This window comes from Hyaena hyaena, unplaced genomic scaffold (genome assembly GCF_003009895.1).
Source record: "Hyaena hyaena isolate Hyena2069 unplaced genomic scaffold, ASM300989v1 scaffold_490, whole genome shotgun sequence".
NCBI classification, from domain to species: Eukaryota; Metazoa; Chordata; class Mammalia; order Carnivora; family Hyaenidae; genus Hyaena; species Hyaena hyaena.
The window spans coordinates 189,366-261,454 of NW_024081123.1; the positions used below are offsets into that span (position 1 = coordinate 189,366).

At 38.4% G+C, this 72,089-nt stretch overlaps 1 protein-coding gene across 2 annotated transcripts; it reads right to left on the reverse strand.

The window, feature by feature from the left end:
- Nucleotides 1–9,842: 9,842 nt before the first annotated feature.
- DSC3 (desmocollin 3) lies at nucleotides 9,843–57,068 on the reverse strand. Of its 2 annotated transcripts, XM_039254441.1 has the most exons (17): nucleotides 56,831–57,068; nucleotides 45,550–45,634; nucleotides 43,553–43,752; nucleotides 41,813–41,932; nucleotides 38,152–38,307; nucleotides 36,771–36,915; nucleotides 33,492–33,658; nucleotides 31,634–31,768; nucleotides 31,061–31,246; nucleotides 24,745–25,004; nucleotides 24,492–24,634; nucleotides 23,364–23,588; nucleotides 20,948–21,172; nucleotides 18,268–18,389; nucleotides 13,530–13,787; nucleotides 11,531–11,573; nucleotides 11,351–11,441 (listed from the first exon to the last, which is right to left on the reverse strand). In XM_039254441.1, exons 1-16 carry the CDS (start codon nucleotides 56,894–56,896, stop codon nucleotides 11,547–11,549), a joined length of 2,520 nt encoding a protein of 839 aa, XP_039110372.1. In that variant the 5' UTR covers nucleotides 56,897–57,068; the 3' UTR covers nucleotides 11,351–11,441; nucleotides 11,531–11,546. The 2 variants fall into 2 exon arrangements, with proteins under 2 accessions (XP_039110371.1, XP_039110372.1); XM_039254440.1 differs by lacking the exon at nucleotides 11,531–11,573 and having other exon boundaries at nucleotides 9,843–11,441.
- Between the last annotated feature and the right edge of the window lie 15,021 nt (nucleotides 57,069–72,089).

Genomic DNA, 72,089 nt, shown 5'->3' on the forward strand with positions numbered 1-72,089 from the left:
TCATTGTACCATACACCAGTCATATTGATGTCTTCCTAAAATATCTAAAACATATTATTTGGACACATAAATAAACCCAAAGGGAAAATTAGCTCTCTAGCAAAGTAATTTGACAACTGTCACCTCTTTTTATATTGAAAGTCATTTTTAAGTTATAATAAATTTAGATATATTGCCGCATTTTATCTCCTTGAGATCTTTGCAGATTAAAATCTGCTTAATCATCAAAAAGATGGTTCAGTATATTTATTTGGTAGCCACCTGGGAGCATGAATATTTATGTCCTTTACCTTTTTTACCAGCACATAAAATTATAGAGCTGCTGGTGCAGAGAAGAATAGAAACCTAGACAGTAGAATATAGAGGGCCCAAGCCATGATGAAAGATTAAAAAAGACACGCAGGCTTTGTTTAAAAGGAGTATTTTCCAAGCATTGTAGCCAGAATGGATTGACCTGAGGTGGAGACAAAACACCCAGGTCGTATAAACCAGCCAGAAGGCAAACATCAGATCTGAAATCAGATCAGACTCATAGCTATAAAGACATGTCAGATTCCCATTGTTAGAAGACCAAGTGGACAAATGGTGACATTAGCAACTTAGGTTTTCATAAAGACCAGCTGGTTTGTGCGTATTTATGCATTCTCTGCAATACTCCAAAATCATTCACATAGGTGCCTCCACCAGCACGTGCAAATGCGGGGATCTGGCAAGTGGCGAAGTTAGAATGCAAACTCAGTTATAATTCTGGGAGGCAGAATCTAAAACAAAAAGGAGAGGGGTGGGAATAGTATAAGGAGGAGGATGAGGTGGAGCAGGAAGAGAAGGAAAAGAAGTAAAGAAAAGAAAGAATCTGATGAGGAAAAGAATATTTAGAAAAGAAAGTAAGGCAGCAAAGAAGAGGAAGAGAAAGAAGAAAAGAAAATCTTGTATACGTGCTAACTCATTTTACTTACGGTGTAGGCATTGGTATAACTCATGCCCCCCAATAGGCCCTTACCTTATTCAAAGAAAGATCCCAAACAACTATTATAATCAGAGAACCCTGGATGATTGGATTTCCCGCTGCCCTCCTCACCCCACCTCTTCCTTCTCTTCTTCCTCTCAAGCTCCACTGTACTAGCTTTGTGAAATATGCCAAGCAGAGTCCTACCTCAGGGCCTCTGTGTTAGTGGTGTCCTTTCCCCACAATGTACTCTCCCCTCCCCTGCCATCATAACAACATGACTTACTTAATATCTTCCTTCAGGTGTTTGCTCAAATGTCACCTGCACAAGGACTTTCTGTAACTCTTTTTTTTTTTAATGTTTTATTTATTTCTGAGAGAGAGAGAGAGAGAGACAGCGTGAGCAGGGGAGGGTCAGAGAGAGAGGGAGATAGGGAGACACAGAATCCGAAACAGGCTCCAGGCTCTGAGCTGTCAGCACAGAGCCGGACGCAGGGCTTGAACCCATGAACCGTGAGATCATGACCCAAGCCGAAGTCGGAGGCTTAACCGACTGAGCCACCCAGGCGCCCCTGTAACTTTTAGTAACATAAACATCTTCTATTATTCTCTGCCCTTTATTATTTTTCTTTGTATCATTTATTACAGCATGACATTAAGCACATATTTGTATATTTGTTTATCTGCTTTCCTTGCCTTCTTGGGATGCAGTTGTGAGAACACGGACTTGGGCTATTTTATTCACTGGTGCACCTTTAGCATTTAGAATTAGCCTAAGCAGGTGGTAAGTGTCCAAGAAGTAATTGTCGATGACTGACTGAATGAATGATTGAATGAGTGAATGAATGAATGAATGAAGAGCCTTGCTTTAGACAATAAACTGAAGCACAGAGAGATTAGAAAGTTTATCCAAGTTACGTGGTGGGTCTTTTCCCGGTGTGGGCTGAGCAATTTTTGTGCCCATTTAGAACAACAACAGAAACTGCATTCAAATTTAAAAGTTCTAGTTTCCTTGTGTATACCCGTGTGTTTGTTTTATTTTGGTTTGTTTTGCTGTTCTTCTCTTTAAAGTGAAGAGCCTGAAATTAAGTCCTCCATTAAGAGCAACCTCGGGCTGCACGTAGCCCCAGTTCCAGGAAAAGCTTCAGCTGAAGCCACCCTCGGAACCACCCTCGGACCAGCCGATCAAAAGAAATGTGGAACATTTCCTGTGGTCTGAGTCAGGGCTGGGAACTGCAGGTAGTTAGTTACTCTGTACAAACTAGCCAATCACTCACCGCTTGCCTAAACCCCAGGTAGGCCCTTTGAGCTCACCTTATAATTGGTCATTTTCAAAGGATTCTCAAAGGTCATGATTGGGTCCCGCCAAAAGTAACGGACGCCTCACGGATACCGAATGGTCAAAACTATAACCACGGGTGTTGTTCAGTTATGATTGGTGCGTATGTGATGATGCAAAACATACAACGAGTGCACTGTAACACCCCCATCCCTTACCCCATAAAAACTCTGCTCGCCACTGTTCGAGGCTTCTCCTTGCTGCCGCTGCGACGGTAGATGGGTGAGCCCCTGCTCGAGCTTGTAATAAAGACCCTTAATTACTTGCTCCTTAGGGGTCTCAGGGGACTCAGGATTCGGGCACAACAAAAGCATTGTTCTTTTGTTGTCTTGGCTTCATCTATATAATGATAATCTGTATAATAATGTTACTCTATTGTTACCTTTCTGGTATGTGTATTGGTGTGTAGATTGGAGATAGGAAATTAGACTAATTGGCTGGCTGAGATAATATTTTGACTCAATAATTTAATTGATTCAGATTCTTAGATTACTTAGCAAATCCAGTCAGAAAGATGGGCTATAAGAGCATTCAAGTTTTTCAAGAGTTAGTAAATACAGTGAAAAAAGTGGGGGGTATCCTGGTTCTTCAGATCTCAGGACCAGAAGTACCTCACTCTGATTCCCAATTGCTGTAAGTAACATAAACTGAAACTCAGACATGATTTGTGAATACACAAGAGTGAGGGAGAACCCTAATTTTAATCTGACTGCATTTTTATTTCATTTTGGCCACAGCTGAATAGGGATTGTTGGGTAGGGGGTGTCAAGACAAAGATAAATTATGGCAAAATCCTGACATTTTGTACATCTGAATTTGTACACGTAAACACGTATACAACAGAATTCCTTCGAAATGTTGTATGATCTTTCTGAAGCAAGAGGGTGGGAGGCAGTGCGGATCCCTTGTAAAGAACACAGCGTGTTGAGAAATTGGACTGGAAAGCGTGTTCCCGTCACTCTGAGACACATTCTGCTTGTGGATCAGATGCATCCAGCTTCACCAAGTTAGAATCCCAGAACAGAAATGTGGACTAACCCCGCTAGATTCCCAGAAAATTCACATTGCTTTTTTTCCTCTCTACTTTGTTTTCTCTTCCTATGCCTAACATACTGAAGCCATTTTCCGGCCTTTCCCCAAGTAACCTCATATTATTATATATTTGCTTTAACTAGTCTGTGATGATCCATATTAAGGGGGGGGGGGAAGCACGGGTATTTCAACTAGAAATTGAAATTAGGAATTTCTGTGAAATTCCCCTTTAGCTTGGAACCCGCCGCATCATGTCAGAGAAACTTGCATAGTGTATGAGCCAGAATGCCAGTCTCAGCAGAACTCTGTAACCAGTAATGCAGTTTAACTCCATAGACTCAGATTTACTTCTATATAGGAAGTGAATCTATTAAGGTTAGAACATAAATCTTTGAATACAATAAATGTAAATACACTAATCTCACACAGCATATCTTTACCTTAATGTACGTTGAAAAGAAAATGAAATCAATACAAATTTTGTGGGAACTTAGTAACAAATATTCAAGTTTATTCTGGCATCGTATTGTACCTATTAGCTATCCCCTGGGTGTAAACTGCTGGCTCATAATATCCAATCAACATATTTACCTCCTGCTATGGTTGCAATGTACTCAGGAGACAGAGAACAATTACAGGATAGGTTGCTGCCAGTATATCTGTCAATGTTTGGCGTTTTTCAAGTAGCTTCCAAAGAGCCTTCAGTTCTCGAAGTCACAGGGAGTAACAGCAGCGCTTTCCTGGCACCGCCCACAGGTTTGAGCTGCCCCAGGCATCTTTTCCAGTTGGTGCTGGAGCAAAGGGGGTGGGGGGTAGGTGTGACTGAAGGGTGTGCCCTCTGCTCTCATAGATAATGGAAAAGGAGTCTTGACACGTTGGGACCTGAAGGCAAAGACAGAACACCCAGCCTCTCCTACCTTGAGGATTCATGGAAATTACCTCGCCCAAAGAACACTGTAAAACCAGTTTATCCGGAAGGGAAGTAGGTTCCTTTTACGCTTGTTGTTGTTGTTGCTTTCCAATGTGGTGAAAGATGCTCAACCTGAGACTTACCTTCAAAGGTTTAGCTGCACAGGATAGCATTGTTAACTATAAGCCCAGGGTTGTCTTTTCATCTTGCATGACTGAAACTCTATCCCCATTAAATATCAACTCTCCATTTCCTCCCCACCCTCACCAGCCCAGGGCAATCACCAATCTGCTTGCTGATTAGTGGTTGCTTGGAGCTGACAGAATGGGGACATTGGATTGGCGGCCTAAAGGGTTTCCTTTTTGGGAACTGAAGGATGAAAATGTCCGGAACTAGTTGGTGTTGATGGTTGAACCACATTCTGAATGAATGACGCTGAACTGTACACTTTAAAAGGGCTTAAGTAGGGGGCTCCTGGCTGCCTCGGTAGGTAGAACACTCCAGTTTTGATCTCGGGGTTGTATATTCAGGCCCCACGTTGGGCATAGAGATTACTTAAAAATAAATAAAATCATTAAAACGGCCTAAGTAGGTGACTTTATATTATGTGAATTTTACCATAATTAAAAGAAAAAAAAACAATAAAGGGAAAACAAAAGTTCTGAGGCCTAAATCAATGGAATCAAATTAAGCAAACAGAACAGCAAGGCCTGCAGGATGCCTGGGTGGCTCAGTAGTTAAGCATCCCACTCCTGGTTTCCCTTCAGGTCATGATCTCCTGGTTGGGGAGTTCAAGGCCCACATCAGACTCTGCACTGACCATGTGAGGCCTGCTTGGGATCCTCTCTCTCCCTATCTACCCTTCCCCTGTTCATGCATTATCTCCAAAAATAAATAAACTTATATATATATATTAAGAAAAGAACAGCTAAACCTGCAAACTCAATTGAATACTATTTGCCTAAGTCACTGCCATCTTGTTTTCTGTCCACACAGCCAGCCCAAATCCTGACTAACATAAGAGCCATAGAGAAACTGTCTAGAGCTGGGGTTAACTCTTAAAAACATTTTTTAAAAATATTATCAATGTTCCTTGTAGATGATGAACACAAACTACAAATCAACCATATTTCCATTGTCTGGAAAGAAAGAATCTGTTCAGATCTTTTTTTTACACACAGAAGCATAAACTTTTCCCTAAAAAGATATTAGATATTTTAGTAAACTCAACTACATGAATGCATTGCCTGTATACTTAACACTGACACATCTTTCACTATGTACAGGCAGCGTTCTGTTACTGCAAATACTCGGCGCCCGGACAAGAAACACGCACTCAGGGAATCAGAAAAAAGGATTCCTTCTGCACAGGTGCTGCTGGCCCGTGGAGTCATCGCCAAAGGCTGAGCCCCGAACTTTGGCGTCAGCCTCCTTTTATGGCTGGGATTGTAGGGGCTGGAGAGGAAAAAACGAAAAAGGGGAGGGGGCCCTTATCAGTGGTGCTGTGCAGGCAGTTGGTGGATGCAGGAGGAAAGCAACGTTACAGAAGCCAAAAACATGCAAGGGGAGCACCTGGTCTCGGAGATCTGGTTGATCCCCTTTTTTCTCTGTCCTTAGCAGATTTCCTTCTCACTTTTGTCAGCTTCCCTTCTCAGTTCTATGTGTGATAAATATATAGTAACTCATTTAATCATCCCAATAACCCATGAGGTTGGTATTGTTACCTTGCTTTCAAAGATAAGAAAACTCAGACAAAGACTGAGACTGCAAAAAGTCTGACTCTAGAGGCACCTGTTCTCAACCACTATGACCAAATCACTTCTGCTAGATGCTTGGAATTTACGGAATGTTTTGATATCAGAAACAAAAATTGGGGGGGGGGGGCGCCTGGGTGGCTTAGTCGGTTAAGCGTCCAACTTTCGCTTAGGTCATGATCTCACGGTTCGTGGGTTCGAGCCCTGCCTCGGGCTCTGTGCTGACTGCCAGCTCAGAGCCTGGAGCCTGTTTCGGAGTCTGTGACTCCCTGTCTCTCTGACCCTCCCCTGCTCACGCTGTCTCTCTCTCTCTCTCCTAGAAATAAATAAAACATTAAAAAAATTAAAAAAAAAAAAGAAACAAAAATTTGGGGTGCTCGGGTGGCTCAGCGGATTAAGCAACCAACCCTTGACTTTGACTCGCGGTCGTGGGTTCAAGCACCATATAGGGCTTTGTGCTGGCAGCACGGCCTCTGCTTGGGATTCTCTGTGTGTGTCTCTCTCTCTGCTCCTTCCCCACTCATTCTGTCTCTGTCTCTCTCAAAATAAGTAAACTTAAAAAAATTCAATGAGCATTCTTAAAGACAAATATTTAGACACAAAAATAATCACAATAAAAGTTCCTGAACTTGAAATCATGGCTCAAGTTACACTATAATTTAAAGCTTTTGATACAACTCATACGTTTTTGAAATGGTCAGCCTTACCTTTGTGGGAAAGCACACAGATTCACAGTCAGGGAAAAGATTCTCTGTGAAGTACACAGCACCATAATTTGGTTGTGAACAAACCTTGAAGGTCATATATTCTGTAAGTACAGAACAAAAATTGGAATATCACTTGCTCTTTTTTTTAAAATTCCTAATGTTTCCCCTTGACTACAAGACTCCTGGTAAGAATGTTTTATTAGCATCTTATTTCTGAAACACCCTGCAATAACAACCACCTTCCAATACTTCTTTACCCAATAAAAATCGGATAGAGAGATACAGATGGATATCATCTGTAAAGCTGTGCCCCAAATAGTGATCTCCCCCCAAACAGCTTAATATGTAATTGATATTTACAATTTGATAATGACCCATTCCCTAAAATGGCCCCCAGTAATGAATGCAATGAACACAATGAAGGGATTATTGAGGATCTATTTTCATGCCAGTCTTAAGCACAATTTTACAACATGATCACCTCGGAATCATTTTATCTCTAAATACAGCAAAGACAAGATATCAAGTTAACAGTTTCATTAAATCCTATATCTGCAGCTATTACTCTATACATTCAATTTTTGCTTATTTTAACCTGCCATGTTCCTTTAAAAGCAAAGTAATTCCTTTTTCTTAATAGCAAACTTAAAATCCTGTTAAAAATGCTACAAACCAAACCTCACTCCATTTTAGACAGTTAACTGCTTCCTTATAAAAACATGAAAAAACAGTCTGTACATTTACATTAAAAATTCCAAGAATATCCACTGGAAAAAAATGAAAGTTATTTTCACACTAAACTAGCATAATTTTCCCCTTACACATACATATATGGAAAAGAAGACTATCTCATGTTAAAAAGTTTACATGAAACATAATAAGATGTCAAAAGGAAAAGCACCCTTTTCAAAGTCTAAGTCTGAAAATCTAGATTTGGCGGGGAGGCGATTAGAAAATGGGAAATGTGGCATCAAATAAAGATTGAGACCCACACTTAATTGAAGATGTCCTATCTCAGTGACCAGAGGGCTACATAAGGAAGAATGTATTCCCCATGAAGGCCAGGTTTGTTCCGCGCAGCCAGTTTGGGGCCATTCTGTAAATGCCTGAAGACTGCAGGCAGCACTTCCCTTGAGTCCATGCTCCAAATAAGGTGAGGGGTGGAGAAAGGGTTGGTGATAGTTCACCAAACTCAAATGGGAGCTGCCACTGGCCTGGGAAAAGAAGGAAAAGAGGGACCCTGGCCTAGGAAACTTTAAGTAGCAACTAATTTTGTCTTTACTACCACTCAGTGTCCCTTTATTGGCCTCTCCTTACCCTCGAAGGCCTGGGTTTTCATGTCACTGACTGTCCAAATACCCTACGTGGACTTGAACTCTAAGTTCCCTGTGTTCCCAAATGACCACTTGATCTTTTTCTTTCCTGTATTCAAATGTCTATTTCTTGTATTACTTAAAACATCCTTGTAAGAAAGCAAGCTCATAGATAGTAATTCATACTAAAGGGTGATTGACAGTTGGAGCATTTGCCACCTAAGTGTTATGGATCTCATTGGGTGAGAGATTACAGAAAGGGGATGGATGGGAGGCCTGGATTTCTTTGAAACACACCAATGTCAGTTTAAAACAGAGCAGTGAGGGGCACTTAGGTGGCTCAGTTGGTTAAGCGTCCAATTTTGGCTCATTCATGATCTCATGGTTTGTGGGTTCGAGCCCCGCGTTGGGCTCTCTGCTGACAGCTCAGAGACTGGAGCCTGCTTCAGATTCTGTCTCCCTCCCTCTCTGCCCCTCCCCTGCTCATGTTCTGTCTCAAAAATAAATACAGCATTTAAAAAATAATTTTAAAAAATGGCAGTGAGTGGGGAAGTGGCATTTTACAATCTCCAGGCTTGAATTAGAACACAGCAAAAAGGGATGGGTTTCAGGTCTTCAGTCTTAGGAAAGTCATGCCCCACTCAGTCCCTTCAGTAACATCTGCACCTCCATTCCAGCTCCCTTTACCCTCTAAATTCTGACCAACAGATCATGGTTTATTGGCTCTAAATTTTACAAATGTTGATTAATAGAAAAGGAAAATGGTGATAGAATCTTTTTTTTTAACCAGAATTAGGTTTTTAAAAGCATTCAGTATTGGCTCCAAGAAAAGCATTTCATCTCTGGAACCTTGCCAGCAGATCAGGGAGCCCTAGCTGGAATAGCCATTTGCCAGTTTGCCCTCGTGTGTGCAGCAGAGAGAAACTGTGAAGCAAGGCTACTGTTCTACCTAGTTCCCTCTTTCCTTCCCACTGACGCCAGAGAAGTTTAATTAGCTGCATACAATTAAAAAATTTTTTTACGTTTCTTTATTTTTGAGAGAGAGAGAGAGTGAAAACGAAAGAGAGATAGTATGGCAGAGGGACAGAGAGAGAGAGGCAGACAGAGAGAATCCCAAGCAGTCTCCATGCTGTCAGCCCAGAGCCTGATGAAGGGTTCAAATTCATCAACCGTGAAATCATGACCTGAGCCGAAATCAAGAGTTGGACACTTAACCAACTGGGCCACCCAGGCGCCCCTAGCTGTATACAATTTTAAAGAAATTATACAAATGTACATGAACTACTTCCTAATATGCTTAGTTGTGCAGCATTTAAAAACTAAGTATCATAAACTCTCCTTTTTTAGAACTCTAGATTTCTGGGGCGCCTGGGTGGCTCAGTTGGTTGAGTGTCTGACTTTGGCTCAGGTCAGGATCTCACAATCTCACAGTCCGTGGGTTCGAGCCCCACATTGGGCTCTGTGCTGACAGCTCAGAGCCTGGAGCCTGCTTCAAATTCTGTGTCTCCTTCTCTCTCTGCCCCTCCCCTGCTCGGTCTCTGTCTGTCTCTCAAAATAAAATAAAGACATTAAAAATTAAAAAAAAAAAAGAACTTTAGACTTCTATTGTCAGACACATTAAGCCTTATATCATCATCTTCCCATTTGGTTTTCATTTTATTTTAAATGTTGCAATATATTGACTCATTGACTAACATATATGTATGTATGTATGTATATATATATATATATATATATGTATGTATATATTTATGTGTGTACATGTGTGCATGTTTATCCTTATCCAAAAGTAGAACATTCCTGTGAAACCTTTCATAAGTTGAAATGACATAAAGCAAAGAAGCAATTACCATCATCTTTATGGAAAATTTTTTGAGTGTTCCCAGACCCAAAGTTTAACCTCTCTTAGGCTTTTCTGATTCCTTAGAACACATCTTACTAAATGATGTACCAAATAAATGGACATAAAGCAGAGATGCTCACAGACACAGTTCAAAGCGGAGGTGGCTTGATATTGAGATGCTGAGTGAAGTTCCCCGGGGAAGGAGCTTGGCGGGACCCCGTCTCTGCTCTAGGTACATGCTGCCTCTACAAGATTCATTCCAAGACAAACATGAAATGCTATTTTCCCTTTTTGCATATAAGCAAAATTCTTTTGCGGGTACTTTAGGTTTGCAAAAACAGGCAGTAACTTTCTCTTCGCACTTTCTCTTCGCGAAAGAGAAGTGGCGTAACATGAACTTTTGAAAAGCAGGGGATACCTCTCTCTCTCCATCTCTCTCCTATCTATCTATCTATCTATCTATCTACCCTCTTTCTATAGTCAGTAGTCCTGAATCTCAGGGGAAAACATTAAGACTTGTGATTACCATCTCAATAGAAGATCTTTGGTGGGTTTTTTGTTAAAATACTGACAATAACTCTCCATGTAGTGAACATAGTTCTTTTCCTTGAGAATAAGGAAACTTAAATATATTCCTTATAATAATCCTTTTGCAAACCATAACACACACATTCAAAAGCATAAAAACAACACAGTTTTTCAGTCTACACTTTCCTGATATAGTTTAATATTGTGGCTATGTATTTTTTAAGACCTTATTAGGCCAATCAAGTAGCTAGAACTGCCTTTCATGATCTAGTTGCTAACCAGAAGGAAAATGAAATTCTAGTAGTCTTTGGAGCTACCAACTCATGGAACAAAATTTTTAAAGAGCTACAAACTGCAGTACAATTTACCATAACGTTTGATATAATCCCATTACACTTAAATCTGGAACAAGAACAGAATCTCTAGCCCAGATAGCTGCTGTATATTCATTCAAGGATAGCTTAGTTATCATTGGACTAATATTAACTCAACACATTTACTGGAAAGCTATTTGTAAAGAATAGCAGGTCCTTTATAGACCTTAATTCCAATGTTACAGCATGCTTTTGCTAGCTGTCTATATACCTGGCAGTAAAGAAGGCAAAATATGTTTTAACATTTCAAACTTCTTGGAAACGATAAGCAACAAATTGCTATAAATCTACAAATCGGTAAATAGTACAATTCAAAATTTAGAAAAATTCATATATTTTTTCTAATATATATTAAAAACAAATATATATATATTAGAAATAGAAATTCTAATATCTAGCTATCTATATATTAGAAAGTGAAACTGAACTTTATAATATCCCTTTAGGAAAATTCCAGCATGTGTGGCAAAAACCCAGCTCCTTGTACCACATTAACATCATCTCTTTGTGCATGTTTCTGCTAATGTAGTAAATTTGGCTCCCAAATTATTTAAAAAGTCAAGCCCATCGTCTTCCTGTTTTTCGCTGCAGCACCCCACAGAACCAGTTGGGGAGCCCCTTCCTTCATAGTTATACGTAAGGACATAATCTGGAGACGGCATGTGGTCTTCATTCTGATTGCACAGATGCAATTTCTGTAAAATAAACAAAAAAAGGATTGTATTATTGTCTTTTTAAAAAAATATTTTTAAACATATAAACATAAAATGTATTTTTTATTTACCTTTTGTGTCTAATTTTTAACCAGTGTGTCCTCTAATGGAGTCCTATGTACAAAAAACGCACATGATTGGTCGATATCACAACCATACCATAAAGTCAGTATGTCTTACATTTCTAGTAGTCCATACAAATAAAAAAATGATATGTATATCATATCTACAGTTAAATTATCATTGAATGCTTAACTCTAAAGTTTCTATCTAGAGGTCAGGCTAGTCCACAAAATGGTGAGAGTATGCGTGGCGGCCTAGAATTTGACTTTGGATAACCATGGATATCCGAACAGTCTGGATTTCGAGTCACAGCTCTGGCTGCACCAACTACAAATGTGACTTTGAGCAGGTGGCTAAACATCTCTCAGTCTCACTTCTCACTCTCCTTACATCTAAAATGGGAATATACACAGTGACTCTCTCACAATAATGATGAAATAATAGTGAGTGAAAACTACTCTTATTTTGCCCAGCACATAGTAAATACTCAATAAACATGAACTAAAACCACTACTACATGCAGTTATAAAGTAGGCAAGAATTATCACATGGGTTTCAGAATCAAATTCTTAAGATGACCAAAACATAACAAAATAGAGAGATGCACAAGACATTATAGTGATTTAAAAATAATCAACATAACCCAAATTGTAAAACCCAGGCCTTTGGAATGGAGAGGCCACGCATGCAGCCACATCCACCCTCACAGTCTGTTACTGGCCTGTCTGCCAGCTTGTCTAACTCCCGTGGCTCTTCCTCCTCACCTGGGTGCCCACTGCCTCTCTAACTCACGACCGTTTCAGCCTCACATCCCATTATGTGATGTGCACATTAAAGAACACCTCTCTCTCTGCCCCTCCCATTCTTAAGCTCCATTCTTTCCCAACCTGATCGCACATGAATACTGACTGTCTAGAAACAGAAAAGAGATTAACATTTGAATTTGATGGGAAAAAATATGCTATGGACGCGGTAAGCTATAGCTGTGCCACAGAACGCTGCCTATTTGTAGTCCATTAAGGGCTTCTGGCACACTGTTACAATGGCACTGGTACACTCTGACAAAAAGAAAACTTAGTACCAGAAAGAGTATTCAATCCAGTGGTTCTCTACCCACGTGACACATGTGAATCGCCTGAGGAGTTTTAAAAATAATAATAGTAGGGCTGCCTGGGTGGCTCAGTCAGTTAGGTGTCTGACTTGCGCTCAGGTCATGATCTCCCCGTCCGTGAGCTGCAGCCCCACGTCAGGCTCTGTGCTTGGAACCTGCTTCAAATTCTGTGTCTCCCTCTCTCTGCCCCTCCTCTGCCCTCTCTCTCTCTCTCAAAAATAAATAAAAATATAAAATAATAATAATAATAACAATAATAATAATAAAAAGCCAAACCAATTAAATCCAAAACCTTCAAGGTGGAGCACAGGCATTAATAAGCTCCAGGGGGATTTTGATGTGCTGCCAGGCCTGAAAACCCATGATTTAATCCCTCCTTTCTTTTACATCCTTGCTATCCTCTGAATAAAAACGGTTTATATATGAACGGTGCTTTTTATTAAATCTAGTTGATATAGCTCATATTATTTAATGTTCATCCTAGAATTGTGCGCAGATGCTTTGTTTTCAGAGAGAGATGCAGATTCGTTCGGGGGAGTTTTGTGATTGTAGGGAATAAGATTTTTTTTTCACATTCTTCTGTATTAAAATAGTTCATGAGGTGAACAACATCTAAAAGTGGCATGTGACTTTAGTGTGGATATTAGAAACTTCCAATTCTCATGAGATTTTAGAAATTAAAAGAAATATGACAGATGGAGTAAAATCTCTTTTATGTTAAATAATGTAACAAAATCAAAGGGCATGGGAAGGGGCAGTGCTGGGAATGACCAGGGAGTGAAAGAGAAAAGATACATAGGTAAAAGCAACTTCTGAAGCCCTATGTTAATTTCAATTTCCTTTGTTCAACACTTGGATATTTAAATTGTAGAGTCAAAACACTGAGGGAAACTCACTTCACCAAGGCGGGGCTGGGTGAAATTATGCCACTCGGAGTAGGAATATCTGCAGTTGTCCATCTCCACGTGTCCTCCCCTGCAGGAATCCAGGGTGTGATGGTGCCCGGAGCCCTGGCACGATTCTAGGGTCTGGTGTCCGCCTTTCACCATTTCAATGGTCTCCCGCCCTCCATTTTTCACTCCGGATCTCATGGTGCCACAAAAGCCTTGGCCAGAGTTATTGACTGTCTGGGTCATAAAGCCATTGGTAGAACACTGAAATAAAATAAGACGATTTGTATCAGGAAGAAATGGGTCCTAAGTCATAAGAAGGAAAGGGAGAGAGAATTTTATTCAACCTTTTATTGATTCATCCATTCATTAAGAGACATTTGTATTTTCTAATTATGTGCTCAGTCTAGGATACAAGGATGTGCATGATCCCTCAGTGGCTCCAAAAAGCTCTTATTCCAGGGAGGCAGAAAATTGGATGATTCCTTTAGGAATATATACGTAGGGGAATGCAGAACGCTATAGGAACACAGAGGAAGTGTATTAAAAGAAGAAACCACCAGCTGCAGGAAGGTCTATAGGCAAAGGCAACAGAGTGCTTTGGGGGTGTTCAGCTTCAGCCTGTTGAGAATGGCTGCCACATAGGGTTCAGGGTAAGAGAGGAAGTGGAGAGGTTATAAAAGGCCAGAGAAAATAAAGGTCCATATGCCATGCTAAAAAATATAGACTATCATTAAGATTATAGAGACTCAAAGAAGGTTTTTTTTTTTAATTTTTAATGTTTGATTTATTTCAGAGAGAGAGAGAGAGAGAGAAACAGAGTGAGAAGGAGAGGGTCAGAGAGAAAGGGAGACAGAATCCAAAACAGGCTTCAGGCTCTGAGCTAGCTGTCAGCACAGAGCCCAACGCGGGAATCAAACCCATGAACCATGAGATCATGACCTGAGCTCACATCGGACACTTAATGGACTGAGCCACCCAGGCACCCCAAATAAGGGTTTTAATAACAGGTAAGGCACATATTTTTAAAAATCACTCTAGACAATAATATAAAAGACAAGAAGACAACAAGTTGAGTGTCATGGATATCAGAGAGGTCAGTGAACCATTCTAGGTGAAACATGATAAGGATCTAAGCCAAAGAAGAAGCAATGATGGCTCAAAGTGGCTCTGCTATGCAACTATAGATGGTATAATTCCCTGAAGCAGGGGTGAAAGATGTGCTTGTGGGTAAGAAGAGGGGGAACAATTCAATTTGGAGCATGGTAAGTTTAAGAAACCTTTGGATGTCCACAATGCGTATATGAATATGGGGGTCTGGAGCTCAGGTTGGGGAGCTGAGGTGGCGCTACAATTCCAGAAGTCACCACCATATAGATGCTAGTTGAAGCCACAGGGATAAATTATAACACCCAGGAAAAATGGCAGACTAAACAAAAAGAAGGCTAATAACAGGGTCACCTGGGTGGCTCAGTCAGTTAAGCAACATGACTTCGGCTCAGGTCATGATCTCACAGTGAGTTTGAGCCCTATATCAGGCTCTGTGCTGACAGCTCAGAGCCTAGAGCCTGCTCAGATTGTGTGTCTCCCTCTCTCTCTGACTCTCCCCTGCTCATGCTCTGTTTCTCTCTATACCAAAAATAAATTAAATAAATAAATAAATAAGTAAATAAATAAATAAGAAGGCTAATAACAGAACCACAAGAAAAAATGTTTTAAGGGGTGGGTAAAGGAATTAGAAGATCTGAAATAGCAGAGAGAATGGAGGAATCCAAAAGACAAACTCTGAAACCACGCAGAGAGGATCATGGTCAGGCAAAAACATCAAAGTAGTTTAAGAACTGTTCTAAGTAAAATAATCACCTCTTAGATTCAAGTAAAAGAATGGCCACTGATGATCTGTGTCAAAAGAATTTCCATGAAGTGCTGAATGAACAGGAAGTAATGTCATGGAGAAATCCAGTATAAATCTCTCAGAAAGTTCAGTTTCAAAGAAGAGATAAGGAGGGAACTAGAGCAAACAGAGTTGAGGGGATGTTTGAAGATGAAAAGGACTTGATTCACCAGTAACTTAATGCTGGAGGCTCATATGGAAGTCTGGGCCATGGGTAAGAAGTTGAGTTATAGCAGCAACCTCAGCGTGTCAGTTCTAATTATAACCCATTACTTTCAGACAAGACCTCCATTAAAATCAGACTCCATTGTACCACCTTCTTGCCAATCTGTTTCTCTTCTGTTGAATATGCAGAGTCTCTAAACTGGAAGACTTTCAAGTTCAGATGATTTGGAGTTTCAGATATTTCAGAGTCTGAAATGTATCTATAAATGTCATGCATAGTATCTCATTGCCTTAGAAAATTATACCAGAAAAGAGAACTAAAAAGTAGCCATTTGGTGGCACTGCTACCCTACATTTTTTGCTTAGGTTGCTGCTACCTTGAAATTGTATTTTAAAAAAATTCTGATTATCAAATCTCCTTGATGGTATAATTTTTGTCATTATAAATATGTGTTCAGAGATCACGCAAGCTAATACCAGGAGACCTGAAAATAAACTAAAACCAGTGCTGAGTCCACAGTGCTATGTTTCACATTCTCTCTCTTCTCTGTTCCTTCCTGACCATCTCCATGTGCCCTGCCCAAAGCTTTTTCTCACATGGTATCAACAACTCCTTTTCCATGTCAATGATTTCTGTTAGCTTTTACAGTCCTGACTCTTCAACCAGCTCCTAACCCCATCTGAAATGCCTCTGACTTAAACTTAGCTCTAAAACTAAAGTCATCATCTTTACTTGTACTAAAATGAGCTTATACACTCACTACAAAGTTTTGCTACATTTTGTAAAAATGTGTCTGAAATTATGTTCTGGTATAAATGAATGATTCTGGGTCCTTTTGAGAAGTGCTCCTAACAGAGAACAGGTAAATAGGTTTCAGTATGTTATGGTGAAGCGGCCAATTAATGCCATCAGCTCTAGCATCAAATGGCAAAAACCAAACATGAAGAACATCTCAATCATTCCATTTTCAGACATAAAATAAGATCTTACTATGAGCCAAGGACTTTCAAGGGACTGAATGTATTTTCTGAATGGAGAAATAATTACAGGGCTCCACATGGAGGCATGTCAAGCACAGGTGGGCTATGATTTTGCATGATGGTGGGAGAAGGTTAAAGAGAGAAAGTCAATAAGAAAGGCACCTTTGATATATCAAAGGCTTGATATGAAGTCACTGTCCCTGGCTATGGCCTCTGTCACTTTGGATTCACTTTTTATTCTGTTACTCAAAAGTTAAGAATCCATCATTTATGTATTTAAAATATCGATTATTCCTATTTTAATTTTCCACTTTCTATTATCCTACCAGAGTTATCTCCTGCTTAAACTATCAGAAGATTCTAATCCTTTTTCTTCCCCTCGTTAATGTCTTCCTGTTCTCACTGATCACTCCACTGACTCAGCACCAAGCTGTTCCCGCTGTGCCGCATCTGTGCAGGAAAACCTTCACTGGCTCTTCCTTTCCAAGAGAACAAGCCCCAAATCCTACTCCTCTCTTACATCCTGTCCCCCAAAACTGTAACTTACATCTCAAGCTTCTATTCCAAAATACCATTTGTTCCATTTCAAAACAACTTCCTTACTATTTGTTGAATAATCCCTAAACTTTGTCATCCCCCTTTTCATTCTGTTTTTAAATTTTTTAACATTTATTTATTTTGAGAGAGAGAGATAGAGAGAGAGTGACTGAGGAAAGGGTAGAAAGAGGGGGAGACAGAGAATTTCAAGCAAGTTCTGGACGCTATACAGAGCCCAATGCGGAGCTCGAGCTCATTTACTGCAAGATCGTGACTTAAGTCAAAATCAAGATTTGGACGCCCAACTGACTGAACCACCCCAGTGCCTCTCCTTTTCTATTCTTAAGGCTGTTTTCTTCCTCATTAACTATTCCCACAATCTCTCCACTTTCAAACGCTTCTTATTCTTTAAGTTACAGAGTCATCTGCACCTCTTTCACTAGGACCCTCAGGTTGACCCAGACAACACAAATGCACTTACGTATTAAAAGTATCTTTGAACTACAACAGTGCTTGGTCAGAGTGGAGCTAATGGTTTACTGGAATGTTCCTACTTATTTTTCCCATAAAAGTAGATTCAACTACTTATAATTACATTGAGATCTTTTTGAGGGAAAACTATGCCTCGTAAGAACTCTTTAAATATACATCCCCCCAAACAAGAAACCTAGTACCAAGCACCTCAGCAGCCCCAAGAAATACACAAGGAAAGAGAGTGGCAATAATTTTCCAAGTAATCTACCCTCCCCATATAAAAAAAATATCCTCTTTGGTATTTTCTTAATTAATCTTGAGAACTTTTAGTAAGTTTTTTTTTTCCCTATTATAAATGGTCAAAGAGTTAGATAAACAAATGATATCTGGGAATGAACATTGTAGAGACACCCTAAAAGACTCCTATTATAATAAATCCACATCAGAAAGTAAGTTTTGAATCATAACATTAGAGAGTGGAAAACTGATAATTAAAATAACACATGTTTTAAGAAGTCTAATAAATGCCACTACATAAATATCTGAATATCGGCAGATAAAATACTTAAGCCTACAAAATCTGACCAAATTAAAAATATAACTTCACTACTAAGTTTCAAAATAACTTCATGAGAATCAGTAAAAAAAATTATGGGAGATATTCAGAGATACTCATTTAAAAAACCTACTTACCACCTTATCATCCCCAGGTGCTTCTGTGTTTGATATGATTAAGTTTTGCTGTGCTAAATCTTCAGGAAAACCTTTTCTTTTTTTGGCACCAACAACTCCACATACCAAAGTTAGCAATACAGCTACATTAAAAAAAAAAAAAAAGTTTAACATACATAGAATAAAATACTAATCTTTCACTTTTTTATTACTGCAGGTGGACTGGAGGAAAACAGAGCCACTAAGCATGGTCCCGTGATACCTTGGCCTTTCTAAATGAATAGGCCATGATTTAGCTTGGATTTTAAAATGTGAATTCATTATATGTACATATATATATGTATATTTAAGTTTATTTCTTTTGAGACACACAGAGACAGCACAAGTGAGAAGGGGGGAAAGAGAGAGGCAGAGAGAAAGAAAGAGAGAGAGATCCCAACTAGGCCCCAATGCGAGGCTCAAACTCATGAAATCGTGATATTGTGACCTGAGCCTAAACCAAGTGTCAGATAATTGACTGAGCCACCCAGAAGCCCCATTAAGTTCTTGTATATTTTGATAATAGCTCTTTTTAAGAGTTTGAATTCTATCTATCATGCATGTTAAACTATTCACAATCGAGGATCAAATAGTAAATTTTCAAAAAACTTAATGACATGTATTTAAGACAAAGACTTTAAAAGATTTATTCATTCCCAAAAGGATGGCTTGCCTATATGAAAAACATGACAGACTTTTTCCTAGAATATCTTATCTCCAAATATCTTAATTAAAACTACTCCGTATTTTTATGGAGTAACATTCTATTCAGAATTTTCATTCTACATCATACCTGTGGGAGGTTGAAATGTGTGACAATAAAATTAACAGTAATAATAATAACAGTTAATAATAACAATTCCTTACAATGTTCTACAAGTCCCTCTACCAAGGATGGACAAACTCTCATCTTATCTCCAAGTATTTTAATTAAAACTACTCTGTATTTGGTCTACTCAGAATTCTCATTCTGAAATATGTGATAATAAAATTAACAGTAATCATAATAACAGGTCCTTACAATGTTCTACAAGCCCTTCTACCAAGAATGGCCAAACTGCACCCCCAAATCCCTTCCAGTGAATTTTTTGTATGACCACCTGTTTTTGTATTGTCCATGAACTATGGTTTTTACATTTTTAAATGGTTTTTAAAAATCAAAAGAATAATAGTTCAATACACATGAAGATTATCTGAAAGTTAAATTTTAGCATCCATAAATAACGTTCTTTTGGAACCCAGCCATGCATATCATTTAAATATGTTCTAAGGCTCCTTTCCTACTAGAAGGGTAGATTTCCCTGGTAATAAGTGAAACCATATGGCCTGCAAAATGTAAAACATATACTATCTAGCCCTTTACAGAAAAAGGGCACCAATCTCTGCCTACATCATGTGGACCCTTATTAAAGTTTCTGGTTCCATGTCCTACCCCGCTCTCTTAATCCACTCCACTCCAGCCACACCAGTGTCCCGGTCATGCCTTGACTTCTCCAGACACCCTCTCACCTAAGGACCTTTGTGCTGAGCTCTGACTGAAAAACCTTTCTCCCAAGTACTGTACTTAGCTGACTCTTTAACCTTTTCCCTAAATCACTGAAGAACACCTTGTGAGGGCTGCCACACCATCCACTGAAAACCGGAGTCACTAGCACTAACACCCCGCCCCCCCCGACACCCACACACGCTCCACAGCACTACGACTCCTTATTATTTGCTCTATTTTTCTTCTACAGTATTTCACTTATTTATTAGTTTACTGTCACAAGGTACACTGTTCGCGTTCAGTTTTGTCTGTTTTGTTCACTGATGACTCCCAAGCACCTAGACAGTTTCTGGAATATAGTAGGTGTTTGATGTCTTTTTATTTTGTTGAGTTGTTGGAAAATAATAAGCACTGTACTGTTTGAAGCTTTTCACATGGGTTAACCCAATTAACACTCTGTGCTGCCCCGTAAAGGAGGCTACTACTACAATTACCCCCTTTCACAGGTGAGGGAACTAAAGCACAGTTAAGACTGGCCTCAGGTCTCATGACTTGCAAATGATAGAGCTGGGTTACAAACCCTGATAGTTTGGTGCCGGAGTCTGGCTCTTAACCACTAGTCCTATCACAGACCAAAGGAACAACAGCTAATCTAGGCTGGAAGGTGGGATGGAAATAAAAAGAGGACAAAATACGGTGGCAATGGGAATGACACACTGGTAAGGAAGGGGTTAAAAAAAATCAACACCGGCAAGATACACCCAAGAAGAGATATTGCTGTAATGCGAGTAATTGCCCCAAGTCCGTGGCTGAATGATGACACAAAAATCACAGTGGCTTACAGTGGACTTTCATATGGCGGAAGTTTTAGATTGTTGATTTAGCCCTAAAAGGGGTAGAACCAGGACCAAGAAATGGAAACTATATGTTGCCAGATTTGGAACAATCTAAGGAATTCTAAGCAGCCCTGTCCAAATGTGAAGTTTTGTATCACAAAAGGGATCTTGTTCCTTCTCCCCAAAAATATTCCATCAGAAATCAGATAATAACATGAAAGCAGTTTGTAAAGAGGACTCACTCCAGCTGGATGGTTGGACGAGATTACTTTTTAAAGACCTTTTTCTGCACTCAGACATTTGTGATATATTTTAACTTTAAGTCAGTAAAAGGACTTACAAAACAGTAAAGCTATGCCCAGCAGTATGGCCAAGATCGCCCATTTTCCGAGTCTGACTCCTGCACTCCTTCGGGTCGCCAGACACTGACTCGGGTGAGTGCAATCACACAGATTAATTCTCAAGGTCTTTGTTGCAGATTGACCTTCCCTATCTTTTACAGTAATAGGAACACTGTATTCCTGAAACTCAGCATTTTTCTGATATGAAAGACGGGCAGCTGTATCTGAAAGAAAATGAAAGAATTATATTTTTAATGGACATTTACTTCTCCCTTCGCATTGGTTTCATCACACTTGTTTCTAAACATGTTATTCTCAAGGAACCACATGTCACATGAAAATGAATAAAAATGGACAGCTATCTCCTATTATTCTATCTTCTATTCTATTATTAGTGCTGCCTTTTCAGCACTAATATTACCATGTATGTGTTGTCCACTGTAATTTTCTACAAGAGAGGTGTAAAGAATTAACTTGGCATTGGAGTGACCCAGTAGCATTTCTGCAGTATATAATGTTATGTACCTATTTCCTTATTTACAAACCAATGATGCTAGATTGGTCCTTGACATACACTTCAAGCATTTTTCTACAGTACCAGTTTATGGTACTTATAAAGAATTAACAACAATTGTTACACACAAAGCATGTCCTTATTCGCTATTCTCTTACCCATTTATTTTCTGGTACTTGTCCATTATCTTTACATATAAAGTAATTTTTCAAAGTACAACAAACCCTTTGTTATTTTGCCTTCCCTCTAGAAGTAATCTCAATACCTCAAAGCTAGTTAATGCCACTTAGGCAGCTATAAAGCTTACAAAAAAAACAGATGTATCTGTGTCATAACAATACATTTTTATCAACTATGATATTTCCCCAATAGTCTTGATTACCTACTGCAATGACTTTATAATGAACTGACCAAAAGCTCCATGCATTTTCAACGTCAATCACAACCTTCTGAGTTTTACAATAAGTGAAATGATGAAGTAGCACCATGCACATTCTGGAAGTCATCTGCAATGCACTATTACAGCTGTTAAGAACTTCAAAGATTTCTGGCTGTACCTCAAATGCAGAGCTCCCCAGAGGAACGTGAATTACTGCTAAGGTTTAGGTGGAACCCTCCCAGGTTCTACTGTGGCTAAGGTAAAATCCTCCAAATCCTCTCCTCCCTCAAGACCACAAGCTGCACCATAGTCACCTCTGCTGTCCTTGTCACTCAATCCTGCCCTCTTCAAACTGTACTGTCACCAATGTCACCTTGTTAAGACATAAATCTGGGCACAGGATTCCTTACTGGCACACTCCCAGTGCATTCCTGCTGTCACTGACTGTACCAAAGTCGGTCTCCTCAGCCTACTACATAAGGCCCTTCACCACCAGAATCCATCAGCCCTCCCACCCAGTCTCAGGGCTTTCCTGCTAAAACCTAAACTCTAACACTGATTTACTTATTCCCCTAGCATTTTCCTTCCTTGTGCATATTTATTCACCAATGATTTATTAAGCAAACACTTATTAAGCAGTTAGTATCTACAAGACACTGAGCTAGGTGCTGGGAATATACAAATGAACCACAAATATCCTGAGAAACTCACGAATTGGAGGAGAAAGGGAAACAGGTAATAACACAACATGAGAGGAGCTATAATAAAGGTAGAAAAGGTCATGGTGCTACTCCTACTTCAAGAAAGACTTCATAGATGTGAGCATCTGAACTGCAGTCATATCTGTCTTATTAATTTCTACATATATTGCCAGGGTCAGACCAGTGCATGGTAGACGATAGGTGCTCCATAAGTATCTCGTGAATTAATATCAAGCTATGAAATGGGAAGGGCAGTGTTCTAGGCAGAAGGCACAGCATACACAAAGGTCTAGTTGCATGGAAGAGCATGTATAGTAAGAAAACAGCAGTGAATGGTGACTGAAATATAGAACTACACCCCCCCAGAAACCACTATCATAGGAGGCTGTCCTGACACTTCCAATCCAACATCTCCATCCACAGCCCACCATGCTTCCTTCCAGAATACCAGAGACTTCTTGCCTCATATACCCACATTCCTCATTTCCAGAGTTTGCTTTCAATAAAATTTAAACTCTCCATCTCCGTTCTCTCTTCACCTCCCTGGAGTCACTTTAAAAACACATCAGAAACAATTCATCTTCATGATAAGCTGCCCAATATTTTTAGCAAATCTTTTTTTCTCTTTGTTGTAAATGTAAATTTTGCCTTCATAAAAATGATGATTTCATTTTATATACAATATATAACAGACCCCATCATAATATTTGTAAAAAGCTGAATTCATCTTCAAAAATACGTTAATGAGGACATTATAGTAAACAAGGAAATCCACCCTCAGTTATTTTAGAGCATATAAATCATTACTTTTTGTTAGATACCATTAACTTTGGTGAGGGTCCACATTCTGTTCGTTTCTGGAGAAGTGTTTGCCAAGCTGAAATAAAATGGAGCGCCGTGGATAGGTTCATCAGGATCGACAGCTGAAATGTCAGTATATCTCATCTTTGGTTTGCAAATTGTTAGATAACTTTGAAGTATTTCTGGGGGGTTATCATTTATATCTTCAATGTTAACCACAAGTGTTCCAGTACATGATCTACCATCTAGGAAGAAAGAAAAAAGGTTTAGTGTAGTTTTATGTGTTCTTTTACAGTTTCTGAATGAAACAAATTAACTACATTCTATATGTGATATATGTTTTCTCAAATAAGCTGATATTAGAGAAAATGGTAAGTAAGAATGTAGAAGAATAAGTGAAACCTGTAGATCATCTGAGAGGAGTACCGCAATTGATAATATCAGATACAACTGCCAATAAACTTTTCGCCAGGATCACTAACAAACAAGAACAATCAATGTGTGAACTCTGTATTCTTGGGGATTCCCTCTGGTGCAGATGTTAACAAGCAGCAGAAAGGCTACAAAAAGTTATTCTAATCTTGATACACATTCAAGCCACTTAGCAAGATTTTGAAAATATATGATGCTTGGGTTCCCCAAATATTCTGATTCACTTCATCTAAGTCATGTCTACAAAAATGATGTTTTAAGTCCCCCAAGTTATTGTATTATGAAGCCAGGGTTAAGAAACTGAGTTGTTTTAAGCAACAGAAGTCAAGGAAAGGGTCGCTCTGACCTAATAATCAGCTGAGTTACTCAAAGATTCGATTTAAAGTGGCATAAAGAGATCTAGAAGATTCTGGTGAGATCATTTCATCTGATTCTAGACTTACATTTCCTCTTTGCCCTCCAACATAGAGATCTACAAACATTTGAGGTCTCACCAAGCTGAGGATATAAAGATAAATAAGACATGGCTTCTTGTTGCCCTGAAGGTTCACCATGTTAAATGATTAAGAGAAATAGGAACAGACTTCAAAGTAATGTCTTGACAATTCAAAAATACTTATCACAAAAATTCTGCACAATAGAATTTCAGTTTATTGTCCAAGATACCATAATAAGATATCATATTAAAAATTTTTAACCCCCCCCCTTTTTTTTACCTTGGTCTATTGCCAGGACTGTAATATTATATAAGTCATTTCTGGGAGTCATGGCCTCCCGGTCCAGGATTTTGGAAGTTGTGATTGACCCTGACATCTCATTAATAGTGATCCATCCTTGAGGATCATGCAATTTTTTGTACCTATTAATATAAAATAAAAAGTCTTCACCAATATAGAACGTATTAAAACAAGTTACAGTCTCAATTATTACAAATACATTATTGGTATATGGTTACAGACTTCTTTATACCTTAAGCCGCTGGTACTTCTCGTTTCAGGGTCATATGCCTTATAACCATTGATCTTTGACCCCACTGCTGAGTTTTCTTGAATCCGCACATACTGGGCTGCCGGGCTACATTCAGGCCCTTCGTCCTGATCCCTCACGTGAACTGTGACCACGGCTCTGTTCATGGCTGTTGTTCTGAATGTAAAATCTCGAGAAAACGGAGCTTCATTGCTTGCTCCAATTTCCAGGATCACTTGTTGGTTTTCTTCATAATTCAGCGGCTTTTTAAAAAAGCACATGGATATCAGCATCAGTGTAAAATACATGGGTATTTCAAGTAACATGTGAGCCTCTGTAAACACGAACAGTGGTGCCTAATTTCTATGTTCCCATTCAATCAATATGGACTTTACCCTTTTCTAAAGAGAGAGGTGATTCTTCACTACACCTTTAGCAAGTGTGGCCCAAAAGTTTTATGGAGTTGTGGAAAAACAATTCCTGTTATACTTTTATAGTTCATTCTTACTAAGGAAAATTATTCTGAACCTGAGACAATGCAAAGAGATGACAGTGTTTTTATGACCCTGCTTTAGAGTGCTAACAGACCAGCCTAAAGGGCATCTAACTCCAGGAGAACGCAATTTTTTTTTTTTATGTTTTATTTATTTCTAGGAGAGAGAGAGACAGTATGAGCAGGGGAGGGTCAGAGAGAGAGGGAGTGACAGACTCTGAAACAGGCTCCAGGCTCTGAGCTGGCAGTCAGCACAGAGCCCGACGCGGGGCTCGAACCCACGAACCACGAGATCATGACCTGAGCGAAAGTCGGACGCTTAACCGACTAAGCCACCCGGGCGCCCCAGGAGAACGCAATTTTGCTTGACTTACTACTTCCTATTAACTATGTCCGTTTCCTTAACCCCCACACTGTAATCCCTCTGCTACATTGTGCTGCTTAGTTGGTTCACCAGCCTCTAAAAATATTTAAGTGAAACCTTTGATTATAATTGATATTTAGACAGCAAATCAAGCAAAATGCATAAAACCCTATTTTACATTGTACTGCAAATTTGAAGTATTTTTTCTTTGATTCTCTTTCTGCTTATCAAAACCATCACTGGCTGACCACTGAACAAAATAGAAATTGATGAGTAACATTTTTATTTTAAACCTTTCCCCATACCTAGCCATTATCAAGCTGAGATACTAACAGCAGGAGTCCACCAAGAAGTCAAGAAAATGTCTGAATCTTAGAATCCACAAAATATGTGTGAAACTCTTTTTTCATTTTTAGGAAATGGAGAGTCAAGAGGAAGAATTAATATGTTTATCTATTGCCAATGAACACTCTCTCACAAATTACACGTACACTCTCTCAGAAATCACATGTGTTGATATGATCATGCAGAGAATGAAAGCGTTCGTTGGCGATGAGGCATGGATGGAGTCAGCAAACAGCTGCCGCTCTGGGGGAGGTGCAGTTATTTGATCAGGGCCACTTGCTAAAGCCTTAGAAGTTCTCTATGTAATTTTTCAAGGTTTGCACTGAATATTAGTTTAGAGGCTTAAAACTGAAGATTGGAAATCTAGTAGGATGAAATCAGCGATTAATGAAAAAACAGGAATTCTCTTCCACTACATAGTAGCTTTAATGTTTCATCAATTTATTTTATTTTTTTTAATATTTATTTATTCTGGAGGGGGTGTGAGTGGAGGAAAGGCCGAGAGAAGAGGACAGAGGATCCAAAGTGGGCTCTGCACTGACAGGCTGGCAGCAGTAAGCCTGATGTGGGGCTCAAACTCACAAACTGTGAGATCATGACCTGAGCTAAATGAAGTTGGACACTGAGTCACCCAGGTAACCCTGTTTCATTAATTTAAAAAAATGTTCAAAAATATCCTATATCTGCACTGAGATGCTAATAATTCCCTAGAAGATGAAGTGTTGTTTTATGGCAGACTCTCAGTGTTGAGAATGACCAAGTACAGAATCTTCTTCATCAAACCCATGTGCAACTGCTGCTGCTCAAATAGAAAGGAAATGCTGAGATGGAAAGATTACCAGGATTGAGCTGAAGACTGCATCAGATCATGGGCTACAGTTCCAGAAAAGTTCTCCAATATGGAAAATTAACAACATGAGACCCAAGAACATGTAAGACTTCTAAAAATAGAATAACAATATCCTCTAGTTTACCACATGTTTTCATTTTCATTATTATAATTGAATAGCTACTAGGGAGGCAGAGAGAAGTATTATTTATATTTTATAGATAACACAGAGGCTAATTTTCAAGATCGTATGCAAAGCAATTGAACATGGTGCTTAAGGGCATGTACTTGATACCAAAGAGACCTACACTCAAATCCTGTCCTACTGCATCCTAGCTGTGTCACTTTGTGTTAAGTTTCTTAAACTCTGGTACTAAGTTTTGTCCTCTGTGCAACTCTTGTAAAAATAACATTGAACATTGTAAGCCCACAGCGAGTGCTTTACACCCTAGGTTTCAGTTAGTCTCTGAGGCTGTCACACAGCCAATCGAAAAGAAAAAGGTGATGTATTTTTTGTTAACAACCAAATATAATACAATAATAGGAGACACCAACTAACAAGACATTTGGAAGCTTTGTTCAGATAAAAGACATATATTTGAGCAATCTTTGGCTTGACTTACCGATTATTTCTTTTTGGTATAGAGGAATGAATAAAGTTTATTCCTATCCATTATTAAGTACATAGCCTATGTGAAAGAAAGATGGTCTTCAAAATACCTTGGTTATACAGTGTTTGATTTTAAAATGGAAGATACCTCGTCAACGTTAGAAAGTATTTAAATATTTAACTTAATTATATGAACACAAATCTTTAGCAAGGTAAAGGATAAGGTACTTCTAAACTTTTAAAATATTTATTTACTTATTTTGAGAAAGAAAGAAAACAAGTGGTGGAGGTGCAGAGAGAAAGGGAGAGAGAGAATCCCAAGCAGGGTCCGTGACAGCAGTGCAGAGCCTGCAGATCTCACAGACCAAGAGATCATGACCTGAGCCAATGTCAAGAGTTGAACACTTAACCGACTGAGCACCCAGGCTCCCCCAGCGTACAATACTTTTAAAGACCACTGTGGTTACCAAAGGAGCTCTGTAATGAATTCAAATTTTCTAAGGGTTTGCATAGAATATAGAAAGGAAGATAAATAATGGAAAATGAAAATTTTATTGACCAAAATGTTAGAGAATATGATGAATGGCTTAAAGAAAGAGAGAAGGCAAAGCTACCAAAGGAGCTAATAATGACAGAGGAAGGAGATAATTCAAAGAGTAAACTCAGAGAAGTGGAAATGCTTTGAAGATCTAAAATGAGAAGACCTCCTTGTGCAACTGAAGTCATGATTTTATCAAGCCATGTAACCCAAGGGTGGAAAAGAGGAGAGGATAAGGGGAACATGACCCAAGGGTACCCCACAGGAAGAACAGCACAGTAGTTCTGATGAAGGGTTCTGTAGCAGGAGTGTCTGAGTTTGAATCCTGGCTCTATCACCTTCTATCTCTATGAACAGGGGCAAGTGACTTCACTTCTTTTGACTTAGCTTCTTCATCTGGAAATGGGAAGAATGATAGGAACAACTACAGGGTTGTTATGAAGGTTAAAAATAATTTTTTGGAATCCTGTATTTTTGGAGTTTTTTTACTTTATAATTTCAAAACACGGGGAAAGAAGCAAAATAAATTATTTTTATAAAGCAAGCCTAATATTGATATGGAAACAGAAATTGTGAAAAAAAGAAAACTATAGGTATCTTTTTTTTATTATAAAATGGGGATAATAATAATATTGTATCCTAAAGGGGATATGACAACTAGTTATAACCTACATAAGATGCTTAGTATCATTCCCTTGCAGTGCTTGGTGACTACTTTTAAAATTCTAAAAGAATTTCCTAGATATAAGAGCTAGGATATAATTATAAGTACAATTATCTTATGTTTAAAAGTAATGGGATTAAATGTATATAAATTTTATTGTAGGGGGCGGGGCATGGATTTTCTATATTCTTCGAATTAACTTAAACTGAACCAGGGACAAAAAAGTAAAGTATCACCATCTAATTGCTCTCCCTCCTGAGGAATTCTGGGATGGTACCCAGAAGCTGTTCACCAGAAATAAAATGTTTCACCAGATACTTATTAGTCACATGGAGTAAGAAATATTCTAAGATATAGGCTGTTATTTCTGAAAATATTTGGAAACATTTTTCTTAATGGCTCTGTGATAAACACTTCTTGAGGGGAAAAAATCCACTCTATGAAAAAAATGGAATGTGTTGACGTACTATGATTTTTTTTTAAAGTTTACTAAAATTCATTTTGTATTGGTCAAAAAAACTCAATAAAAATTTAATTCCTAGAATTACTTAAATTTTGCCTCTCAAACCAAGATAAATATTGAGTTTTTTTTTTTAAATAATGGGTCTTTAATAATGGCCTTGAAGGAGAGAGAAATGAGGAGTAGCCTTCTAATGAAGCAGTAGTACAGAGCACTCCAGAAGATCTGAGGATGGGTCTTTGACTTGAGCTACTGCAGTTGGCATAATCTACCTATCTCGGATCTCAAACTATTCCTTTGACTCATTTCTAGAAAGGAGTCAAGGCAGGGGTGAGGGGTGTGCAGAGGAAGGTGTCCAGGAGAAATCTTTTACAAAACATCTGTTGCCAATCACATCAATTTTGAGGCAAATTGTTTATCCAGCTTTGGAAACTGATGCATAGCAGCTGTTTTCAACAGAATTACACACCACAGACCCTCAGACGACCTGGATCAGCTGCAGCTCTGGTGAACACCTCCCTCATTTACACTGATAGATTCACATCTCAAGCACACCAAGATTCAGCTCTTCAGATTCAAAGTTTGCTCCAAACCCAGGGACCTCTCTTGAGCAGGCACAGCCACGCCCAGAAGTGCCGGAGAGCTGAGATTCCCTGGAGGCAACCTTCAACCAGTGATGCATGGGTATCAACAATGGGAGCTGATGGACAAATGCCCCGGGTACCAGTTTTTGAGAAGATAATTCTGAAGTACATTCTACATGGTTCATTGCATGATTGAACACCAGAGGTGACTAAGTCAATAATACAGACTTGATTGGCTTTTTGTTCTTTCTGGTCTTAATTTTCCATTTTTACTCTGACTTTCTAGGATCTCCTTCCTAAATATTTTCCTTCACTGAGGTCCTTGCCTTGTGTTCTGCTTTCTGGAGAGTCCAAATGAAGACCAGATTAAGTTGGGCCAATACAAAGAAAATATGACCAGTACCACCTGCTTATTTCCCTTCCTACTACTATCAATTATAAAGCTTCATTTTTCTTAAGTGGTTGTTTTTAGTATTCAATTTGAGCAGATCATATTATAGAAAACTGAAATAGAGGGAAGTTTGATGTTGAAAGTCATCTGGAACAAATATAATTTGACTATTCACATCTGGATAGAACTTGCCAAGGTTTATTACATAATCTCTGGAAATTTTTAAGGAGGAAGTAACTACAAATAGATATTGATGTATCAAAGTTTCCACCATATTGTTGTTGGCAGGAAAATTTGCTTTATTCAATGGATGACTCCTTTACCTGATCATAGGACAATTTTCTTTCTTGTTCTGGGTTACAAATATAAAACCAAGGGTCCTTCCCAAATAGGGCCTTTTCTGCCCTCATAACATGGACCCAAGAATGAAACAGTGCAACCAAAACCACAGTATATAGAATAAAGATATATACTGTCTGATATAACACTATATTTCACCCTCAAAATCACCTATAAAGGATAAGATACAACCAGGTATATATTCCAGAAAGAGAATGAGTGAAGACTATGGGTTTCTGAATTATATCATGTAAGGAATAGTTAAAGGAGTTAAGAATATTTATCCTAGAGAAAATAAGCTCCAAATGGACATAGCAACCTTTTCAAAAGAATTATACTTCTTCTGTATAGGATTAGAGATTGGACCCAGACCATTAGAGACAGAGCCCAGACATGGGATACAAGGAGAATTATTAGGGGACAGTAGAAGTAAGGACTTCTGAGAATCAGAGCTTTCCAAATATAGAATAAGCTGCCAATGGAGACCCTTAGAACTGAGAATGTTCAAGCAGAAGCTAGATGACTAATGACTGGCAACAAAATTATGGAAGAAAGACAGCATTTGACACGAACAGTTGCACTAAACAGAGGAAGCTCTATTCCATCTTGTGGATTCTTTAATCTGAAACTATTTAGTTGATTAAACCATTAGAAGAGAACTTGCTAACTTGCCAAATTGTCAAGTATTCTTTATTACTGTACCTTTACGACATACAAAACACCTTCATTAGTTTCTCTGTCTGTGCTGATTTTGAAATGTCCATTCTCATTGCCCTTCAAAATGGTAAAATTGGCTCTCCAGTTGGCAGTGTTAATTAAATCCTTATCTTCTACAGATATTCGTAAGATCTCCACATTGTATGCATTTTCCTCTACTGATGCTTCATACTGAAACAGAAAAGCTCATTAAAAACTTACTTTATAAAGAGAACTTTTACAAAGAAAGTAAAATATTTCTTCCACTCCAAAAGTATTGGTTCTTATCATTTTTACCTAGTTTATTTTAAAGCCATGAATCACAAAGACTGTTGTTTCATTAAGGATTATCTTTGAAATAAAGAAATTTGTTATAAATGAAGACAAATGTTACTTGTCTCTAACAAGGAGATAAAACACTACTATGAATTAATAAAGGAGATTTATATGTCAGCTGTTCAAACTTTAATCTTATTCATAAAATAAACATACATTCTTCAAAGCATGACACATATTTTATTCATTTATATTAAATAACAAATGACAACAAGTAGAGACAGATTTTGATATTATGCTTACAGTATTTTGTTTGAAAGTGGGTGCATTGTCATTTGAATCTTTTATTGTTATGATGCAAGTTGATGTACTTATCAATCCAAATACTTGACCATCCATGTCTTGTACTTTCATTATCAGTGAGTACTTATCTACAGTCTGAAAACAAAGCAAAAATTTAATTATTTGTTTGAAAACATTTGCTCCAACTTATAAATGAAACCTTCGTTGTGCAGTCTTCCATTTATGTGTATCCATGCTTTTATCTGATTTCTTATTTGTATACACTTTAAGCATTGGGATAAGTTGAAAAAGTAGACAGAGGTTAAATTACAAAGAGTCATACAAAGAATTTACACTTCTATTTTAATTATCAGGTAATAGGGAAAAGTTTTACAACAGTCATAAGGGGAGCACAAAATAAGAATATTTGAGTTTCAGGAAGAATATTCTTTAAAAGATTCAGCATGATTTGCAGTAAACTGAGCAGAAATTCAAAGAAATCAGTTAGAGGCATTTGCGTGGCTGAGTCAGTTAAGCATCTGACTCTTGGTTTCAGCTCAGGTCATGATCTCACAGTTTGTGAGATTGAGCCACTGAAAGCACAGATCCTGCTTGGGATTCTCTCTCTCTCCCTCTTGCTCTGCCCCTCCCCCACTGTCTGTCTATCTGTCTCAAAATAAGCAAACTTAAAAAATAGGAAATCAGTTAAAAAGTCTGAAATAGTCTAAGATACATGATCCAAATCTGAGGCAGTGGCAATGAGGGCAGAGAGTAAGGGTGACAGCAAAGTTACTTGGGAGTTAGCATTTAGTAGGATGTGATGGTAAATTCTATATAAAATTTAAGAGAAAGGAGAGAGTTGAGAGTGATGCTCAGGTGTCCTATTTGGATAAGCAGAGGGTATATCATCAACCAATGTAGCAAAAGCAGAAGGACAGCCTGTTCTCTGAGGAAGTGAGCTCTAGTGGGGTGAGCAAAAATGGCCCAAAAGAATGAGTTGTGTCTGGCACATACTGAATTTTATGTCCCTATGGGAAATCTGAGGAGAAATGTACAGAAGACACTTGGATGTGTGATGGTGATGGTAAAATTGATTAGTTTGTGGAACAGTCCTCTCTGCTAACTTTCTCTTCTTACTATTCTTTAGCCACTCCTTCGGTTTTGTTTTGTTTTGTTTCTTTACTTTTTTCCATTTTCTGGAAACCAACATTTTCACCCTGAGATGCTCCTCCTATAGGCTCCACTCTCGGATACTCTGCTGCTTCTTCCTTTAAATGCACTGGTTTTGTTTTTATATCTCCTTTGTTCATTTCTTTATTTCCGTGTTATTCCCACAACAGACTTTGTGGCTGTTCTCCCAAAATTCCTGTTGACTTTTCTTAATTTAAGGTTATTTATTTTGAGAGAGAGAGAGAAAACAGGGTGAGGACAAAGAGAGAGGGAGACAGAATGCCAAGCAGACTCCGCACTATCAGCACAGAGCCCAATGCCGGGCTCCGACTCACAAACCTGTGAGATCATGACCTGAGCTGAGATCAAGAGTATGATATTCAACTCACTGAGCCACCCAGGCACCCCTTGTTGACATTTTTTGGTCAGGGAAAGCAAACCTGGGTGTGCCTACAAATCTGTATCTTACAGGCTGTGTCTCCTTCTAAATACCAATCGATCTGTTTTTCTATTCCAATGGCTTTCCCTACATAAGGAAATAGAAGTAATATTTAAAACAGAAAACATAACATGGCTGGGAATTTTTATTGTCTTACACCGAAATAAAAGAGAACAGAAACTCCTAAGTCCATGGGAGAGCAAACTACAGTAAATGGAGTAGGGGGTCTAAGCCCCCAGCCAAATGATATTCTAAGGAGTAGAGGGCTACCTCTCTGTCCAAATAATGAGCGACTGTGGTGATGACACCTGTCCTCGGATGCACAGAGAAGAGCCCTGGAGACTTCGGGGTCTGCTCCAAAATGCTATACTTCAGGCGTGTATGCATTGTGTCCGGTTCATCTTTGTCTGTGGCACAAACCACTCCCACTGTAGTACCTACATGTTTTACCAAAAGAAGAAAAGAAAAAAGAAAGAAAAGAAAAGAAAAGAGTCTTTAATTTCCAGAACTGCAAAACATATTTAGGAGTATCGTCGCCTTTCAAATTTTAGCAATGATAGCGGAAATCTAATTTTATATGGATTTCTTACGAGAGGTGTTCCATCTTTCAATAGCACCAATGAAGAGGACTTCAAATTTACAACATAAAACACTATGAGGCTCTAGTAACGAGGTATACTTCTACTTTTCTCACAGTTAAAAATGTTTGATAAGAAATTACTAAAAACTTATGTAAATGGCCATCAAGAATAATTTCAACACATATTCCCACATACTGCAATACCAAACTGAGCTGGAGAGAGAAATCGTGTTTCCTAAGTAAATCAGATTTTTAACTGAATTTCTGATTAATAGATAAATCGAGACTGACTTGGGGTATAACTGTATAAGTGGCCAAGACTTGACCTTTCACACTCTAGTCTCCATTCCAGGATTTTTTCTTTTTTGTGCTAGTCTTTGACATATTTCATTATGCTTTCACCCACTTAGTATCCAAACTGCACAGCCCTCAGCCCCACTTAATCCTCAGGAGGGGATTTCAAACCATTCACCCTTCGGAGAGAATTTAGGTCAATTGTTTCTTCATTTGGAGCTATTAATATTTCTCATCTGTATGGAATGTAAGAATATTGCTCAAGTAAAGGATTATATGTATCAACGAGTACAAACAGGTGGTATTGTCAAGTGTAAGGTCAGTGTTCCAATGCCAATGAAAATGTAATACATAGATCCACTTTGCCCATACCCAGTGTGTAGGGCTGGTCTGAGGAACAAATACATAGACATATACAGTCACACACATATTCACATACACACACACACACACACACACACACACACACGTTTGCTGAAATACTGTATTTGAAGAAAATAAAAACCAATTAATACCAGAAAATAATAGTTTCAAATATTTTTCACTGTAATAGGTGTTTAAAATTTGTATGTGTGTATGTAAATAAACAAATACATATATATACACATATATATAAACATTTTAGAGAATGTCCAGTTATAGATTCACAAATAATGACAAAACTTTGCAGTGGATCAATATGAAGATATGAAGTAATTATCATATTATGAGAGAACAAATGCTATTCATCTATGTTTACATAGAGAAAAAGTTCCTAACCTTTTTAAGGCAGAATATTTTCTTCCTGCAATTTTACTGACAGGACACAAACACTGTTAATTCTCTGGATTAAAAACTGTTTTACTGGGGTGCCTGTGTGGGTCAGTCGGTTAAGCATCCAACTTCAGCTCAGGTAATGATTTCACGGTTGGTGCGTTTGAGCCCTGTCTCAGGCTCTGTGCTGACATATCAGAGCCTTAACCCTGCTTTGATTCTGTCTCCCTCTCTCTCTGACCTCCCAGCTTGCACTCTATCTCTCCTTCTCCCTCTCTCTCTCTTAAAAATAAACACTAAAAAAAGTTAAAAAAAAAAAACTGTTTTAGTTATCACAGAAAATCCTCAAAAATCCTGACTTCAAAACCCCTTTTCATGAGCACTATACTTAAATATTAGTTGAGCACCCACTGTCCCAAATTCTGTGTGTGAGTTAATGCAAACTCAAAGAACATCCAGTATTTCAGAGTATCACAGCCCAAACTGGTCCGAACCTTCTTGTGTGATTTGCTTAAAGGAACTTGGGTTCATCTGGGCATCAAAGTACTTGCCCTTGATTCTCATCTGTCACTATCGTAGAAAACAAAATTCTCAAGAAAGACTTTGAAATCAATAATCCCTTTGAAAAAAAAACTGAACCAGAGTCATAGTCACTCTAAAGCTAAAAATATTATAGGTCATCTAATGTAATTAACTCCTTTTACAGGTCAGGGAACTCAAAGGGACTTCCACCATTTCCCACAGTAAATTAATAACAGACCCCAAATCAAAAACTAGGTTTCTTAAACTCCAAACCAACCATTTTTATTTTTTTAATTGTACCATATGAGTAATAAAGAGGCTAACATCTATGACATCAAATTATCAAAGTGAAATATAAAGGGAAACAGCAGGTATAAAAATGTACTGAAGATCTGAGTAACTACTAGAAACTTTAATAGGCAAGTTAGCAAAGTCATCCTTTATGAATGAGTCCACACTCTTTCAACTTTATTGTGAATGGCTACTTTCCATGTTGCAAGTCTCAGAAGACATCGGGGCCAACGAACCTGAACACTCTGGTTTTCCATGTCTTAGCAAGTGTTTTAGAACATGTGATGTAAGTTTCTCTAAAGTTATCCCTGGATTCATTCTAAATTGGAAGTAGTAAAGTAGCAGTTTTAAGAAAAAAGATGATAAGAGCTTTAAAAAATTGTGTTTTCAGTAGATGTCACTTAACACCTCCTGAAATAAAACCTAATAAAAATATCAATATTAATTTTAATTTTATTGTAATTCTATCCTATATGTCCTCTCTTGGAGGAGAGGATAATGATAAACCCATAAAATGATAAAGTGATATAAAGTATATAAATTAAATATGATTCCAAGCTTAAATAACTGTTACCTGCTTTTATAATTAATTGGTATCATAGAGACAAGACCAGATTCCTGTAATATTCTGTAGGTTACACTCTGGCTGTGACAGGATTAAATGTATTCTGGTAAATATATACCGGTTCAATATCACCTCAGGATAATCTGGTCTTGAGTATAAAAAACCCAATACCTCAAAAAAATGTACACAAACATATTTAGCATAATACATTTTACTTTTAGAAGTTCTCTTACTATAAAGTCTGAAAAGAATAAGGATTGATTTAACTAAATAGAAGTCCTGAACCTCTGTACCTCAAAAAGTAGCACTAATAAAATTGGAAAGCAATAATACCCTGGGAAAATATTTACAATGGGACAATAGGTTATTATCCTTAATATGTAAAGAGCATTTTTAAGTAGATTAAAAAAAACAGTTAGGAGCAGGATAAACATCAAGAAACGTAAGAGCAAAGGAAATCCACATACATTTCCTAAAAGAAAAAATACAAATGGTAAAAGAAAGCACACACACAAAAAAGTTCAATTTTAAAAAGTTATCTTACCAAGTCTGCTACTTTCTGGAACTTCAAAATTATAAATAGCTTCTGTGAAAATAGGGTGGTTGTCATTTTCATCCTCCACTCTGATGGGCAGCGGAAGAGGTATGTCTGCTGAATACCCGTCTGCAGTTGAGGCATAGGCAATCAACTGTGAAACAGGAAAAAACAAGATCAATAGTCCATTAACACAAGATTCTAGCAAGAGGGAACACTATGCTTTATCTGCTACCTTCTTTGCAAATCTTTTGGATAGCCAACCACTAAGAATTTCTATTCAGTTCTCTTTCAATCATCAAAGCATCAAAAGGAAAAACACTTTAAGTGCAGTAAAGAGCATCCAGTATTTGGTAGAAATGGCTACTCTTTGAATAAAACTCCATAGTACAGCCAAGTCAGCGAGAATTCTGTCCATTAGACTCAGATTATAGTCCTTATTCTTTCCACAGTCAGGAAGTTACATTGGGGACAACAATTAAACTCGTTGCAGTTGGGAAAATCCTACTACATCATCTAAATAAAACCATGATTTTCCATCTGTAACTAACAAAGCCCTTTTATTTACTTCATAAATCACATATTTATAGAGTTTTTCTAACAAAATGCATTTACCAGTTTCCGCATTGCTAAGAAATCAAAGGGCAATGTAATGTCAAGTAGAATGTATTTCTATTCAGCATGTGATTACAACACGGAGTTAAAACTTTTGTTAAGAAATGTTATGTGGTGGACATCAGTCACATTTGCTTACCAGCATCTCTTCCTCCTTCTAGGAAGAGAATCCCTCTTTCCTATGGAGAAACATATGTGGTCCCCCTGCACCACAGGGATGACCACGTGACCTCAGAGAACTTAACCATAGTAATACTGAAAATTGTCTGAGTTATTCCCCATTGACTGTAAGCTCATCAATATCAGGAGTCTGGCTTATTAACCTTGTTTGGATTTGGTTTCCCACTTTTGCTTCCTTATCTAGTTCCCAGTAATGGTCAGAGAATCACACAAGTGGAAAGAAGGAAAAACAAAAAAATAAATAAAAGAAAATAAAAAAGAATAAGAAGAGAAGAAGACCCTTCTTATCAACTGTGCCCACATCCTGGAGAGAGGAAATTGTAGCATGAGCAGAAAGAGAAAGTCCCTCATAAACAAAACCAACTCGTGGAAATATACTAGAATATACATCCAAATACAACTAAACCTCTTTGCTTCATTTTAGGCTTACCTAACAGAAGTTAAGATAAAGAACAAATCAAATATTTTAAAATACTGCACAACCTATTTCTTTGACTCTAAGAAGAGAATGCAGAAAGACAGAAAAGAGTCCACAGAATATCAGAAGAAACACAGTTCAATCATTTAAAGTCATATATATCAGTAAAACTCTTACATCAAAAACTTCATATTCTTCACGATCCACAGGTCGGGTACAATACAGATTTCCAGTGTCTCTTTCTATGAAAAACAAATTTAAAGGTTCTTGGTCAACTCCATGCCCACTTATTGAGTAGAAGATGGTATAGTTCTGTGCTGCATCAGATTGAACCTAAGAGGGAAAAAAACACAGATGTAAAAATTTTAAATCAAAAATCTGTTAAAATACTATCTTTTTAATGTGACTTATGGATGTATATCTTTTTATTTTAAAGACACTTTGATAAAATAATAATCACATTTACCACTTCATCAGCACACAAAACAGTCAGAAGCATTTGGCAAAAGATTTTTTTAAACTGCTCAGTATAATGAAAATAATGTTCAACATAAAGAGTAACCAAAGAAAATCTAATTAAAAACAATAAACCATAACTTCCCATCTAGAGATTTGGCAGAGAGGAAAGGACAATAATACCCATTGTTGGCAGGAGCTGGGTCAACAGGGACTCTCATATACTGGTGAAAGGAAGAGCTAATTTGAATGTTCCTCAGGAATGGGAACTGGCAAAAATTAAAAGAAGGACAAATGCGAATAAACAAGGAAGACTCTTCCTGGCAGAGGAGACATAAAGTACAAAGGGAGGAGGTTAACACTGTGCTTGGAGTGTTCAAGGTGCAGCAAAGAGGCCACTGTGATTGGAGTGGGGAAAGTCAGTAGTCAGCAAGAAGCAGGAGACGAGGCCACATCATATAAGGGATTCCAAGGCTGTTGACTTTTCCTTATAGACAGGTGGGAAGACATTGGAAACTTTAGACAAGAGTAATATTATGTAATTTATATTTTAAAAAGGTAATACTTAGTGTTTTGTTAGGACTAAATGTGGGACGGTGGGTGGGTGGGTGGATAGGTGGTAAGTGAAGAAGCAGGAAGACCACTTGGTTATTGCAAGAATTCATGGGAGTGATGATGGTTTGTTAGACAGGATGGTAGTGGTAGAGATGGTGAGAAGTGCTTAGATTCTGTATATAATTTGAAGGTACAGCCAACAGGATCTGTTGAAGGGCTGGATGCATGGCATGAAGATGACACTATGTCAAAGGGTGCTGATATCCCCTAAGATCTATTCTGCCCATGTCTTTACACTAGAATTTATAGGTGACTATAAGATTGCCCAAAAGAAAGATATTTCCTAGGCTCCCTTACAATAAGGTATGGCCACATGAAAATGCCATTAATGGGATATAACCAAAAATAACATATGCAAGACCTAAACTGTGTCTAGAAAGTGAAGGAATGGGTTTCCCCATCTGTACACACTGAGGAGCTATCTTGCAGAGACGGCCAAGTTAAAAAAAAAAAAAAAAAAGTCAAGGTCCCTTGCGAATTTTTATTAAATATCTTTACCAGATCATACTTTCACATAAAATAAATCTCTGTCAGGCATAAGCCACTCAGTGACACTTTGGTTCCTGAATTATTTGCTGCCCCATCATGGAGGAAACAGCATGTATGCCCCTTGGTTGTGGATTCTGCAGTGTAGCTTGGAGACTCATTCCCGAAAGTTCAACCTAAAGTTTGTTTCTTCAGTCCCCACAACAATTCTATATATGGCTTATATGTTGTAATAAATCGCTGTCTGTTAACTACTTAGAGAGACATATGTTCTCTACAACTAAAACCTCACCAAACCGACTCTAAGGACCCAACAACTGAAAGAATGAAGGTGCCCATTAATTGAGATGGTCAGGTGTTTTTAGGAGAAAACCCAAACTTTTTTTCCCCCACATATGTTAAGTGTTAAATATACATTAAGCTTTCAAGTAGAAATAACAATTAGGCAGTCTGTCCAAGAAATATGAAGTCTTAAGTCTCTAATAGATAGCAGTACTCAAAGCTATGAGACTGGATGAGATTATCAAGGCAGCGAATATAAATAAACAAGAGACAAGGTTCATGGGCTGAGCCTGGAGCTCTCCAAAGTTTGGGGAAGGGAAAACATGGGAATGAGGAAGAACTAGTAAAACACAGTATGAACGAGTGGCTAGGGAGGTAAGTGGACAATTAGGTGAGTGATGTCCTAGAAGTCAAGGGAAGAAAGTACTTGGAGGAAGACGGAAGGGTCAGCTAGGCAAGTGTACACATGTCAAGGAAATGAGACTGAGAAGCGGTGACCAGCTTAGCAATGCAAGGGCTAAAATGAGCTATGATCAGTACAAATTTGGTAATCAGAAATCATGTCTTAATATGCCTCATCAGTGCTTAAAATACAATATTTGAGGGGTGACTGGGTGGCTCAATTGGTTAAGCATCTGACCGACTCTTGATTTTGGCTCAGGTTATGATTTCACAGTTTGTGGGATTGAGCGTTTCATTGGGCTCTGTGCTGACAGCATGGGGCCTGCTTGGGATTCTCTCTCTCCCTCTGCCCCTTACCCCTCTTGTGCTCTCTCTCTCAAAAATAAGTAAATAAACATTATTTATATATATATATATAAATGTATATATTTATATATATATATGTATGTATAAACAAAATTTGAAAAGAAGAAATAAGATCTAGCAATGGAGAATTTTTTAAAAAGTGTGAAAGACACTGGAAGGGCAGTTAAAAACATCAACAAATGGTCCCACTATTGGAATGAAACATCAGCCACAATAATAGAAAGAAGCAAGCACCAAACCACAGCCCTACTTCAGCGACCACTTTCATTGTATGTGTTCCACGTAGATCTTTATGAAAAGTAAACCTGACCTGGTTGAAAACTTCTCCTTGGCTTCAGGAAAAAGTTAAACTCCCTAACAGGGAGTTTACCATCTGTCTACCTGTGTCCTCTGCCTCATCTCCCTGCTCCAGCCCCATCATAAATAGAAGGACTCCTCTAAGGAGCTCGCCCTCTCCTCTGCACCTCCCTCTTCTTCTACGATTATTTACCTGCACGACGCTTTCCCATCCTTCAGGTCCAAGCTCTGACGTCTCCTCCTCTAAGTCTTTCCTTGATTTGTAGCACATTCCATCTCAGGACTTGGTGCTGACTCCATGAATTCTTAGATCACCCAAACCATCTCTACCACAGCACCCATCACTCAGTATTATAACCATTTGCTTACCCCGTCTTCCTCACTAGAATAACCTACATGAGAGCAAGGATATGGCTAAGTTTATTTCTAGTGTCATACTTAGAGCAGTGCCTTCCATGGGACATAGTAGGTGCTCAATAAGTAACTGCTAAATGAATGAACAAACTAATAAAGATCTTTTAATGGCTGCATTCTTTCTCATATAATAATTAGATTTTTAGTGGTTTTTCTCATTTTACTCACGTTTAGTATACTTCATGAAAATCTTCAATTGAATCTGTTTTTTTTTTTTATTTTTTAATGTTTATTTATTTGAGAGAGAGAGAGTGAGCAGGGGAAGGGCAGAGAGAGAAGGAGACAGAGAATCCAAAGCAGGCTCCAGGCTCCCAGCTGTCAGCACAGAGCCTGATGTGGGGCTCGAACTCACAAACCGTGAGATCATGACCCTAGCCGAAGTTGGACGCTTAACCAACTGAGCCACCCAGATGCCCCTGAATCTGTTTATTTTTAAATGTCTAAAGAGTTGTAAAGCCTGAACTACAGGCTCTGGGAATTAAAACCCTCCCAATCAGAAAGAAGTTTACGTAAAACCTACTTGCTGAAGAAACAAAGGGAAAGGGCCCAACGAATTCTCTTGCATTGAGCAGGGAATAGGGGCCCATCTCCTCTTGGAACGCCTGAGAACGGCTTCTTTGGCATGTCTTTTCCTCAGCACCTGAGTTTAGAGAAAGAAAATTAAATAAGTAAAAGTATCACAGCCGACGTTGCTGCAAAAGAGTGGACGGTCCATAAACCTAATGCCTCCCTGGAGGCTCAGTCTCAGGAGTCTTTTAAAGCCTTTTTTAAGGTCTTTTTGCATTAGGTGAGTAAGAAAGAATGCATCCACAGTTTAAAGGTTTCATAAACTGAAGAATTTCATTTTGTGTATCTTTCTAACACTGACCATACTTTCAGGTTAGGAAAATCAGCAATGCACTCTTAGTTTTTCTTCTCTCCCGCATAGACATAGTGAACATGTCCTCTTGATAACAATTTACTGACAGCCCTTACCTGTCACACTCTCAGGAGAACCAAAGCAAGAAAATGCACGTGCTTCTTTCCCTTATCACTCCCATCCGCACTCTCCAATATGGTAGCTCTAGCCATACGCTGACTACAGCAAAACCTTGGATTGTGAGTAAATAACTTGTTATATGAGCAAAGATTTCTAATAAATTTTAACTTGATAAACGAGCAATGTCTTGCAATACAAGTAGTACGTGACGCCGGCTGTCACATGATCACAAACTGAACCAACAGTTCTTGAAATTTCCTTTGATATGCAAGTGCTTTGGATTACAAGTGTATTTCTAGAACAAATTAGGCTCACAAACCAAGGTTTTACTGTATTTAAACTTAAATTGATTATGATTAAATAAAATATAATTCCACCCTTCAGTGCCAGTAGCCACAGGCCGAGTACTCAGTAGCCACTAACATCGGTCTACCATATCAGTCCACGCAGATTACAGAATGTTTCCATCACTGCAAAAAGTCAGATTGGACTTTTTATGGATTTCTATTTCATTTCATGGTGTTGCAAGGAAGAAATTTATTTCCTGGGAATTAATAAATAAATAATTTTAATAAACATTTCTTAATGTGCTAAACACTCAAATTAATTTTATCCTTAATACACTCAAGATGGATTCGATGTAATCCAGTCTAAATCTTTAGTCTTCTTTGTGACTGCTTTCACAACGGCATTCCTCACGATGTAGAATCTAGAACTGCCAATACCATGCATATGTATTTACTCATACATACACACACTGCAGGATTTCCATCCCATTTTAACAGCAGAATCACAGTGACACTTGAAATCAACCTCTAATTCACTGGGAAACACTACTCCTAACATGAATTTAACATACACCTACTGACTAGGAGTTAGGTATTACTGAAACTATTGGCAGAAAGGGGATCAACCGTGCCCTCAAGCAACTACAGACAAATTATTTACACAAATAAAAAATTCCAAATGCTTATAAAAGAGGAGTAAGCAAAGTGACACGGACGCTGACACATGAAAGCAATTAGTTGGACTTTAGAAGGGGAAGAAGCCTTCCCAAAGGAGATGCCATTAGATTTAACAAAGCAAAACCCAAAGCCAATGTTCAGTCGGGGCTGGTGGAGGAAAGGGGGGTAAAGAGAGGGAAGGAGGGAAAACAAACTGAAGGGAAAGGAAAAGAAGAGGATAAAACCCCATTTGTCTTTTTGTCCTCTGTGCAATTTTTAATGAAATATTTAAAGGAAAAGAAAAGCATGCCTGAAAACATTAACGTATTGTCAGTACCTTCTTCTGATGTTCCAGGAGCACCTTTATCTCTTTCTGTGTGTGTGTCTTGGTGTCATAGAGCCATATGGTGAATGACCTTTTCTCATCAGACACCACCACAGTGCCGGCTGTGTATACTGACCCATCATCTAGAACTCTGAAATCAGGGTCACCCGACCGGATGAGGTCTGCAGACCTGAGGCACTCTTTCAAGTTAACTGCAAGAAAACGTTTCCAAGTTGCAAAGTAGGAACACATGCAAAAGGAAAAAAAAAGGGAAGTGTTAAGATAGTGTATGCGTCTACTTTAAAATTATGAAGTAGAATGAAATAAACCAATCACTTTGCATTTACCAAATCTCTTAACTAGCTTCTTCACAAGTATAAAATAATAATTTCCTTTCAGTTAAAAAATAACTAAGTATTTCTTAATTGTATACATGCATTAAAGTGTTTTCCAACCTTATGTGCTTCTAAAAGGCTTATAAAAATGATCTTTCTATTAAAGAGGCGTGTGTGTCGCAACCACGGAGAAGCCGAGCTGTAACGCCCCCACACACAGCTGAATAAACAGAAAAGCTTTCCTCAGCATTATAGTCTGAGTCTTTTAAGATACACCTGTCTTCAGCCAGCAGTTATACACATGAGCCAAAAGAGCAACAGAGGGTATGAATTTAGCAAATAGTCAAGTAAGAAAAGTCCATCTTTTTTTTTTAAGATTTTACTTTTAAGTAATCTCTACACCCAACATGGAGCTCGAACCCACAACCCCGAGATCAAGAGTCACATGCTCCACCAACTGAGCCAGCCAAGAGCCCCAGAAAACTCCATCTTTGAATTCTTCCCACTGGCACTTTGTTGTCACATGCCTTCCCCCAGCCACCGGCTCCCCTTATGCCCTTAGTTCTCTCAGTGTGCCTGTTCCTAGCTTTCCAAGGCTCCCCACTCAAACCCTGCATGTCTTCTCTGCCTGGGAGGTTTCCCTGGTAAAAAGTAATAAAATATAAATTTCAGTGTAAGTAGTTTGAAACTTCCATCCAAAGTATCAAATCCATCTCATTCTTCAACTATCTGTTTTAACAACAACCAAACTGATACATTAATGTTCACTTAAGTAATAACTTCTCGTGGGATTCCTATGTTACTCATGTAAAGTGTTTTCACTTTAATCCAAATCTGTCACAGATGTAAACATTTAATCAAAACAAAGTGAATGTCTTTAGGAATGATGACATAATTCTCTCTTCACATTTTTAACATAAGAACTTCTGGTCTCTCCCCCTAAAGGAACACCCCTGACCTCTCTTTTACATCCTTTTTCTTCTTCCTTTCCTTAGAAATAAAAGTGACATTCGCATAATAAAAATTAAATGAGGCACTTAACCACAAATGGGACACTTCGCTGAAAAAGTAAATTTGGTATCTCTGGGGCAAGCTATATCTTGTCCCAACAACAACAAAAACAAACAAACAAACAAACAAACAAAGCAAACCGTGATGTTTTCTTCTAATGTTCCTTATGCCACATGGAAAGTTCACTGGGCAGAGCTTCCAGCTGTTGGGAAAGCTTGAGGTTCCCCAAATTCTCCACGTGAAAATGACTCATTAAGTTCAGTTTTGAATGGAATGGCTCACCTTATGATGTGTCTCAAGGCAGCTCTAACACTGATAAAAGCACTGCTCTGATTTTCTCAACCACTTATTGATATTTCTCCAATGCTTAGAATCCTAGGGTAATGAAAGGGCTACATTCTACATGTAACTCTTTATGTAATCTTTAATTTGTTAAAGCATAAATGACTACAAAAACGTGAATGAGAACATTTGCACTAGAATCAACCACAGAATTACGTGGGATTATAAAAAACAGAATATATATTTAAAACTATCTTGAATTGTATCTAAATATAAATAGATTAAGGCTAAATCCAAAAGGCAAAGATTGGATAACATGCTCTTTTCAGCAGAAGTAAACTAAATTTCTGTTTTAAAACCACTTGTTTTGAAATGTCTCACCTCTGCCAACTATGCTGTCTGCCTCTAGTCTGGAAGGTACATTAAATGTCACCATTTTGCAGGCTTCACAAGCAAAATTGAAGACCTAGAATTAAAAAAAAAGTCACATTAATACAGTATAGAATAAAGAATAAAGTCTCAAATAAACAGGAAAAGTAAGTCTTAGAGATCCACTGTATAGTTAACAGTATCATGTTATATATTTAAAATTTTTGCTAAAAGAATAGATTTTATGTTCAGTGCTTTGTCATAAGAAAATAATAGAAATAAAGAAACTTTTAGAGATGATGGATATATTATGCCAAAGACTGTGGTGAGGATTTCACAGATGTATACTTATCTCCAAACTCATCAAATTGTATATGTTAAATCTGTATGCTTTTTGTATGTCAGTCTTCAATAAAGTGGTTTACAAAGAAAGACTAAAGCAACCCGATTATCTCAATAGATGCAAGCAATTGACAAAACCCAACTTCTATTTACAATTAAAACCCCTCAATAAACTAGGACTAGAAAGAAACTTGCTCAGCATGATAAAGGGGCATCTATGGAAAATTTAGAACCAACATCTTTCATGGAGAAAGACTGAAGACTTTCTGTTGACATCAGGAACAAGAAATGATGCCCTTTCTCACCACTGCTATTCAACATTATATGGAAACTTCTAGACAGGCCAATTGCACATGTGCACGTGCACACACAAATTAAAGGCATCTCAAATGGGGAGGAAGAAGAAAAATAGTTTCTATTTGCAGATGATGCAATCTTGTATATAGAAAATTCTAAAGAATCCACTGAAAAAAACTCAAAAATCATAAATGAGTTCAGTAACACTGCAAGATACAAGATCAACCTACAGAAGTCCATTACCTTCCTATGCACTAGCAATACAAAAATCTGAAAACAGAAGTAAACAACTACTTCCTTTCACAACAGATGTTCCATCTTCATGGATCAGAAGATACATAATCTATCTCTCTCTCAAAAATGAATAAATGTTAAAAAAAATTAAAAAGAAAGAAAAAAGAAGATACATTTCCACAATTCACCAAACAGGTTCAATGCAATCTCTATTAAACCCTCAAAAAGTTTTTTTCCAGAAATTAAAAATTAATCTCTGTAGAAATCCAAGGTACCCAAAGACCCAAATAAATTTGAAAAACAACAGAGTTGTAAGACTCACATTTCCCATTTTCAAAATTTACTACAAAGATACAATCATCGAGACAGAGTGGTACTGGCATAAGGGTAAGCGGAGAGACAAATGGGATAGAACTAAAATCCCATAACTTAGCATGTACCTTTGTGCTTAGCCAATTTTTGGCAAAGGTTTCAGGAAGTTCAAGGGAAAGATGCAGTCTTTTCAATAAACGGTGTTAGATAGTTTAATATCCTCATTATGAAAATGAATTTGAACCCCTATCTCATACCATATGTAAAATTAACTCAAAATGAATCACAGACCTAAAGAACTAAAATGATGTCTCGGAGAACTAAAACACAAATCTTGATGATCTTAGGTTAGGCAATGGTGTCTTGTAACACCAAAAGTACAAATGATAGAAGAGTAAGTAATAGGACTTAATCAAATTTAAAACTTTTGCTCCTCAAAAGATACTATGCAGAAAGTAAAATTACAACCTAGAGAATGGGAGAAAATATTTTCTAATCACATAGCAATAAAGGACTTATATCAAAAAAATAAAGAAAAACTTTTACAACTCAATAATAAAGACAAACAACACAAGAAATGGGCAAAGGATTTGAATAGATGTTATCCAAAGACATATAGTCAATGAGTTAATGAAAAGATGCCCAACATCATTAGGCACTACAGTCATGCAAACTTAAACCACAATGAGATACCCATTAGGATGGATAAAATAAACAGGACAGAAAATTACAAGTGTTGCCAAGGATGTAGAAAAATTGGAACTCTCATGCATTGCTGGAAAGATAAAATGGTGTGGCAAATATGGAACACAGTTTGGGAGTTTCTTAAAAAGTTAATCATATGCAACATATAATCCAACAATTTCACTTCTACCCCTAAGAAGTAAAAACCTATGTCCATGGAAAAACTTGTACATGAATATTCAGAGCAATATCATTTACAATAACAAAAAAAAATGGAAACTCACATATCCATTAGGTTATAAATGGATAGACAAAATGTGATACATTCAAATGGAATATTATTCAGCCATAAAAGGAGACAAGGAGCTGGTGTTATGCTCCAATACCAATAAGGATAAACCTAAAAAGCATTATGCTCAGTGAAAGAAATGACACAAAGGAGCACATATTGTATGATTTCACTTATTAAAAATGTCCAAAAGAGACAAATACACAGAAACAGACTAGATTAGTTGCCTAGGGCAGGGGGTAGGAATGGGAGTAGCTATAAATGAACAGGAGGTTTCTTTTTAAGATGATAGAATTGTTCTAAAATTGGATTGTGGTAATGATTGCGCATTCTGTAAGTTTACTAAAATGTATTGAGTTGCATACAGCATAGGTGAGTTTTACAGAATATAAATTATTATCTCTAAAAAGCAGTTTTAAAAAATGATGTAAAAACCATAAACACCATTCTTTCCACACCCACCTCTACAAATTGGCCATATTTACAAATTCATGTAAGTAGCTTCAGCGAAACAAAACTGGATAATAACCACAAATAAGTATTTCACTTCTGATAGAATCAAATATAAAACAAGTTCCTTCACCAAATGAAAAGACTAAGTCATGGTGGTAACAAACTCTATATGTGTATACATATGCATATCTTATGCTAATACATGCTCTAAATATTACTGCAGTGTAAGATCTATCAATGATAGATCTATCTTCATCTATCTACTTAAGAACAATGACTCAAAAGTAGGGTCAATATGTAATAGTGTTCTTTATTTTAAATATAGTAAGCAAAAAAGTTCAGAAAGTCATAACCAGACTGCTGTTACAATGAAGCAGTAAATTATTTGCTCTTAAAAACAATTCAACCATATTATATATGCTCAACTGAATTGTCCCTAAGAATATAGTTGTCACCAGGGGTGAAAAATAGTTTTATTTAATAATGCACCCATTGATCCAAATATATTTTAGCTCTATAGTTGGTATTTCTGAACATCAGTAGAAAGCCATGTTCAGTACATTTTAATCACAACTCTTTACAAAATATTTGAAGTCAGATATGAAATGTTTAAATCAAATAGAATATACTAAAATAAATATGCATGCACCTTTTCAGATTTTTAAATTAATATTTTGCCATTTTTCCTTCATTTTTGTAAGTTTATTTATTTTCTTTTAATAACCGCTACACCCAACATGGGGTTCGAACTCACAACCCAAGATCAAGAGTCTCATGCTCTTCAAACTGAGCCAACCAGGCACTTCTTTATTTCATTTTTTTTAAATAAAAAAAATATGTTTATTTATTTTTGAGAGAGAGAAAGAGACAGGCAGACAGACAGAACACAAGTGGGAAAGGCACAGAGAGAGAGGGAGACACAGTATCTGAAGCAGGCTCCAGATTCTGAGCCGTCAACAAAGAGCCCCACCAGGGGCTCGAACTCACAAACCGTGAGATCATCACCTGAGCTGAAGTCAGACACTTAATCGACTGACCACCCAGGTGCCCCTATTTCACCTTTTAATTAAAATTTACAGATGTGGCCATGCTCTATTCCATTTCCTTCCTCTTCTTCAAGGGATGGTTCCTTCTAAGTTGGCATTTATACTTCCTTTGTAGGCTCTTGTACTTTTATTATATGTGCATGTGCCTATAAAGTATAAGCAGATATTGCGGACAGCTTGTGTCTCATACATCCTTTTACAACTTGTATTTTTCACTCAACAATATATTTAAGATTTTTCTGTGAATATACCACAGTTTATTTTGCTCGTTCTCCTATGATGGTCATTTAGATTATATTCTTGTTTTCTACTTTTCTATTACAAATAACACTACAATAAACATCTTTGCAAGTATAAGATGTTAAGATGCATACCTGCAATAGAAACATCTGAGGCTCTCCAATTCCAGTAACTATTGCCAAGTTGCTGTCCAAAGTACTAACATCAATTTATATTCATGTCCTCCAGAGTATTAGATCTATTTCTCCTCACCTCTAATACAATTCATTATACTTGACTTTTCTAACTGTTGCCAATTTTATAGCTGTTGCTTTAGTGTGCATTTTCTTAATTTCTAGTGAGACTGAACATAACTTCTTGTGTTAATTTGTCATTTACCTTCTGTAAATCATCCATTCCTCTCATTTTGTTATTTTTGTTTGCTTGTCTTTTTTAAATTATATTTTACTTGTAGGCTTATGTAGTTTTCTTTTAACTCTTTTAGTGTTATCATTTGATAATTAGTGTTTCACTTTGAAAGTAGTCAAATTTATTAAGCATTTCCTTTAGTTTTTTAAAGCAGTCAATCTCATTAAAATTTTCTTCCAGCTTATACTTCTGTGTATTAACATCTCCCCCTCTGCCTGTCATAAATATACTATCTGATATTTTCTTACAAAAATTTTAAAGTTACTTCCAACTTTTAAATCTTTCACTCATCTGGAATTATTTTGTGTGTGATTCACTGAAAATATCTAATCTTATCCTTTGCCATATGGATAGCCAACTATCTAGAACCATCACTGAGCAGCTCGTCCCTTCTTAACTGATAGTGATAATGCTGCATATGTAATATGCAGGGACCCCAATTATAGAATCTATTTCAGGACTCTGCATTACTTCATCAGATATGTTTTTTTTTTTCTCTACACCAACACTATATAGTTTTAACTAATGTAGCTTTATTATAGATGGCAATATTTGTTATGGTGACCCAACCCTTCTTATCTTCCTTTAAATTATGGGGCTTTATTTTTAGCCTTCTACTCTTTCAAAAAATTCTTATGACCAGATGACCAAGTCCATGAAAACCCTTTCTAGGATTTGCTTGCTTGCTTTACTGGTCCTTGCTTACTTTAAGTACTTCCTATTAGTTTGTCAAAATCCTACATGTGTAGGATCTCACATGTAGCCAATCCTATAGCTGGAAAAATAGCAGATTTCTTTTCCTTTAAAACCTTAACCTCTTTTCCTATTGCTATTACATATTTTATCTCATGTATGTGCTTGTTAAGACCTCCAGCAGATGCTGAGTAGGAAGAGCTATAGTCACCATTGTGGATTTGTTTCTAACTTAAAGATAATACTTTTACCATTTCACTATTCATTATGAGTTTCCTTCTTTCTTCCTTTCTTCCTTCCTTCCTTCCTTCATTCCCGCCTCCCTCCCTCACTCTACTTTTCTATTCCTTTCCTTTCCTCTTTTCCATTTTTTCTTTCTTCCTTTCTTTTTTCAATCATTAAGTTTTATTAGGTATGCTTCAGTATTGTTTAAAAAAAATAAGAAGTTCATTCCCCTACATTCCTAGTCTACTGAGAATATTTTATAGCAATAAATATAATTTCCTACTTAGTTTGAAACACATAATTTTTCTCTCTGAATATATTACTATGTTAAAATACAATAATGGATTTTCTTATGGGAAACCATCTTTCCATTCCTGAGACAAATCTTTCATGGACATGCTAACTTTTTAAATATGTTATTGGTTTGGCTTGCTGGTATTTATTTTAGTACTTCAAATATACGTTCACAAGTGAGATCAGGCTACTAGTTTTTCAATATCTTACAATCCTTATAAAATGAGTTAAAGACAGTTCTACTTTTTTCTGTCCTTTGAAACAATTTATATAAGGTAGAGATTATCTGTTCCATATAATTATGGAAAAATTCACCTACCATAAGCCTAGGCTTGATGGATATGACGGTGTCGTGTATGAAGACATTTGGCTTTTAATTCAATATCTTTCATTGTTAAGTCTATTTAAGTTTTGCATACCTCATTGAGCCAATGTTGACAATTTTCATTTTGTAGGAAATTGTTCATTTTGTGTGTATTTTCAAATAATTGAAATAATACATTAATATTATTATCTATTTGTCTAAAACATCTGTCCTCTCCATGACTGTACCTCCTTTTATTTCTAATATTGGTTTATCTGGGTCTTCTCAATTTTTTCCTTGCTCAATCATAGTAGCATTTGTGTATACTTTCAAGGAATAGCTTTTGGTTTTGTTGATCTTCTCTATTGCTTGTTTCTTTTTTTTTAATGTTCTTTGTAAGACAGAGTATAAATACAAAAATACTATATAAATGATATATATCATATATGTGTTTTAAGAAATAATAAAATGAACACTAGGGCACTCAACTTCAGAGTTAAGAAATGAAATATTACTACTATTTTCTTTTTTTAATGTTTCATTTATTTCTGGGAGAGAGAGAGAGACAGTGTGAACAGGGGAGGATCAGAGAGAGACGGAAGTTTAGAGTCTGAAACAGGCTCCAGGCTCTGAGCTAACTGTCAGCACAGAGCCTGAGGCGGGGCTCGAACCCACGAACTATAAGATTATGACCTGAGCAAAAATCAGACGTTTAATTGACTGAGCCACCCAGGAGCCCCAAATATTACTATTATTTTCAAAGTTTCTATATATTGCTCAGTAGCATTTTCTTCCCCTGCACAACCTCTAAAACTCAAGTAATCATTAATGGATGATTTTTGTGTTTACTTTCCTGCCTCTGCTTAACTTTATTCCATGTATATGTGTCTTAAAGAAGATACAGGTTTTTTTTGCCAATTTTTAGCTTTTACATATATGCTAATTGTACACTACTTGATTTCTTTGCTCGAATTACGTTTGTGAAATTTATCTATGCTGAGCATACAGAGGTTCATTCATTTTCATTGCTATATAGTACATCATTATAAATAATGTACAATTGATTCATTAAACATAATTTTGAAAGAGATAATATTAATATACAAATTTAAGTATGTCATGCTTCTTAAAACTATAAAATAATTTGATACTATATTTGTGGGGTTGGACATATTATTGAAAATAAAATTTAAAAAATTAGACTAGTAATGATGAATTAATGACCTTTAAAGTTATTTTAAAAATAAATTTTGTATTGAATGCCCAATAAAAAATTCAACATCCAAAAATAATGTTAAGATTCATGAATTATTAGGGTGCCTGGGTGGCTCAGTCGGTTAAGTGTCTCACTCTTCATTTGGCTCAGGTCAGGATCTCACAGTTTTGTGAGTATGATCTCTGTTTTGTGCTCTACGCACTGACCCCAGGAAACCTGGTTGGGATTCTCTCTCTCCTCTCTCTCTGCCCCTCCTCCCTCACACTCAGTCTCTCTCAAAATAAATAACCTTAAAAAAATGATTAATGAATTATGGATTGACTATTTCAGTTCAAAGAATCTCTTTTAATGGAAAATCCTCCAGGTCAACTTTAAATATCTAATTTATAAAGCTGAGATCTGCACAACTTTAAGTTAAAATGTAGTAAATGTAGTTTTAAAAATGATAATATACAGTATTGTCCATGTAGTATGGAAAAATTAATTACTTTGTTTCATTTTACAGTATAATCCAAATTTTATTAATTGTATGATAGAAAGCTGGCATACTAATAATAAATCCTGATAAGAAAATCTAATGCCAAAAGGAGAGTGAAAATGAGAGGGGTTATCTGAGATTGTTTTACTGTTCTTGTGGCCAGTTTTATAGTGAATTCACAGGTAGGCTTTCTAAAATGACACCCTTTTTCAAGAGAGGAAAAAGAAGCCAAGGAATGGAAATTTATGGAAAATACAAAAAATAAATGGGATCTTCTTTTTTTAATGTTTATTTATTTTTGACACAGAGAGAGACAGAGCATGAGTGGGGGAGGGGTAGAGAGAGAGGGTGATGCAGAATCTGAAACAGTCTCCAGGTTCTGAACTGTCAGCACAGAACCTGATGCAGGGCTCAAACCCACAAACCGCAAGATTATGACCTGAGCCAAAGTCAGATGCTTAACTGACTGAGCCACCCAGGCACCCCTAAATGGTATCTTCTTAGCTGAGCATGATAGAAATGAAATTTTAAATTTGTCATTTCTCCCCTAGACACTTAACCTTCTGCAAAATGGAAATAGTACCTTTCAAATTCTAACCAGCTCAAAGGTAAATCGTAAGACTGACCTCTCTGTACTCTCAGTACTTAGATCATGTCATCACATTTCTTGCTAACCAAACTCTTTGTGAGAACAGGAATTCTAGTTAAATGGAAAGCATGATGAACCACAGGTGACCACAGATTCCATATATGGAATGCTAACTGCCTAGAGGATTACTATAGGACCAAAAAATGTGCATAGGCTTATATATACTTAGTGATTCAGAAGGTGTTTCAGAAACTAGCTGCACCTCAACATGAACACCAACAATCTACTTTTTAAAAGGTAGCTGCAGGGTGCCTGAGTGGCTCAGCTAGTTAAGGGATGGACTCTTGACTTCTGCTCAGGTCATGATCTCACTCATGGTCCTGAGAGTAAGCCCTATGTAGGGCTCCCGCTCTGGGCATGGAGCCTGCTTAGGACTCTCTCTCTCTCTCTCTCTCTCTCTCTGCCCCTCCCCTGCTTGCTCTCTTTCTCTCACAAAGAAAAAAAAAGAAGATACCTGATAATGCACTCATTAAATATACACCAAAACTTTGACTTTTTTAGGATTATTATTTTCAAATAGACCAGTTCTCATTTACTTCCTTTATTTGCCTTGGGCTTTTTGTCGCTAATGAAAAAGTTAATAGAAATTATTGTACTCTTATTTTTAAAAGATTAATACATCAAATGTTATCAACAATAAGAACAACAAAGTCTGCTAAAGCAGCACATTATTCTTGTTAATTAATGCTATAAAATCTGGAAAGCTAGAATGTCCATTTGTTAGCATAGGCTGCAGGTAGAATTCATATACTTCAAGGGAAAAAAGTATGCTATGCTAGAAAGGAAAAAAAACTATTTTAATTCCTTTTGAAGAGTTCTTTCAGCAAAATGATAGATTAACTGTGCCCACGTCCATACCATTTAAAATATATAACAGATAACAATTCCCCAAGTGGATGTGATGTGGTGAACAATATTAAACACATATTTGAAAGGAATGCATTATTTATCTTTAATGGGACAGAAGGAGAGCTGAGCAACTGAGCTAATGCAAATTCATTTTCAATTTTTGTTACAGTCAGAGGAGAAACATTTAAGAGACATTCGATACTTTCAATAGTCCAGTGATGGTCTGATATATTTATTTCCTAGTCCCCAATTCCCACCCGATCCCTTTTTTTTTTTTTTTCCTATTTTTCTTTTTCTTTGTGTTCGAGGAAGGCGGTTGCGGTAGTCATTAGTTGTATTTTGTGGCAATTTAGAGAGTACTAAGGACAGAGGGCTGTGAGAGATGGAGAAGGGTGCGAATGGGAAGATTCCTCAGCCTGTGGGCCAGCTCAGTGGAAAGGCTAACCTGTTAAAAGTCTCAGTTTTGTGTTAAAGACTTGCTTTGAAGCGCTCTCCCTTCAAACAAGGAATTGTTTGTGAGAGATCCGTTAAGGTATCTATAAAAGTGTTATGCCTTTAATATTATACTGAAAAGCTTACGGTTCTATGAAGCCAAAGGAAATACAAACAGAAGATGGTCAGCGGGGATCTTAATTTATCCATCGAGAAGAAATCGAAGGTATCTGTACACTGGGGATTTCGGATGAAAGAAATTATTCCAGACACACTTTCCAGTATTCAAGTCTCCCCATTTAGCCTAACCTTCAGGAAATTCTCTTTTAAAACAATCCTAAACGAATACGTCAATGCTATCTCCATTTAGAGTAACACGCACTTGCCTTGCCGCACCCCAACACCCGCACCCCCGTTCTGGTCACCGCAACAGTTCTTGAATTCCACACCCTCCCCTCCGGGGAATACATGGGAAATCTTGGCAACCCAGCTCCTCTGCTGTCTCCTCTCCCCATTCTCCAATCCCTTTCGCAGAAAAATCACACAACACTAAATCCATGCTTTTAAACATCAAAACTGAAAACTCTTTCAAATGTATTACAAAAGAGCACACGTTGAGAGCCGTTCCTATTTGTAACGAGTCATTTCATCAGTTCATTTTGTTAAACAGCTGCCTTGCAGGGCGACGCGCTCATTTGTACAATTCATTGTCCATAAATTAACTTAGATCGTAAATACCAACCTAATATTCATAACTCGCTGATTCAAAGAGAAGACAAAGCTTTGATCCACTCGCCCTGCTTGGGGGCAGAGGAGCAGCAAGAATCCGTGTAGCCACAGCCAACCTGCTCCCCAGCCAGGTAGGTTCTGTCCGAACCGGAACGCAGGCGCGTCCTAGGACTGGGGTTTGCTGGTGGGCGGCTCCTTTCCACCGCACGGCCTGAGCGCAACCCTGATCTAGTCTGAAGCTCCGCACGTAATCGCGCCCACAGAGTTTCGGATCTTTTGCTGTATGTCTTCTGAATTCTCAGAGAACTGTCCCTAACTTCTATCCAGGTGAATCCGGTCCGGGGTCGTAGGTGTCCGGGGCATATAAGGCCCAAGGCGGACTCTGGGTTCGCGCAGTCCTTCCCGGAGTTAGACACAAGACCACCCAAACCCAGGCCTATCCCCCCCACTCCACCCACCCGGACTGTGTGCTCTCTGCCCAACCCGACAGCCCCTCTGCCCCCATCACACCACCGACCCCAAACCCCGCCAGGATCCAGCCTTCCCACGCCCAGGTGCCTCCGGCACGCTTCGCCCCGGACTGAGACTCCCCGGTGAGTTCCCAGAAACACTTAGCGGGGGCAAAGCCTGGAAGCCGGCTTTCAGAGTTCACTCCGCGCCGGGACCCAGGAGCACCCTCCACTCACTAAGGTCCCCATCCCGGGTAAGCCTGGGGCGGGGCAGCCTCCTGAACCCCATCTCACGTCTGTGTGTTGCTCAGGGATTCTGAACTACCTGACCAAGCACAGTTAGCCGCTCTAACCAGACGCGCCTCACGTTGCTCACTCGCCTGGGGAGCCCGGGCGAGAGCGCGAACCGCAGGCGCCCTCGAGCGCCCGGGGGAGCGCACCCCGAAATTCCAACAGTCGACCGAGATGTCCCAAACACAAAACTCCGTCCCGACTCTTCCCTCCAAGACTCGTTTTCTGTCCTCATCCGTCCAGGCCCAAACTTGGCTCGTCCTGTCCCGCGGGCCTGAGCTGAGCCCCCGGGGTCCGCTCTCGGTCCGCCTGGCCCGGGTTCCGCTTTCCCCGCGGGTCAGGGCGGGTCCAGCCCGGCCCCAGCCCGGCCCCCACTCACCGTGAGGGTCAGCAGCAGCCCGCAGAGGGCTCCGCGCAGGGGGATCGGAGGCTCGGCGGCGGCCATCGGGGTGCGGGGCGGGCAGGGGCGCGGGCGCAGGGCGGGAGGCGGAGACCCGAGGGCGCGGAGGTGCAGCGGTGCGGGCGTGCCTCGCTGCCGCTCCTCTTTAAGTCTCCTCGGATCTGTCAGGCTTGCCTGCCCCGGAGCGCGTTCGTTCCTGAGATGGGATTGGACCCAGGAGACGCGGGGCCGCCCCGCCTTGTTATTTCTCAAGTCGTCTCACGCGGGGAGCTGAGGAGCTGCCCGAGCCTGCCCCTCCGCTCCCCGGGGGGGCGCGCCGGGTGCTGCCTCTCGCGGGAAAACGGCCCCAGGCCCACCCTCTGCCGCCTTTCCCACGCCCCTCGTCCGCCCCGGGCGCTGCCGCCCCGCCTTCCCCGCCGCGCGGCCCAAGCAGCCCAGACCGTCCCGGGGCGTCCCCGATGCGCGTTCCCGCTGCAGGACCCAAATCCGCCCGCGGGGATCCCTGTCTCAACACGGGCGCTCCGGGGTGCCAGGAACACCTCCACGGTTGGATCAGCGGATCCTCCCTTCGTTCAGCTCCTGATCGAACGCTGGGCAATGTCTCCAGGGTAATAAACCGTTTATGTATTCTTCACAAATTTGACTAACATGCTAAGATAAACGACGGAGGGAAAATTATCCCAAGAGGCATCAGAAACTCTGATATCTGACCAATTGAAGTACCCAAAATATGGGTGGTTACTTGCAGAGCCTTCTTTACTGCCAACTTCGTGACTTTTATTCGTACCTTCTAAGAAAGAATTTGTTCTCCTATGTAAATTAGGTGGAGAACAAATCCTATGTGATTACGTGGTAATTGTACTAAGGTGACATTTTTCAGTTTGTGGTAAACAGAAAAATTTACCACCCGAAAGCTTCTACTCTAAAATGAAGTTTGCAAATTCAGTAGCACGCAGTAAGCGTAGCCCAGGTCACCCATGTATTGTGTGAGGGACTGGAGGAAAGAGAATGTACATAACCCAGTTGCAGCCCAAAGTCTAGGAGGGAATAAAGGCAAGCATCCTAGCCCACCAGGGTAAATGTTTTAATGGAGAGGCCGCTTACATTGCCTGGCCACATTCCTTTATTTCCCTCCAGATGGACTTTAGTATCCTCAAAGCCCCCACTTGAGGGATTCAGGAGGAACTCCTTCTTAGGTGTGTTGCTGGCCCTCAAAGTCCATGGACAAATTCCAATGTCAGAACCCTCAGATAGTCTGGATTAATCAGGGAAGGTGCTGTGGCCTTCATTCATCCCACTCTGCCCATCCAGTAGGCTTGTTGACTGAAGTCTGGGGCTTCCCTGAAACTCTCAGGCTCTGAGGATTCAGACACTAAATTCACTTCCAGTCCCATCTCTGAGGCATCCAAGGTACCCATCAGAAATCTTGTGTCACCTCTGGAGGCCTCTGAATGAAAGAGGCCTCCAGTCTCAGAGAAAGGTCTCCAAGCTTTTCTCCACCCCAATCATTTTCACATTACCCAAGACCTCAGGGAAAGGCTCTCAAAGGTTCCTCTGGCCCTAGCCAGACTTTAGAAATGCAAGTGAATCATGGCTTTCCTGTAACATAGGTGATGCCATAGATTGAACTGTGTCCCCTCAAAATTCATATGTTGAAGACTAAACCTCCATATGACTGGATTCGGAAATATGGCCTATAAGGAAGGAATTGACATTAATGAGGTTATGATGGTGGGGCCCTGATCTGATGGAATTAGTGTCCTTATGAAAAGAGAAACCAGAGAAAGCTCCCCTCTTCTCTCTCTGTCTTGCTATCTCCCTGTCTCTGTCCCTCTCTGCTCCATGTGTGGACAGAATGAGAAGGTGTCTGTTTACAAACCAAAATGAGAGTCCTCAACAGAAGTCAAATAGGCCAGCAGCTTAATTTTGGACCCTCAACCTCCAGAACCAAGAACAAATGCTTGATATAAGAACCAACAGAGAAAGGGAGAGGGCAGGACCACGTTCCAGACAAAGGCAACAATACTAGTGAAGCACTGAGAGCCTGGTAATACCTTCCTACATCAGGATTACAAGCAGGGACATTCTTCAGAACCACTGGGGTTCAGAAGTCCTATGACTGCGAATTAGATTAGAAAGATAGGCTTATAACAAACCAGGCTGAGGAGCTGAATTTCATCCTGGAAAAGATGGAAGAACCATCTACTCAATCTGTAAAAACGGTTACTAACTACAGTTACAGAATTACTACTTTGGGTGAGTTAATGAAGTCATTAACTTCCTTCATTACCTGCTTATGTCTTCATGGAGCTTTCCCTTAATACTTAGGGAATAAAGGGCTTGAAATGTTTTTCTTTATTCTTAGTAGTCCTACTTTTCGATGATTTCAATTTTTTCTACTAGAGTCTGACCTGTTTATTACTGTCATCCAAATGACTAAAACTGTTAGATAGCTATTATCTGGTTGTTTCAGCTGTACTGGCTAATTGAGATTGTTAAGCCTTCTGACTATGTAATAGTTACTCTGAGCTTCCACTTTTATCTTCTATAAAATAAAAGTTATAGGGGTTGATTCCAGAAATACTGTAAGAAAGCATATTGGGGATATTATCAATTTATATTGCAAATTGTGAATAGTGGACATACTTTAATTACTGTGTTGACATTTCCTGTTTTGCTATAGCATGTACTTGCCCATCATGAGTAGATTGGTCTAAGCTCTAATGAAAATGCATTTTTATAGCTTAGAAGAATCTTCCTAGGAAGTTATAATTATAAATGTGACTTGAGGATAAATTAAAATTACTTTTATTTTTCCTACGTAAATTATAATATAAAATGAGTTTGTTGAAAATCTATTTAAAACATGAACCTCAGTTTGAGCATTGTGAGAACTGGGTCCTTATGTAATGAAGTCAACTTTAAATCATCATGAGGCATCATAAAGCGTAAAGAGTTATTCTGAAATGTCTTTATTTTAATACCCATCTCCCAAGCTGCCAGATCAGTTGGAAGTCACTTCTAAAAGGATAATGTACAAAAATGGGAAAGAAAGATCATTTCCCCTTTTTACTTTCTGAGTAGCAATAATAAAGGTAAGGGCAGCAATAATAAAGGATCAATATGGGAAATGATTTTAGGCTGAAGTACAAAACTTCAGGAAACCAGGTAAATTCTAAAAGGTTTAGTAGAAAGCAAACCTAAGATTATTAAGAGTTCTCTGTACTTAGGAAGAATCTCTGGCCACAGAAAGGGTGGAAGAGAGGTGGAAGGTAATCCCCAGTCCACTGACAAGGCTGCCTTGCACAACTTAATGCCAACAGGCCCTGGTCTCACACGCCTGCTCACCTCTGTGGCCTACATGGGCGGTGACATAGCAGGTGTGGGCCTTCTTGAACACGCCTATAAAATACAGCCAGGGCAACTGTATGATTTTTCGAACAAACTTGCTACTAAGGAAAGAGAAATGTACGAAAAGAAGCTTGAATTAAAATCAAGTGAAAGATTGGTTTGAATAGTCCTTCGTAAGTCATACAATGAGTTCTGCCATGACATAGTAGCTCAGAAGCTCTCTTAGAATACTGTTTAGGATAAACGGTCACAGTAATCAACAGTAATTGAGCAAATTACTTGTTGAGTGAGGAATACCGTACAAATGTGTACTGTATGCTAGGACTGCTTGCAGACTTTATTTTTAGAAATGAGCTCTCCCCAATACACCCACTTGCTCTTTTGGAGAGACTTCTCCCTCATACTTGGGAACCAAGTGGTCATTTTCCTTCGAGAGTAACCACCTTGGCTATTTCTCCTTGGGTTCTAAGAGAGGACACTTTTTCCTGTATCACCTTTCCAAAGTGTGTCTAGAGGCTCTCCACTAATTTCCCTGAACACCACTGAGAACAGTCTTGACTTTTTGGTCATTTAAAAAGACTGCTGGAGACTTGGGGATACTAGACAATTGAAGTCAAGAATAACATATAATATTAAAAAATACTAACCTATGATACTTCATTGCTGCCCAGAGAAAGAGCTATCCCAGAATCCCTGTCTGCCCCCTCTTCTCCTGTCTTCCCGTGGCAAGTACGCCTCTCAGCTCTGTCTCCACCCCTATGGAAATGCTCCAAGCAGCTAAGAGAACCTCAAGTCTAGACCAGAATTACCCTGGCCTACCAGGCAGAGAAGTTTCCGCTTCACCTTTTCTATGCTGGGTCTGACACTAGGATTCATCTCTACCCAGAGTGACTGGCAGAGGGACTATGCATTCCCTTCAGGAGAAAACTCACTCCCATCCACAGAGGTGTGGCTTTTCACTATAACCTCGGCAGCAATCGTACCAAAACTGGACATTTCTCAAATGCAGAATTATCCAATATAAGTAACACCATGATGATCATCCAATCCAGATAGAATGTGCCAGGCTCAGAAAGGCTCCTTTAAGGAGTGCCTGGGTGGCTCAGACAGTTGAGTGTCCCAAGTTTAGGTTGTGACTCAGTTTCAAGGGTTGAAGCCCTGCGTCGAGCTCTGCCATGCTGATAGCGTGAGGTCTGCTTAGGATTCTCTTCCCCACCCTGCCTCTGTCCCTCTGGCCTTCCCCTACTCACACTCTCTCTCAAAATAAATAAACATTAAAAAAATTTAAAGATTGTCTCCTTTCAGTCTCTCCTTATTAATTAATGATTTAAGAACTATTATAATGGTTTCACTAAATCTTGTTCCACTAAAATCTTCGGACATCCTTACAAACATCTTCTGCACACAGGGCTTTTTAATGTGGGAAAGTGGTCTTCCGGTGACTTCTCACTGGACTGGAAGGAATGGTGATTTCCCCCCAGAAAATAAAACTCCACTGTATGGGTGATAACTTCCTCCAGGAACTGGACAAAAGCAATATAACAAAGCCCTGATACAAGGTGAAATTTCAGTCCCTCTCATTGTTCCATAGTTCTTCACTTCAATTCCCTTTAGAGCGGAAATCTCCTCCCACTGGGTGAGGCTGTAGTTTCTCCTGGACGTTCATTCCCATGTCCCTAAGAGCTCATTGTGTGCATCTGTCTGTTCAAAGGACATTGCTCAAGCATGAAGGTTTACAGGTGTGAGGTGGCTGACTTCCACATCTCCTGTGTCATTTATCTCCACGTCATCCTCTGATTTACTGCCCCATCAACCCTCTTTTCTCCCACACGTTTAGAAGGACTGTCCTCCACACCAGCTTGGGGAAGCAGCATATGCCCCAGCTCAAGTGCCCATCAGCTAGCTCAGGACTAGAAAATAGCTCTTCCCACTCGTTCCCTATATGGGCAGTAAATTATGTATTGATTTATTGTTATTAATTCATTTTATCGATTATCCATTATCCATTCATTATTTTTATTTGCTCAAGATTTATTATTCTTGATTTGTCTCTTCTTTCCAGCATTCCCAGTTTCTCAAGCCCTCTGTCACTAGATGAGGTTTTCCAGCAATAAGCTATTTAGTATTTACTCAGTTGTTTAGCCAGTGCCACCACTCTTTCCCTGCATTCTTTTCAAGTATCATATTTGTTTGCCTTTCAATGTTATAAGCTACCCACTTTTCTAAATGGTACGCTGTAGTTTTTGTTTGTTTTTTTAAGTAGGCTCCACACCCAGGGTGAAGCCCAGCATAGGGCCTTGAACTCATGACCCCGAGATCAAGACCTGAGCTGAGATCAAGAGTCAGACACTTAGCCAGTTGAGCCACCCAGGTGTCCCTGGTAAGCTGTGGTCTTAACTTGCACCTATCTATGTAAGGTTATACCGGATTCTTACTCCTCTAAACAACCCTAATGCAATGGTCCTTCCTGAATATTTATAAAAATGTAAACAAAAAGACTAAAGAGGCAGTAACATTCCTAGTAGGCATATGAGCATGTACCAGGAAAGCTATTTGTTGTCACTTTCCACTAACTTTGTTTTGTAAGTTTGTTTGTTTGTTTGCTTATATAACCTCTACACTCAGTGTGGGGCTCAAATTTAGGACTCTGAGATCAAGAGTCACATGTTCTTCCAACTGAGCCAGCCAGACACCCCTACTTTCTACTAACTTTGAGTGTTCTTTATTTTTTATATTTTAATTTTTTTTAATTGATGTTTTTTATTTATTTTTGAGAGAGAGAGACAGAGAGCGAGCAGTGGAGGGGCAGAGAGAGAGGGAGGCACAGAATCCGAAACAGGCTCCAGGCTCTGAGCTCTCAGCACACAGCCACCTAGGTGCCCCCGCAGTGTTCTTTACATGTTCAATAAAATTAGCTGTCTCTCTCAGATTCCAAGTTCTATTCAGATGGTGGTCAGAGAAAGGTCTAAGCTTAACTACAATACTTCACTTTAGAAAAAAGAATCTTTGACCAAAATCTCTCTGCCAGGCCCTCAAAGTAATAAGTATTTTTTATAAGTCTCAGAATAAATGATTCCAAACTTCAAGGCATCCATAAGAACTTATTTATTTCCCATCCAAGAGAATATTTAAGTAGCAATCAGATATTATCTGGAATAGCTTTTCAACATCTATTGATGAATTATCTGACCTCAACTGCTGTACTGTTCTGAAGTCTAGGCAGAGACTAGAGACCTCTGTCTCCCACATTCGTCTCATCCAGAATGTGTAGACAAAAAGAAATTGGGAAGGATCAAGTACTATGGGTGTGGCTTTGACATCTTTTCTCCTTTATGATGACCTGCCTTTCTGTAGTATTTCTAAGATGATTGACACCAGTGTCACCCAATCTCAAGTTTTGCTTTCTCATTTGGTACACTGACAGTCAAGTTTTCTCTCTTCAGAGATCCTGGAAAGTGATAAGCACACGCAAGTTCTTATGACAAAATAGAAGACAAAGGACATCTTATTTTCTGCCATGTTCCTATATTGTAATATATAAATGATTCCCTGAGAATAAGGTAGCCTGAGCCTTGCTCCACCAGGCTCTCCCATGAAAGTTTTCCAAATTCATCTATTCATAGAAGGAAGTACTGTATTATGGCAGTTGGCTAGCCCCCCCCCCCCAGGTTTGTCCAAAAGCCTCTATTTTATTCCTCCCCTTCATTCCTTCTTTTAATTTTGAATAAATGGGAGCAATGGTCTTTAGCTCACAGTAAGTCTTTGTAGTTGGCTATTTTTGAGGCAAAACAAAAGAGACTGTTTTGGCAACAGCATTATATTAGTAAAATGGAAAAGACCACTTGAAAATAACAAGATTCAAAGGGTGCTTGGTTCACTCAGTCAGTAGAACGTGTGACTCTTGATCTCAAGGTCATAAGGTCAAGCCCCATGTTGGGTATAGAGATCATTTAAAAAAAAAAAAAACAAAAACGAAACGAAGCAAGATAAAAATTCAAGTCAGCCTGACCTGGGTACTAAAACTCCATTTGTGTAGAGATTCTAAGTAAAGTTTTAAATCATTTGTTTTTGACATAATTGTCCTGGCAAGCCTATATGCTTTTAGAATCTCCAGTTCTCCATCTTGTAAAAACATACAATTCTAAAAGTTTTTTTTCTTTCCCATTTGATCCAACTAGGTGATTAATCTATACAACTGGATAGGTCCCAATTTACCTCAGCCAAATGGTCAAACGTGATGCTCCTAGACCCTTTTAGTTTTCTTTTATGGGTTATAATTTATATAGAGTACTATTCATAGACCTCAAGTTGATACTTCAGTAAGCCTTTATATATACATATATATATATATACATATATATATACACACACACATATATATATATGTATATATATATATATATATATACACTGGTGTTACCATAATTCAAATCAAGATATACAACATTTTTGAGGGGGAGCCTGGATGGCTCAGTCGGTTGGGGGTCCAACTCTTGGTTTCAGCTCAGATCATAATCTCACAGTTGGTGGGTTTGAGCCGCACGTCAGGTTCTGTACTGACTGTGAGGAACTTGCTTAGGATTCTCTCTCTCTCTCCTTCTCTCTCCCTCTCTTTCTGCTCCTCTTCCATTCTCTTTCTCTCAAAAATAAAACCAGTAATAAAAAAATTTTTTTAAGAAATTTTTTTTGACCCAAGTCAATACCTATCCCTATGCTGAGGCCGTACACAGTTATCTATTACGGCACCATTTTTAATCTATTGGACATCACTTTTGCAATAGTCCACAATTTAGTGGTTTAAAACAAGAACTCATGATCTCACAGTTTGTACAGAATGTAGGTGTTGCTTAGCTGGCTGTCTCTGGATCAGGCACTCCCATAAAGGTGTTTAGTTGATGTTGCCATCATCTCAAATCTCCACAGGATCTGTTTTTTAGTTCACTTATGGTGACTTTTAACAAACTTTCTTTGAGACATCAGTTCCTTGCCATGGCCCTCTTTCGGGAGAGTCTTCCCTCAGAACAAGTAAGAAAGATCAAGTAATTGGGGCACCTGGGTGGCTCAGTCGGTTAAGCATCCGACTTTGGATCAGGTCATGAACTTAACGGTTCATGGGTTTGTGCCCCACGTCGGGCTCTGTGCTGACAGCTCGGAGCCTGGAGCCTGCTTTGGATTCTATTTTCCTCTCTCTCTGCCCTTCTCCCACTAGTACTCTATCTCTCTTTCAAAAATGAATAAATGTTAAAAAATTAAAAAAAAAAGAAAGATCAGGTAATCAAAGTGAATGTCACACACAGTCTTTTTGTGATTCAGTATTGGAAGTGACATTCTTTTACCTCTGCCTAATTTTGTTGGCTAGAAGTCACCAAGGATACTCTAAAGTCAACAGAAGATGATTACACGAGGCCATGAATACTGGCAGGCAGAGATAGTTGGATGCCATCTTCTAGGCTTTTGTGTCTGGTGTCCTTGTTCATCCTACTGATAATTAGAACAACAATTTGTTTTACTTAAAATATAAAAACTTCCACAGACATAGGTTAGAATTTTAATGTTTTCTTCTCTCTTTGCTGGTTTATACTATCAGAATAAGAAAGACTTGATAAGCATTTTGTTTATTTCATTCAAGTATAGCCTACCCACTTTTGAAAAAGCAGGCTTATCAAATTAAATTACATAAAGCAGATAAAAATAACCAAGTATCTGTAAAGCAATTGAGGTGGATTCTTTACTACTACTGAGTCTTGGATTTTGTTTATAACTTCCTGGATATTCAGGTAAAGTATCATACTTTTAGTTTTGGAGTTATATGGTTCTCATCATGCAATAAAAGGAAACATGAAAGTTCATCTATAGCATTAACCTTTATCTCAGCTTTGTATTAAAATGCTAAGAGAACCATTAGATGAAAGCAATGAATCTAGTTTGCAAATATGCTTTCTCAAAATCTTCAGAGCATTATTTGAATGTGATTTCCTAATAAGGAATGTCTTCAAATGCAAATGGAATTTGTATGTAATTCTGTCCTATCTCAACAGATATAATTATGTTCTATCTCAAAAGATGACTTTTGAATGTAGGGCCATCCTTCTCTACGATATTACCCATTAGGAAAAGGAGCCCTGGGTTATATTTGGACATCTGCTGGGAAGCCATTCAGTTCATCCTTTCTGAGGAAAGGCAACTTTACAAGGCTTAATAAGACTTCCTTTAAAGGAAAAATGGTAAAATGACTAAAAAACAAATGATAGAATACTGCCATCTTAAATATCCTATACAAACCCTGAGATTCAAGGGAGGAACTTTGTCTAAATTACAAGAGACTAGAAATTGCCAAAAACATTATTGGTAATTTACTAAAGAAATTCAGATTAAAAAATCAAAAGGGAACTTTCTTAGGAATTCAGTTTCAGATGAAGGCAAATGATACAAATCAAAGCATGGGAAGAATCCCAGGATGAAGACAGATCCCTGTGCATTTGTCAGCTAAAGACATGTTATCAAGGCCACTTACCAGATTCATGGAGGTACGAAGCTAAAACCAAACAAGCCCAACCATAATTTCCAAGTTAGTAAGTATTCCAAGTTAGTAAGTTAATGTTAAATATTATTAATACTGAATTACCATTTCACTCATATTTAATTAACATTAAAATCCTAGAAAATTATAACTGAAAGTGACTATATATTTAATCTAGTATAATTCCTCATTTTATTAAAGAAACATATACCCAAAGAAGGAGGTAGGGTGACTTATCTTAAGATGAGAAGGTGGAGAAAACACTCCAGAATTTTATACCCCTATTCCTTTCTCTTAGAAAAATCTTACGGAGATAAATGAATCAGCTAATCAAAACCAAAATGGTTGAAAGCAATAGTTTTGGTTTCTTTTTTCTTTCCTGCTTAAACTTAAAATGTTTTGGCAGGGCTTAAATTATTATCATTCTTGGAAGAGATAGTACGCCCAATTATAACTGTAGAAAACAAAACTGCATCTGCAAGTTAAATCCTGTTCTGATTTCTAGGAAACTATCCAAATTCTTTTATTGTCCTATAACTTATTTTCTGAAGCCTTATGTGCAATGAACTACATAGAGCTTTAAGAAATATTTTATTATGTAGAAAATTTTTTAAATGATCTTTTTTTTTTAATGCTTTATTTATTTCTGAGAGAGAGCGAGAGCTGGAGAAGGCCACAGAGAGAGGGAGACACAGAATCCGAAACAGGCTCCAGGCTCCGAGCTGGCAGTCAGCACAGAGCCCGACGCGGGGCTCGAACCCACGAACCGTGAGATCATGACCTGAGCCGAAGTCGGAGGCTTAACCAACAAGCCACCCAGGTGCCCCTAAAATGATCTTTATACGGTTTCTATATGTGTTATGCAAAAAAGGAATTTAAATTAACTGATGTTTACTCTTAAAACTTTGTAAAGGGGAACATTAGAATATAATAATGTTAGATGATGACTTTTTTCTTGCTTCAATTCAATCATTCACTGTGAATATAATATGTTCATTGTAGGCGTGATGTAGTAAGGCTGAGATTTAAGGTTTTTCTTCATGGGTCAGCAAATCTTCAAAAATCCTAAGGCCTATGAACTTATTTTCTTTAAGCTTATTTATTATTGAGAGAGAGAGAGAGAGAGAGAATTCCAAGCAGACTACCTACTGTCAGCACAGAATTCCATGCAGGGCTCAAACTCAGAAACCGCGAGATAATGACCTGAGCTGAAACCAAGAGTCAGACGCTTAACCAATAGAGCCATCCAGGCACTGCTATGAGCTTATTTTTTGCTCTTTAGTTCATTCTATTAATTTTAAAAATAGTAATGTTCATTGTAAATTGGAAACATGGAAACATATAATGAAGAAATATTCCCACCACCCAGGGATTACCACTCAATATTTTATTATATTACATACAGTCTTATATTTATATGAATTTGGGATTATACTGACCTAGCAAAGTATTCTACTTTTTCATTAACACTATATGTTATGCCTATTCTTATTTAATTAAATAGTCTTCAAAATAAAATGATTGTATTATATTCCCTTATCATCATTGTCACAAAAATGACAGTAGCTACCATTTATTGATATATTCAGGAACCAAGCACTAAGATAGGATCTTTATATATTTATTCCTATTTTGTCCCCATTTTGTATGAAAGGCATCTGAGGTGTTTGTGACTTTCTAAGGTTACTGTTAGTGTGAACAAAGCTACAATTTGAATTCAGCCTTCCGGACTACAAAGTCGTGTCCATGATCATTATATCAAATATCTTCCATTGTGGTATATTGTATTATGGTAATGTATTATAAATCATTTAATTTTTTTATTATGGAACATTTAGTTTATTTCCAATTATCCACATATTTAACACCACTGAGATAAACATCCTTGCATGTGTATGAGATCTTTGCACCATTATCTTACTTCTTTAGGATAAATTCCTTTTATCTGATTTGATTGGTAATTTTGCATTGAAACTTGCATGTTGACATCCCCAGCACCACCACCTTCCACCTCTGGCTTTCTGAACTCATCATTCCCTATGAATTCTCCTCATGTTTTTGGTTGCTAGAAATTTTCCAATTGACCCCCTTCCCATGGAAACACTCTTTAAACTGAAAACTCTTGACTTCCTTCACATGGCCCTTTCTTGTTTCATAGGCCCCTCTGAACGTTCTGGCCATAATAATCACCCAGTGAACATCACCTGTCACCCTTATTGACAAGGCTCTCACACAACAGCATAGTGCCTCCAAATAGCTGCCATGATCAGAGTCACCAGATGCACCTGCTGTTGACCTCTCTGGTCCTATTTGTCTCTGGAGATTTGACAATTATTTTTGGAATATATGCAATATAATTTGGATGCACCTTATTGGCTAGCCACATTTATGTAGCAAAACTACTTAATTTTTATTGAGCATTTACTAAATGTCCTGGTCCCCTGGTCCTATGTTAAGATTAGGCCACCAGTTCACCTCCAAGTGGTGAGTGGGAACCATGGAGTAGAGAACATCCTTAAACAATTCATTTGCTGAAAGTGTGGAATTTTGCTAATCAGTGTGTTTCAACTCTTTGGTTCAATTCCAAGATCTTGCTTACTGCATCTTACATGAAGAAGGAAGCTGAAAATACTTGTTTCATAAACCTCCAAACCATACCCTATAGACCCAGTCAGTAAATCCCTATCAATGGTTCTCAGACTTGAGAGGATATAAAAGTGGCCTAGGAAACTTACTAAAAAGTGAAGGCTTCCATACTTCCTCCCTGTCCTCCTTGTGATTCTGACTCCATAGGGGATCTTTATTTTGACAAACACCAAAGGTGATTAGATGCATATGGTCTGTGAACCACACTTTAAAAAATGTAGTGCAAGTATTTTAGCAAGTTCACCCTCATCTTTGTCAACTTCAAAAGAAACAATATTCTGCTCTGTTCTCTCTCCTGTATCCTAACATAATAACTAAAAAAAAGAGGTAACTAGTAGAAACTCCACAGTTCTAGCCTCTTAGCTATGTCCAGATTTCCTGCTGGGGCATGAGGGGAAGTCACAAAGGAGCTAAAGAGGGGCACAAAACAGCCCTTGACTTTTCCTTCGGCACCGTCACTATCAACAAAGGGCCAACGATAAGAATCTTCCCCTGAGTCTCATATAGAACTAGAATGTAAAACATACCAAATGGGGTTAAAAGTGAAGAGTATGTCCCAAAGCCACAACACAGTCATATTCCTCTGTAAAATGTGTTTCTTAATAAAATCGGATCAAAGTGTTCTGCTTACTACACTAGCTATCTGCAAAGCACTAGTATCCTGTTTACTTCCTGTTTTATCTGCACTCTGTTGTTTTGTTTTACATGAAGACTTTATGTTGTGTGTTTAATTTAAAATGTAGCTGGAAGATGCACTTATTTGCTCTATTTTAAGAAGTTAAGCAAAAGTGACTTAAATCGTTCTTTAGCTATTGAGGTAGTAAGGGGCAGGGGGAAGGTGAGGACAGAGGATCCACCTAGCAAGAAAAAATAGGATCTCACTTTTTAAGATATCAGAGGTGCCTGACTGGCCCAGTCAGCAGAGCATGCAATTTTCAATCTTGGGGTCATGTGTTCAAGCCTCACATCGGGTGTGGAGCTTACAAGAAAGAAAGAAAAGAGAGGAAGGAAGGAAGGAAGGAAGGAAGGAAGGAAGGAAGGAAGGAAGGAAGGAAGGAAGGAAAGACATAGTTAACTTATTAAGATTTCAGTACTAGATTTCAGACTGAAATCTAGACCCCAAGTAGAAGAAATAATAGAGGAAGTCGTATGAATGATTCCCAAACCCCCCCAGAAGCATAGCTGATTTGCTATTTACTAAGCCTTGTCCACCACTGGCTGGATAGGTCTGTTCCTTATAATGTCAGGACAGTTCTCTCTGTCTTATGTATTGTCTTCAGCCAACATTATCAGCTCACAGTGCAGTATAGCCATCGCCTCCCAGGCTCACAGCTGCACATGTCTTTTCCTTTCCTCAAAAGGTTCCTTCCTCATGGTGAACTTGAGCACCATGGTGTCCTGTTACAGAATGCTGTTCCACTGTAACTCAGAGGAATCTGAGGAGCTTCTTAGATCTGCACCACTTTTCTTGCCTTCTGGTTTCTCAAGGTACTTTTTGAGTCAAGGCCTGACTTTCAACTGTTTATAATTAACTTGGCTTTGACAATCCCTTAAGAATCATTTCTTGGATTTCTAAAATATAAGGGAATCTTCGTTGCTTTTCCTTGGGGGTTAGTGAGTAGTCCTTCAGCAAAAAGTATTTTCACTTGTGTTAGAACATGCTGACAATAAGATGATGGTCACAAATAAGATTTGCACATTGGTCAACGAGTTTCACATTGAGGAAAAATGACTCTTTACACAAAGCTGCAGTCTAATCTCAGTACCTCTGTGAGTTCATTCATCCATTCATATAACAAACACATGGAAAGCCTACTGTTCTATATGCTGGGCACACAGTTGTGAAGATGAGCAAGAACTTTCGAGGGTTGCATTTCAGGGTAGTGTAGCTGGTTCTGAGGTTATGCAATTGCTGGAGGTGGGAAGGAATTAGCTAACCTGAACCACAATGTACAGACAGGATCTGCCACTCCCAGCACCCCATGGGGAGAAGCAGAAGGGATTCCAGAACCTCACCACCTCACTTTCTAAATATTGAATGCACATGTTTGATGTTCTATCTATTCAATGTCCAATGTTTAAAAACGAAATCAATGAAGAATTTAATATACATCATGTTTCTAATGGAAAACTTGTCAAGGGAAAGTTATTGTAGTGTGCTAAGAATCAAATAATTTGCAATCTTTCTTTTTTCCCCCCTTTGTGACCTGGGCAATGCAATTTGACGCAGAATGTACTGATGGCCAGAGTTCAATGTGCATACAAATGAGAACACCTTTCTTTGTCTTCAGTAAGCTTCCCATATGAGAGAACATACACACGCATGCGCACACACACATGTATACATGTATGCATGCATACAAACATACATATAAACCAACAAATGAACATTTTACAGCAATATGGTCTAGGCACTTAAATGTATGACTAAAAAAATGTAATATGGCTAAAGAAAGTGTTTTATTGAACTAGATCTTTTTTTTTTTTTTTTAACATTTATTTATTATTGAGAAACAGAGAGGGACAGAGTATGAGCAGGGGAGGGGCAGAAAGAAGAGGAGACACAGAATCTGAAGCAGGCTCCAGGCTCTGAGCTGTCAGCACAGAGCCCGACGCAGGGCTCAAACCCACAAACTGTGAGATCATGACCTGAGCCAAAATCGGAGGCTTAACCAAATGAGCCACCCAGGCGGCCTGAACTAGATCTTTTAAAAAGTATTT

Coding starts and splice junctions, on each gene's coding strand:
- DSC3 (XM_039254440.1), bottom strand. CDS start 56,896: ATGGCCGCCGCCGAGCCTCCGATCCCCCTGCGCGGAGCCCTCTGCGGG. Junction 33,659..36,770: donor TCCAGAAAGTAGCAGACTTG/GTAAGATAACTT, acceptor TAAAACATGTAG/GTACTACAGTGGGAGTGGTT. Junction 25,005..31,060: donor GTGTTTTGTATGTCGTAAAG/GTACAGTAATAA, acceptor TTTTTTAAAAAG/CCGCTGAATTATGAAGAAAA.